Source organism: Brassica napus, chromosome C3 (assembly GCF_020379485.1).
Source record: "Brassica napus cultivar Da-Ae chromosome C3, Da-Ae, whole genome shotgun sequence".
Taxonomy (NCBI): domain Eukaryota; kingdom Viridiplantae; phylum Streptophyta; class Magnoliopsida; order Brassicales; family Brassicaceae; genus Brassica; species Brassica napus.
This window is the reverse complement of record NC_063446.1, coordinates 69423994-69495698: the sequence shown is the minus strand read 5'-3', so window position 1 is coordinate 69495698 and position 71705 is coordinate 69423994. Positions and strand designations below refer to the sequence as shown.

At 33.9% G+C, this 71705-nt stretch overlaps 7 protein-coding genes, 2 long non-coding RNA genes and 1 pseudogene across 9 annotated transcripts; 3 read left to right on the top strand and 7 right to left on the bottom strand.

Moving 5' to 3' along the window:
* Positions 1-6259: 6259 nt before the first annotated feature.
* On the bottom strand, positions 6260-7918 carry LOC106439125 (probable WRKY transcription factor 11). The gene is made up of 3 exons (XM_013880495.3): positions 7146-7918; positions 6684-6812; positions 6260-6597 (listed from the first exon to the last, which is right to left on the bottom strand). The coding sequence occupies exons 1-3, from the start codon at positions 7835-7837 to the stop codon at positions 6417-6419; spliced, it is 1002 nt and encodes a 333-aa protein (XP_013735949.1). The 5' UTR covers positions 7838-7918; the 3' UTR covers positions 6260-6416.
* A 10057-nt stretch (positions 7919-17975) lies between these two features.
* LOC106443949 lies at positions 17976-20496 on the top strand. Its single transcript, XM_048750453.1, has 2 exons — positions 17976-19598; positions 19680-20496. Exons 1-2 carry the CDS (start codon positions 18561-18563, stop codon positions 20142-20144), a joined length of 1503 nt encoding a protein of 500 aa, XP_048606410.1. The 5' UTR covers positions 17976-18560; the 3' UTR covers positions 20145-20496.
* Positions 20497-20541: 45 nt separating this feature from the next.
* LOC106443950 (uncharacterized protein At4g04775-like) lies at positions 20542-22511 on the bottom strand. The gene is made up of 2 exons (XM_013885493.3): positions 21436-22511; positions 20542-21353 (listed from the first exon to the last, which is right to left on the bottom strand). The coding sequence occupies exons 1-2, from the start codon at positions 21607-21609 to the stop codon at positions 21063-21065; spliced, it is 465 nt and encodes a 154-aa protein (XP_013740947.1). The 5' UTR covers positions 21610-22511; the 3' UTR covers positions 20542-21062.
* Positions 22512-45143: 22632 nt separating this feature from the next.
* LOC106443951 lies at positions 45144-48808 on the bottom strand (annotated as a pseudogene).
* A 2233-nt stretch (positions 48809-51041) lies between these two features.
* Positions 51042-51821, bottom strand: LOC106443952. Its single transcript, XR_001288123.3, has 3 exons — positions 51603-51821; positions 51361-51447; positions 51042-51286 (listed from the first exon to the last, which is right to left on the bottom strand). It is a non-coding gene; the product is annotated as an uncharacterized LOC106443952 (long non-coding RNA).
* A 693-nt stretch (positions 51822-52514) lies between these two features.
* On the top strand, positions 52515-55393 carry LOC111204148. The gene is made up of 3 exons (XR_007320509.1): positions 52515-53971; positions 54060-54128; positions 54298-55393. It is a non-coding gene; the product is annotated as an uncharacterized LOC111204148 (long non-coding RNA).
* A 925-nt stretch (positions 55394-56318) lies between these two features.
* On the bottom strand, positions 56319-57080 carry LOC125583306 (glutathione S-transferase T3-like). The gene has a single exon (XM_048749960.1). The coding sequence runs from the start codon at positions 57078-57080 to the stop codon at positions 56319-56321; it is 762 nt and encodes a 253-aa protein (XP_048605917.1).
* Positions 57081-61029: 3949 nt separating this feature from the next.
* Positions 61030-63122, bottom strand: LOC106439127 (UDP-galactose/UDP-glucose transporter 7). Its single transcript, XM_022700210.2, has 7 exons — positions 62824-63122; positions 62481-62586; positions 62147-62392; positions 61962-62072; positions 61707-61865; positions 61475-61618; positions 61030-61386 (listed from the first exon to the last, which is right to left on the bottom strand). The coding sequence occupies exons 1-7, from the start codon at positions 62862-62864 to the stop codon at positions 61222-61224; spliced, it is 972 nt and encodes a 323-aa protein (XP_022555931.2). The 5' UTR covers positions 62865-63122; the 3' UTR covers positions 61030-61221.
* Positions 63123-63556: 434 nt separating this feature from the next.
* LOC106439128 (B3 domain-containing protein REM1) lies at positions 63557-65808 on the top strand. Its single transcript, XM_013880499.3, has 7 exons — positions 63557-63689; positions 63772-64093; positions 64173-64270; positions 64365-64781; positions 64859-65104; positions 65191-65473; positions 65542-65808. The coding sequence occupies exons 1-7, from the start codon at positions 63624-63626 to the stop codon at positions 65589-65591; spliced, it is 1482 nt and encodes a 493-aa protein (XP_013735953.2). The 5' UTR covers positions 63557-63623; the 3' UTR covers positions 65592-65808.
* Positions 65809-65863: 55 nt separating this feature from the next.
* Positions 65864-67381, bottom strand: LOC106439130 (40S ribosomal protein S6-1-like). The gene is made up of 5 exons (XM_048750452.1): positions 67284-67381; positions 67129-67193; positions 66831-66888; positions 66362-66743; positions 65864-66277 (listed from the first exon to the last, which is right to left on the bottom strand). Exons 1-5 carry the CDS (start codon positions 67287-67289, stop codon positions 66036-66038), a joined length of 753 nt encoding a protein of 250 aa, XP_048606409.1. The 5' UTR covers positions 67290-67381; the 3' UTR covers positions 65864-66035.
* Positions 67382-71705: the final 4324 nt, after the last annotated feature.

Genomic DNA, 71705 nt, shown 5'->3' with positions numbered 1-71705 from the left:
ATAATCAGTAGACCAAGAACCCAGCCTTGGCAGGAGATTAGTGATACTGAAAATTAGATTCTGCAGTTCTGTGAAACACTCTGGACGCAACAAAGTCTCTTTATCTTAAGTGGAAGAAGACTCAAGGATAATCAGTGGCAGATGTAGAGAGGTAGGAAAGGGGGCAGCTGCCCCATATGAATTATTGAGAAAAATATTATTTGCATTCATTTTTTGAAAATATTATGATTTAGTGTTAAATTTCTTTTAATGCCCCCATGATTTTAAGGTTGAACTTTATATTGTCCTTGGTGAATTTTATGGCTGGCTCCGCCACTGAGAATAATAGTCGTTTGTCGCATATTACTCAATGATTCTACTACCAGGATCTCAAATCTGCAACATGCTTGAAACATGAAGAAGAGAAGACGCATATGTATCCAATTTGTTCATTTTAATTTTCAGATTATTAACGGTTACACTACATTGAAGATATTTTGGCTAAATTACATAAACCAATCATATTATAGTTTTATTGTAAACTCACACGCCCGTAGGGCGGGCCAACCACTACTTAACTATATTTTTCTAAAAGAAAACCGTGAGACATATATACTGTATGTGGAATGTTAGTAATGTATTTGATTGAAGATATATGAAATCTTAATCAGCTCCATAAAATATGGCCAAAATCAACCACTTTACCTCTAACTTAGCTTAACAACATCCTATTTTTGCTATCACATTAACCAAAAAGATTTCAATCTTTCACATACAATCTATAAATGAACAACCAGAATATTTGTATCCTATATACTATTACATAAATGAAAAAAAAATTGGCAATATTTAAAGAAATTATATTTCCTTTAAAAATATTTATTTCGATATTCCTCTATATTATGAAGATAATCTTTTAATAGGATACAATAAAACAAATATTCTATGGATTAAACCAATCAATAATCGATTTTGTAGACTATTTACTCAAGTCTAAATATCTAATCTTAACAAACCAAATATGAGTACTATTAAAAATATCAGAAATGGTAACTAATAATTCTTTTTTAAGACGTGCCAATCAAGCAGTTGAGAATATTTTGTACAGATTTCTTTCATATTTTCCCAATCGCACAAACCATATATATACCTTCTATTACGTGAAACTCTATTGTTATTCATAAAGAAAAAAAAACAAATCATGTCTAGCAAAACATGTTTTACTCTTCACAAGAATCTCAAGCCATATAAAATCGGATGGCCCATTCAAGTAATTTTGCATTGTGGAAACATAACACCTCCTAGAGGAGAATCTATCATGACTGTTGGTTTTCTTTTTAACGGTGAAGTGATCTTAGACAAGAAGAGGTAGAAAGAGATGAATCGAGAAGATGAATAAGCTAAAATTTTACTCATCGACAAAAATATATCAAACTCAGAAAATGGTTAGATATGTTTGTTTATTTTTATTTATATAAATATCTATAAAATGGTTATATACATCAAACCCATAAAATGGTTTTAGTACAAATATTTATATAAACCGCTTGAATCATAAACTGTACAAGACAATATATAAAATCACTGAAAATATCTGTTATAAAATGGTGTTGTTTAAAAATACATATTAAACCAATATTTCGATTGGCATATGTATAAAGTATATACATTTATAATACCAAAATGAAAGAAAACACCCGTGCGGGGGCACGGATCAAAATCTAGTTTTCTTTGAAATGTGTTTGGACTTTCCGAATCTTTTATTTTTTTTTGTCTTTCTGATTTAGTTTCGTAGACTTGTGATCATCTGCTTTTAGTGGTTACCATTTTTCAACTTTGTGGTAACGTAGGAGTTAGGCCTAAATTTAACTCACTTTGCTTCCAGCATAAATGATGATTTTATTCTTTTGTATGCAAATTTTTCCAGAATAAAGTTTTAACATTTGACCGCTGAAAAACTAAAAGTTTAACATTGACCAGATGAAAAAGTCATTAAAAGCATTTAAGTTCAATACTTCCTCCCTATCGTAACAAATATATATTACTCTCTCCGTATCACTTTAAGTGATGTTTTAATAGAAATTTTTTGTTTCATTTTAAGTGATGTTTTCAAGTTTCCACGTAAAAAGTAAATGTAATTTTATGTTTTTGACTATTTGTATTTTGCAGTATGACTTTTTATTGGTTGAATTATCTGCACTTATTGTTGGTTTTATACAAACGAGAAAGATTGAATAACATTTTGTAATTTCTTAACCGGTGTGCAAAAATTTTAAAACCAATTTATTGTGATACAGAGGGAGTATTATTTTACAGAAAAGTGTTATTTTATATTTTAATATAAATTAAGTGTTTGCCCGCGATTTCGTGGAAGGTAATATTATACAAAAGTACATGTTATGTTTATAATGTTATAACTGTTGAATAATAATTAGAAATATTAAAATTTTAGCATTTAATAGTTTGATAATCAAAAATTTCAGTATATATTTTTAGAATATATTAAACAATATTTAAATCTAAAATTCGCAGATAATTGATTGTAAAACTAATTTTATTTTAGCACGGAAAAAATAAATAAAAATCTAAAATATCAGCTATTGAAATTGTAAGATTTCAGCTATGATTGTATATGTAACAAAAAAATCACTTAAATAAATTATATTTTAATATATAAGTGTGTTATAATTTATATGATTTAAATGACTTATTATTTTAAAACATAATAACCATAAGTCACTTAAATTAATTCTACTTTAATAAATAAGATAATAAGCGTGAAATAACTCTAAATGATTTATAAATATTTATAAATATACATTTATATATTAAATTATGTTTTAATATAAAAATAAATAGTATGTTATAATTTATATGATTTAAATGACTTATTTTTTTAAACATAATAACCATAAGTCACTTAAATTACTTCTACTTTAATATATAAGATAATAAATGTGAAATGTTTATAAGTCATTATAAATATACATTTATACAATTATAATTAGATCTAGAAGCATTTACCATTTTGCATCTAAACGAGATGTGCTCAAGATTTATATAAATACATTTGAAAAAAGTCTCATAAATGATTTAGAAACTCTAATAAAATGATTTTGTAGGCCAGAAATAAATTTTTTTTTTAAATAATTCCAAAATCTTTATAAATCTCGTGTGGGTTTTAAAAAGCATAAATTTCCTAATAATGCCTTACATACAAATCTAATTCTTTATATAAGAATGTACAACCATTATTTTTATTTCTATACAAATTTATTAAAATATTTCAAATAAATATAAGTAAATAATTTATAAAAATAAAAATTGATTAAACATTATAATTCTTGCTATAATTATGCAATTAGTTACCATAAATTATTATTTGTAATATTACTTGTGCTTTTTGGTAACTTGTATTAATTGGTTCTAGAGTTTCCTTTTATTTTTAGATTTGATTAAAATAAATATTTAATTAAAGTCATCAACCAATCAAATTATAAAAATTTCTTGAAACTTCACCTATGAACGACACGTCAGCAAAAATCACTAAAATGACTTCTCAATTAATATATAGGGGGGTTTTTAAGTTAAATCCCAACTTTAACCATATTATTTGAACATGTTAATTGTAAAATAGTGTATTTTAAATATATAATTTTCATATAACAATAAATAATTTAAAATATATGTGAAAACTTTCTAATTGGCACTATTTTTTGGCGTCAATTGACACTATTTATAAAACAGAATATGGTTTGTCTTGAGTTGGTTTAACTTTGGTTGGTTAGATTTGGTTTAGTTTGGTTTAGGTTTTTTCTAACACCTAATAGTTAGTTTAATTCATGTGATATGTATGACTAGGGTATATACTTGAATGAATCATATGTTATCTATGACGTCTTCTTTGCTTTTTCAACTATGCTACATATAAAATTAAGTTCAAAAAAAAAAAAAAACTATGCTACATATATCTTGCTGTATAGGAAAATGCATAAATGTAGTATATGGGGTTTGTCTATTGCCTCACACTTCATGTTGAATGCTTTCTGTGTCGGCATGATAAAATGTTTAACAAAATCCGAGTAAAACGAATCATGTAAACCAATAGAGAGGTTCATTAAAACAAGTACGAGTTACCTATATGAGCTTTTCTATAAAACAAGTACGAATTACCTTGTCAAAAGTCAAAACTAATGTCAATACAAAATAGCGGTTTGATTGGACCGCACTAGAAAACAGATCTCTGCCATTTTCTATTGTAAGTATGGCAACTAAGATAACGAGGATAAGTGCATGTCAGAGAATAGAAGATATGGCCTGATGATTGCACTTGCAACACGCGATTATTTTAGAAATTTGTCATACCATATAAAGTCCCAACTGTCACACACTCATTACACACTGTTGACTGTTAGTATAATTATCGATCCAAGTTAGCCTTTTGATCATAATGATCAAAATTGATGTAATCGCGTACGTCAGTCGTTAGACTCGTCACCAAGTTGGTTCAATGTTCATGTACGAGGAAATTAAATAAAACAAAACAAAGGTCCAAAGATATGTTTATGTATTGATATATAATGTATATATATGGTCAAGTCGTTTGGTAGAGGATAATTAAGCTTTATCCAGGGAAATAACCTGCAAGATCCCTTCACCGGCACCGACCTCGTCAACATAATTGTTGTTCAATACTTCTTGCTCACTGAGATTCTAAAAGCGGCTATGTTCTTGTACTAATAGGTGTTAAAGATGAGCTTGACGAGTTCCACATGACACTCCATTCAGGGGCAGATGCAGCTTACGACAGACGTGCCCCTGACTAACTTTTAATTTTCTTTAAGTAATCAACTCAAAAGCTTGATTTAAAAAAAAAATTGGCTCAAATTATGTGATAATTCCCCTGGCTAATTTAAAGTGTAATAGTAGTTTTCTCAGTAACTCGGTTAAAAGTTCTCCTATATCAGCCACTGATTCCACTACCGATGGATTGTAAGAATCTCTAGTCACATGACTCTCGTTTATAATGTATAACTCATCTCTTTGTGTCTGTCGATCAACCTCCTAGACGCATCTTTGATCAGATTAAGTACTTGTGTCGGGTTGACTTTTGGTTACTCCTTGTCGACAGGAAAGACTAGAGTTCCGATGAGGCGATGAGTGTTATGGCAAAGGAGAAAATTTCCATTTCTTTTTATTATTTGTTTGTTAGTGTTTTCTCTCTTAGGGTAGGTTGGTTGATTTTACGTCTTTGATGACCAAACGTATTTACATGGACCAACACCAAAAAGAAACTTGCATATACCATACAGAAAGTATTTACGAACATGACGTTTGATTTTGTCTCGTCTTGATGAAGTGTATTGGAATATAATACCCCACATCGAAAATTTAATGGAAATGTAAAAGGTTTAGGTCAATCCACTTGTCACTGATTGGTTTTAAGTTAGAAGCTCGTAACAAATCTGAATCTTCATTCAAACTAATTCTCATAACTGGCAAAAGATAAGTATATACCTTATGGTTAACTTTCAAGTAACTTTTTTTGTTTTGGTATCTAAAGCCTTGGTTTTGAAATATTTTGCTGAGAAAGACAGATAAACATTTGTGGCAACAAAGAGGCGTACACAAGCTCTTTTACAAATCTCAAATGAGGACTTTTGTACCACATGTTTTGGTGTGGTCGTCTTTGTATACACATGTTATCGTGTATCCTATTTTCGAAGGTGGGACGAAGTGTTAATGGTCTTTTAACTTTCCTTCCAAACAAGAAGCTGAAACTTTGACCATTAAGTTTTTTTCGTACCCTTAAGAGAGCGATATGGTTTTGATACATCGTGCCAAAGTGTTTGTCTTATGGATTGATGTTGATATACTTTGACACATGAAAAATGGATTAAAAATTGTCTAAAGTATTTATCAAAAGATAAAATTGTCACACGCAACTTCGTTCAAGACTCCAAACTCAACTGCATACATTAATATAGTTGACTCTTAACTTGTCTTCTAACGAACAAAAGATAATAAATTGAATTCACATTTATTCAAAGATACGTGAGTTCAACACCCAACCTGAACTAACTCATTAATAACTCATTTGACTTTCTAATCATTAATCCGTTAGTCAACTTTACATTTATTTTAGCAAAAAAAAACTTTACTTTGCCACCAACTGTATATATATTTGTATTAATAAAACAAAATAATGATCCACGGGAAAAATGAACATAAGTCCATAATCTTGCGCAATTAATTCCATAACCACTACCTTATACCCATATCGGCAGATAATCTAATTTTATAATGCACCAGGATAATATTTTGTAAAAATACATTTCACCAGATTAATTGTTTCTAATCAAAATATATTTTTTTAGTAAAAGATTTACACACCAACAACCCCTCTAATACTCAAGAAAAAAAGATACAAGTCAAAGTCATGCCGAAGCAAACACCAAATCATTAACGCCTGAAGAAGAAACATTCTCCTGCATCGCAGACTGGTTATGACGGTGCTCTCCTTCATAAGTCACGATAAGCATCGTTGAATCATCCAAAGCTCGTTCCACATGTTTTCTCGCTGGACACCCTCTAAACGTACTGCACTTGTAGTAGCCACTGGATCATAACACATATAAACACCGTTAGATCTTTAATCATGAATATATCAACGGTTGATAATAGAAAGGGTGTATGATAGTTACCGTGGGTGTGGTGAACCTTTGATCGGTTTTTGACCGTACTTCCTCCATGAATACTCGTCCGGTGGAATATCGGCGATCTTTGAGCTTATCGCCGGCACCCTCACGGTTCTCTTCATCCGATTTTTTCTACTGTAATAAATAAAAGAAAGAAAAATATAGTATTAATTAAGGAAATCTTTTTAATTAAACAAGACCTAATAATTAATTTAGCGTGCGCTGTGTAAGCTAGAATGAGCTGGATGCATAGTCAACGGTCAAGATCCCTGAGTTCTTACAGAACTTTAATTGTCCCTGGTCATTGGCGGAACCAAACCGATAACCGGGATAGTATACTAAACCAGGAATTTATCAACCTAATTGAATAATAAAGTGGCGGTAATAGTCAACTAAGCTTTGAATATTCGCAAATTAAATAACTGAAGTGCGCAGTTGTTAAAGCGACAGGTGGGTGACGTAACATACCGTCTTTTGCAAGGGCAGCCAGAGCCGGAGATCTTGCCGGAAAAGTCCCCCGAGAGCGAGTGCTCGTGCTCGAGGCATTTTTTTCTATAAGGATGAGCGGCTAACGGTGGCCTCCCGGAGGAAGTGACAGGCTGCGACGGAGCCGACGTGAGGAAGATTGAGGATCCCTTAGAAACGCTGCCGTCGCCGGTTATCCCCGACGACATGCACGAGGAGCTTAAAGAGACGCTGAAGTTCTCCTTGGAGAATTCAATCTCAGAGCTCTTGGATCCGAAGATGGTAGGTTTAGTGAAGTCGAGTGTTAAGCTCGGCTGATTCGAATGAACAATCCTCGACGGTGTCGCAACAACCGCCGCTGGTCTCGTCGGCTGAGAAACTATCGGAGCTTCCGTTTGAGCGATTTTAACGATCTGACTCTGTTGTTTCTGAGGAGACGCCGCGGTGGAGGAAGATGAGTGAACCGGTCCTCGCCTGAACCGGGCGTGGCCTGTACGGTTAAGGAGGGAAATAACCGTTTTGAATTTGGAAACGGTGTAATCGGTTATCTCAGAGCAGTCGACGTTGTTGTGTTTGTCGGGACGGTTAGAGAGGACACGGATCAGATGCTCCATGCTCTGTAAACCTTGCGATGCAGCCTCCTCTATAGCCGCTTTATCATCTATCTTAGGAAAGCCCATAAGATCGACGGCCATTATGATTTCACTGTATATTTTTTGAAGATCAGAGAAGAGGGATCAGAGAGAGAGAGATGGTGGGTGAGAAGAGAGAAGAAGGATGGCGTAATATATGGGGAAAGGGGGTGACCGGGTCAGGCTGTGAGATTAAAGTCAAACCGGGATGGTTTTGATCTAACGGCTGTGATTGAGTTGAGTGTTTCCCAGGAATAAAGCAATCAAAGTTTGGTCTCCTCTTGTAACTGGGACCCACTTGGCATCCAATTTTAATTAAAGATATTTTCCCAAATAAAAATCATAATAATGGAAAAGAAAGAGAAATAAATTATAAATAACACATATAATTAAAAATACTCAAATTTTCATAATTATTTCGCAAATTTGAAATCAAAATTTAACTAAAAATAGTACAAAGAATAAATTGGTGATTAATATATTAAGATTACATTCACTCATACAACAAAGAAAGAAGGACCAGCTGGATTTTGGTTTGAGGAAGAGTTGTCAACAAGACATGGAATATGGATGATTGGGTTAAACAATAATAATTGAGACATTTGACTTCTTTAGTTCTAATTATATTTAATATTTGTTTTCATTAAAATGTTCTTTATACTTTCAGATTCAATTATTCAACAGTATTTGTCAGCTATAATTACAATTAACTAATTCAATAAGTTGAATATCTAACTGATGACCCTGGGGCTGGGCAAAAAAACCCGGATCCGAAGAATTGAACCGAATCCAATCCGAAAAAGTATTACCAAACACGAACCGAAATTGATTAAATATCCGAACGGGTTCAAAATTTTGGTATTTAAAGAACCGAAACCGAACCCGACCCGAATCGAAGTATTTCGGGTACCCGAATGTAACTGAAATAGATTTATATACCTAAATATATTACTTATTTTTAGATTTAATATATATTAAAAATATTCAAAATATATAAGATACTTTAAAGTTGTCTAAAATACTTGAAAATATACATAAATAGTCAAAAGTAAATGTCTAAATAGCTAAAATATATTCAAAACACCAAAATATTTGAAATATCTATTGATTTTCTATCAAAATGTTTAAATCAAACCAATTTATATGTTAATTTTAGGTATTTTAATATATATTATACAAATTTATATGTAATATATTATTTTGATTTATAGATTTTGAGAAATTTTAAGCATATAATGAATATTAAAATTTCAAAAATAATTTAAATGGGTTATCCGAACCTGAACCGAACCCGCAAAGATCCGAACCGAACCCGAACCAAAATTTAGAAATACCTAAACAGGGCTAAAATCTTTAAACCCGAAAACCCGAAACTTGATTAGATCCTAACCGAATCCGAATGGGTACCCGAACGCTCACCCCTAGATTGACCCTATTAATGGGAGGGGGGGGGATCATAACAATTAGGTTTTATCTCATCAAATCTTCTTTATACTTTCAGATTCCATAGAGTCAACAGTATTTGTCACCTTTAACTATAATTAACTAATTCAATAAGTTCCATATCTAAGTTGATGACCCTATCTGGTCATCTCCAACCCAACTCCAAAACACAATTTTAATGTAATTTTTATACCAAAATTTTTCCAACCCAACTGTAAAAGTTTCACCATTTTAGTGTAGAGTTACAGTGCGGTATTATTCACAACGTCAAACACTATTCACTTACTTTTATTAATAAAATATTAACTAAATAAATATCAATGGCAAGATAAACATATATAAAATAGATAAATAATTATATAGTAATTAAATAATTATAGATATTGGAATAATTTATTTTAGTTTATTATTTTAATATTATTATATTTTTTTTAAAAAAAAATAATTTATTTTAAAGTAAATATTTTAGTGTTATACATTTTGTGCAGTATAATTACATATAATTTTATTTATATATGTATTAAGTAATAATAAAATTTCTAACTAAATAATATAAAAATCAAAAATAAAATTTTGGTGTTGTGGTTGGAGATGAAAAAAACTTTGACACTAAAATGGTGTACTTTTCACACCAAAATGGTTGGAGATGCCCTTAAGGGGGTTTCATAACAATTAGAATTTAAGACTTTTACCTCTCAACCACATATATATTATTTGTATCAACAGAAAAAAACTTATCTAAATTTTTTTTTTTTTTTAGAATCTCTTTATTTACATTTTAGTAAACATAGCCTTTTAGTAACATCTAATTCACCTAACTATCAACGGTGGTGATTGGTTCGACTGTGGCTGTAAAAATTTAGTTGTAAAACTTTAGTTGTAGGTAAGTCGGTTGTAGCTGTAAAGTTGCTGCTGTAGATTTTGCTGTAGAGACTTTTACTGTAGTTAAATTTGTTGTAGCTGTAAGGTATAGACTGTAGATATTTTAAAATAAAATATGTAAACTACGTGATTTTTAAAATAATTTATATTAATATTTTTCTAATAATTATCAAAGTTTACTATTATTTAAAATGTGATATGCAAATAATATTTATGTTATAAATATTTCAGTAATTTAAAAACACCCAAAATTAAATTAAAATTGCTATAAATGGTTTTATTACGATTATTTTATTTCTTTCATATTATAGATAGTTATTTTAATTTTAGAGATTCTACAGCATATAAAAAGAGGATATAGGTTTTCTGTCTAAAATACAAAAGAATAAAATTTGTTTTATTTTTTTTTTGCTGTATAGCTTAAAAAATAAAGTTAAAGCATGATTGATAAAAGTTAATAGAAATTGGATGTATGCTTTAATTTTTAGTATGGAGATAAAGTCCAACTAATGACCTCCAACATACAATTATACCTAAAAAGTCTTCTGCCAACTATTTGGTTCTTCTCACGTGTAGACTTTGTAATGTATCATCATATAGTAAGGGTTTCTTCTAGGTAGTAGATAGACTATACTACTAGTTTTTTATCTACAGTTTCAACATTTTTTTTAAAAATGAGATTTTATAATCGATCTGGAAAGTAGAAATATAGATACTCGATTACAAACCGACTCGAACAAAACAACCCAATTTTTACGGTTCCTAAACTAGCTTCGCTCGACCCATCATCTTCGGCACATTTCACTAGCTCGTAACCATAGTCTTCGGGAATCGGAAACTGTTTTCAACCTTTAACGTAATCTCAAGAAGGTGAGATTAACTTTGTTTCCTCGGATACCGGTGTTTCTCAACACGCTTTTGGGGTAGCTGGCCCCCGATGGACTTATCGAGTTTGTAACCGTTACCGTCTATTAAGAACTTTACAATTGAAGTGAAAGAGACCGTGTACTATCACCTCAGCGAATGTCGAGACTCTAACTGTACCATCACTTCCAAAACCATCCGAACATCATGAAGCGGGTCGGTTCACCGACACATCCATTCTAGAAAGCCTCCAAACCTGCAAAATAAGTCAAATAACACCACCACAAGAGATCAACAAAGCTAATGTGGCACCGGGAAGTGACAGTTGACCAAATGCTGACACCAAGTCGGTCGATGACTCCCGAGACCAGCTCGACATTGTGAACTCTGAGAACCGAAGACCGTTATCTTGACTATGAAACTCCTAACTGGCGTCAAAAGAGGAGTAAACCTCAAGGAGACGGACTTCACTTAGAAGCAATAACTTCAACGGAGAAGCCAGAAGGGATGCTATAACGAGACTAGACTAAATGAAGCAGTACCACAAGAAGCATTCTTGGGCCATAGACGACCGTCGGAGTCACTACCAATCACACACACACGAGCCCTGAACAGAGGCCCAATTCCATCACCGCATGCAAACCGGGGTCTAAGCTTGCCTCCGAGGTCAAGACGACCAACGAAGCTCATCTAATCTGCAGAGAGAGAGAGGAACTGGATTCCTCCTGCACCGAGGTGGCCAAGAAACTAACCGCCACAGAAAGGTGTATCCCGAACAGAACCTACACATAGCACCACCGCAGAACCGAAAGGAGACACACGTCATCTAACCTTGTCAACGACGAAGAACCCCAAGTAGATCTAGGACAAGAAAATCAATCTACACTAAACCCAAAAGCCGACTGCTTCCATGAAGGGACGGACTGCTTACCCTCCTCGCCTAGGAGCCAGAAAAAGATGAGACGTCACTGGCAACATACACCTCGCGAGCAGTGAAGAACACCGATTATAAATTCCCCTTCGGATATGCGACATATCGGTAGAGAAGCGAGAATAACAGAGAGCAGCAAAGGGGAAAAAGGAGAAGAGGAGAGGAGGAGCCTCTCGCGCCGACCGCCGCGCTCACGCGCACACCTGTCGCTGAAACAAATATACACGCACTTTTGAAAAGGAGGGTCGGGAAAAAGAGGTTTTTAGGAGAGAGAAAAAAGTTTTCTTCAACTTCATGTGCTAGTTTCAATATTTTACCTTTTTACAAGTTTATTTTATCATTTACTTTTATATATGAAATCAATTTTTTAAAAAAATAAATATTTATATTAATTAATCCCGAAAAGACGTTCAAATCGAAATACAAATCGGACTTGACATCACCAATAATCACTAGCCTATCAATGGTATAAAATGAAGTTGTTCTGTGAATGCGTTTTTTGTGTACTCAAGTTCTTAGGGTAATAGCTACCCGATTAAGAAAAACTATACGATTAGCTACGTGAAGAGAACGTGATGTGTGTCAACGTGTCACTGACGCAGACCGAAGCATTGGTTGTTATTTAAATTAAAAGGGAAATTTGCTCCTTTTTTTTTCCTTCAAAGATGATTATATTTATAAAGGATAACAAAAAGCTATCCGAAATCAAATTACATCCGAAGAACTAACAAACAAACAGCACTAAATCCTTAACAGGATTACTACTATACCACATCAAAATGAAACAAAACAAGCTACACAAAGATGTTAAACCTTCTCAAAAGCTACTAGACTTGAGATCCAAAAAGGAGCTCCTCTAGCCACATAAGATTGAAACCACCTAGATTTCAAAGCACTATCAGCAATGAGATAGGCACATCTGTTGGAGCTTCTTGTTTCGACTTTACTTTTCCAACACCCAAACCTACACAAAAAATTCTCCAACTTATGGACGACAGAAGTATAAGAAGGCCAAGCTCTTGGTCTTTCAATGACCTTCAAAAGAACTGCATCCTCTCCAGCAATTATTAAGTTGTCTAAACGATGCTCAGCCATACATTTTAAAGTCCAGACCAGAGCTTTTTCTTTCGCTTCCTCAAGCGTTTTAACTCTCACAAAAGACTTCCTACTATGCAAAAGGGATTCACCTTCACTGTCCCTAACAATCCAAGCAACTCCCGCCACCTCAGATTTCTGTAACCACTTCACACCGAAATTACATTTAACCCAATTTTGTGGAGGTTTAGTCCACTTTCTTTCCACGAATCTCCGTGACTCCTCATCTCTTTGCTCACCCTCATTATCTAATTGCTGAGCCAAAACCCATGCAGAAACTTCCTCATGAATCTTATCAACTAATTCTACGGCCTTCAGTTCCTTTGCCTCGAAGATAAATTTGTTCCTGTTCTTCCAAATTAACCATAAAACCCAAGGGAAGCATCTCCTCGTCTCTACTGGAACTCGAATATTCTTACTCATTTGAAAGAGATAGCTGAAGTTCACAAACATCGAGTCTTGATGGAAACCATTTTGAGGAGTCGGAAAGTCAGATAATGCCCATACTTGTCTAGCCACATCACAAGTAAACAAGACATGGTTAGGAGATTCATCATGAATACCACAATACTGACAGAGCATATCAGCCTTCACTCCTCTGGTTATCAAATTGCTCGCCACAGGAATTGCATTTGATAATGGTCTCCACATGAAAGCTTGAATTTTTGGAGCAGTTAAGGAGTTCCAGATTTCTTCCTTCAATCTATTCAAAGACGGTTGCATCTCAGCCTCTTGAAACTCGTTCCTGAGAACCCATCTAGTGGCTAACCAGTTTCCTGATCTAACAGAAAGTCACCACTTCTGTTATGCTTCCAACACCAAAAGTCTTCACAATGGACTGCTGTTTTCTTTTTAGCAATTATCTCCACATCTGCAGGGAAAAAAATTTCCTCTAAAGCCTTCATGTTCCATTCACCTGTCTCTTGAATTATAAGGTCACCCACCAATAAATCAAGATTGACTAATGGATTCTTCATCCAAGGATTCCAGCGTCCACCAAAATCACACCATGGGTCAATCCAGACTCTGAGCGACTTACCATTTCCTATCTCTTTTCTTAAACCTTTTTTTAGTAAAGATCTTCCATGTAGAAGGCTCCTCCATCCATATGAAGGTCTACTTCCAAGTTCAGCATCAAGGAAATCTTTATTATCAAAATATCTGCTCTTCAGAACTTGAGCAATGAGAGAATTTGGACTCTGAAGAACTTTCCACGCTTGTTTTGCAAGTAGAGCTTGATTGAAACTTTCCAAATCCATAAAACCCAAACCACCAAGCTTTTTAGGAAGACAAAGTGTTTCCCATTTAACCCAATGGATTTTGTTTTTATGCTCAACCGAATTCCACCAGAAATTTGACATAACACTTGTAAGATTTGCTATAGTCGTTTTCGGGAGCTTAAAACATCCCATTGCATACACAGGAAACGCCAAAGCAACCGCTTTGAGAAGTACTTCTTTTCCACCTAAAGACAGAGATCTTGCAAACCATCCAGATAATCTCTTCTTCAGCTTATCCTTTATAAAATTGAAAAGCTCCACCTTAGATCCACTGAAGCACTCAGGAAGGCCGAGATAAGTACCAACTCCACCTTCATTATAAATTCCCAAGATATCTCTGATGTTCTCTTTAACTCCTTCATTTATTTCAGCACCAAAGGTTATAGAAGATTTTTGCAGATTTATCACTTGTCCTGTAGCCTCAGCATAAACATTCAAAATCTCTTGTAATGCTGAAGCTTGATCTGTCTCTGCCTTGCACAAGAATAAGCTATCATCAGCGAAAAACAGATGACTCACCGAAGGACCCTGTTCAGAGAACTTAATCCCGTTCAAACTTCCAACATCTTCTGCTTTCCTCAATAGGTGAGACAACCCTTCCGCGCATAACACAAACAAAGCCGGAGACATTGGATCACCTTGGCGTAATCCTCTCTGTGGTAAAATAGAACCATGAGGTTGATCATTGATTAACACCAAATAGGAAACAGATGAAACACAAAACATGGTAAGCTCCACCCATTTTTGATGAAAACCCAGAGCCTTAAGCAGAGCCCTGAGATATTCCCATTCAACCCTGTCGTATGCTTTAGACATATCAGATTTGACGGCCATGAACTGAGATGCTACCGGTTTAAAAATCCTTAGACCATGAACAACTTCGTGCGCCACCAAAATATTATCCGCAATATTTCTTTCTGATACAAACGCAGATTGATTTGGTGAAACAATCAAGGGAAGCAAAGGCTGCATCCTTCTGACCATAATCTTAGCTATAACTTTATAGAAAACTGAGCACAAGCTAATGGGTCTCAGATCCGTCATCCTTGAAGGTTTAACTATTTTTGGAATGAGACAAAGATGGGTAAAGTTCCACTCCTTATCAAAGCAACCATGATCGAAGAACTCCTGAACTTCTTTTATAACATATCCTCCAATCTCATTCCAAAATTTTTGAAAGAAAAGGGCGCTCATACCGTCAGGTCCCGGTGCACTGGAAGCTTTAATAGAAAACACCGCTTGTTTAATTTCATCATCAGCAACCGAGGATAGAAGATCCTTGTTCATCTGCTCAGTCACCCTTGGAGCAAAGCCATCAAAGAAATCAGAAAAATTTGTCGGCTTTGTGGATGAGAATAATTCTTGGAAGTAATTTGTGGCTATTTCTCCTTTGGCAAAATCATCTTGAAATAACAAGCCATTTTTATCTTCCAAAACGTCAACTGCATTTCGGCTTCTAGCCATTTGAACTGACGCGTGAAAAGCTTTGGTATTCCTGTCTCCACATTTTAGCCATTTATCCTTGCTTCTTTGGAACCAAAAAGACTCCTCATCTCTAAAAGCTTTCACCAACTCAATCTTGAGCCTCTGGATTCTAACCCGAGAAGGAAAACGACCAGATTCTTCAGCCTCCAACTCGTTCTGAATTCTCAAAATATTTGCTTTTGCATTCAGACTAAAGCTTTTCTTCCATTCACATATTCTGGTTCTACAATTCCTGATCCTGGCAGTTAACCTCAAATTCGACTGCCCTCTATGACCCCTCCAGGCTTCTATAATTTTATCTCTGAAATTTGGTAATCCAAGCAAAGTTTTGTCAAACCTGATTCTTCCTTTCCTGCCCTGATGCACCTTGTTGAGATTAACCAAAACAGGTCTATGATCTGATCCTCTCTTTTCCAAGAATGATTGATTCGCATCTGGAAAAAGATCATGCCAATCTTTATTACCGAAGCATCTGTCCAACTTGCAACTAACCCAATGATCTCCCCTGCGACCACCCCAAGTGAAAGGATCACCTTGACTACTAGGTTCTTTCATCTTACAAGCCTTAATCATATCATTAAAGCATTCAAAGGTGGCATCACTTCTAGAAGGTCCTCCCATCTTCTCATGATTACCACAAATAGCATTGAAATCACCTAACATGCACCATGGACCGCTTCTTTGAACTCCCAGTCTAGTAATCTTCTCCCAAAACCATTGTCTTTTTCCTTCATTAGGTTCACCATATATGCAAGACACAAAAAACGTTTTGTCCCCAAACTGTACACTCATATCCACAAGATTCTTATCAGCAGACAACACTTCCATATCAACAGCACTCTTCCAAAAAACCGCAAGACCACCACTTCTTCCCACCGGGTTAACAGTATATACACGACTATATCCCAGCCAAACTTGAATATCTACAAGGTCATTTCTTGAATGCATAGTTTCCATAAAAAAAAACAACTCAGGGAAATATTTTTTACGTATTTCCATGAGCCTGTGAATTGTCAAGTCCTGGGACCGTCCCAGTCCTCGACAATTCCAAGCAAGTAGGCTCATTGATCTTTGGACAGTCCCTCCTTCGGGACCGCCTTTTGAGTTATTTGCTTTGCAGCTTTGGGAACTCCACCCATTTGATCAACCGCTTTCCTTTTCTCCACACTTCCAATTAGCATTCCATCTTTTAGAGAAATTTGGATATTTTCCTCTTGGCAAGCATTAGCATTTATCTTCCTCATATTTTGGGAAATTTGCTCCTATAACTACAAAAAAACCCAAATTTGTTAAATAACCAAAAACACACTCTCTGTCTCCAATTCTCTCTTTCTTCTCTCTAGAAAACCAATTTCCCTTTTTTTTTGTTAGTATACAAATAAGCCCTATTTAAAACACCATTTTTTTTGTCTAACGAGTAAACTATACATGGATTAGTTGACCTGACAAGTTGTATTATTATTGTCGTGCACGTTTATCATCTATGTAGTTAGGGCATCCACGGCCGTGTTACTCATAGCTCGATAACCCAGGTAAATCTTTTATATTATTTTATTTTTTTTATTTTTTTCAGTTTAAAAAAAAAAGACCAATCGCGGGTTTTCACGCGGCGATGGAATCCGCGCACAGTGACGAGCCCGGTAGCGAAATGGTCCTTACTTACAGACTGCAAAACACAATTATGGCACAAATTTCTAATTTTTTCGGTCCCCACATATTATAAAAATAATTTGTTGCTAAAGATTTTTTTGTAAGGATCAGCGTTGCAGCTGCTCTTATATTGCAATGCAAGAAAATCTGGTTGATCTTTTTCCCACTTAATATATGAGAATGAATATGATGGCATCTATTAAATTATTTCTGTTATTTATTTAACTTTTGAAGTATATATTAATAATTCTGAAGTTTGATAGTATTATTACATACATGGATCTAACCAGTGGTGGATTTAGCCAAAATGTTTACCGGGGTCAGTTTTAGAGTCAGCATATATATTCTATGGGTCAATAAGCCTATTTTACTATATTTTCTCTGTAAAAAATGGGTCATATGACCCCCTTCACAAGGCACTACCTCCGCTACTGGATCTAACTGTAAATACATGCAGAGTCTGATTGGTAACTTTAGAGTAAATCAGAGTAAAAATTAAAGATGGAAAATAGAGTAAAACTAAAATGGTGGAAACCAACAAAGTAAAGAGAAAAAAGAAAAAAATTGTATTACTTTAGCAAAGCAGGGAGTAAAATTGGGTATGTATTTCTCTTTATTTGAATAGTGAATAGAGTAAAAAGGAAATAAATGATTTCTACCTGATTGGAGACTTATTAGTGAAACATATAGTAAATAACTTTTTGGAGTAAAAAGTTGCCATAGAGTGACTATACAATCACAACCACAGTATTTGTGATTGGGCTGGCGATCTATTTCCCCACCGGAACTATGGTGTCGCACTATTTCTCCATCAAACTATTGCCTCGTTTCATTTCCCCACCAAACGAAAGTTAAATATCTATATACCCACCATATCAAAGTTAAATATCTCTTTCCCCACCCGACAAAAATTAAACATTCAAATCCACATAAAACCATGTTGAGTTGGTTTATTAGTTTGGTTAAGACGGGTTACTCATACCGAAACTCGACTTAACCGAACTTAATTATTTTAACCCGACTTAAACATCCTAATCTATCTAAACCCAAAAAATCCCCAAATCAAAAACCCAAGAACCCTAGAACGTGAAATAGAGAGAGTGGGATAGAATTCCTGAGAGAAAACAACAGGAAATCGATTGAATTCGTGTTTACCATGTCTGTAGTACCTATAATCGGCGAAGGAGAGTTCGAAATTGATGATGAAGAAGTTGAGCGAGAAGAGTTTGAACTCGACGAATTGTTGCGAAATTTCGTGAGTGAGCCGCCAATTCAGCATGACGTCTTGCCTGAGAGTGATGAAGATAATGAGGAAGAAGAAGATCCTGAAGCCCCACAGAGAATGAGGACGCATATACGCCGTGGTGATGGGCATTTGTACCGAGACCAGACATTCTTCAATGGTGTGGCTTTCAAAGACAGAGTCCTCGATTATGCTCTTAGGACTCGCTGCAATATCAGACAATACAGGTATGATAAGGATAAGCTTGGTTTCGAATGTGCTGGTCTTGGTGAGAATGATGAAGCTTGTGGCTGGAAAATTTATGCTTCGATCCTTCCGAAGGATAAAATTTGGAGAGTTAGGTTGTTTGTAGATAACCACACATGTGAGGTTAATGGAGAGTGTGAGATGGTGAAGGTCCCTGTGATAGCTAGGTTGTTTGTGAACAAGATCCGTGAAGAGCCGGCATACTATATGCCTATGAAGATCGAGGAATTGATCATGGCAAATTGGTCTATTAGTGTGTCTAGGCCTCAGTGTCAAGCTGGTAGGAATAAAGCTTTGAAGTGGATTAAGAGTGAACATGATCAACAGTTTGCACGCCTTAAAGATTATGCTGCCGAGATAGTAGAATCAAATCCTGGTTCTTCTGTTGAAGTAGACACGTTCCAGAATGATGAAGGTCAAGATGTCTTCAATCGAATCTATATTTGCTTTGACGCCCTAAGGAATACTTGGAAGGAGAGTTGTAGGCCATTGATAGGACTTGATGGTTGCTTTCTCAAAGAAAGAATCAAGGGACAGTTATTGGTTGCTTTAGGTAGAGATGCAAACAATGCAATTTATCCAATAGCTTGGGCTGTTGTAAAGGTGGAAAATAACGAGAATTGGCAATGGTTTATGCAAAAACTGAAGGTTGATTTGGATCTAAAGGATGGTGACAATTACATTGCTGTCTCAGACCGTAGCCCGGTAAGTTTTTTGTTTTTTTTTTTGATTGAAATCACTGTTTCCTTATGTTGTTGTTTGATTAAGTTTGTGGTTCTGTATCAGGGATTGATCAGAGCTATTAAGATAGAGTTGCCTAAGATGGAGCATCGGAAGTGTGTAAGACACATCTACGGGAATTTGAAGAAGAAACATGGCAACAAAAAACAGATGAAGTCTTACATATGGAGTGTAGCATGGAGCTACAATGAAGCAAAGTATCAGCAAAACTTGGACAGGTTAAGTTGCTACGATACAGGTGTGTATACAGATGTTATGGCTACAAATCTGAGGAGTTGGTGCCGAGCTTTCTTCAAGCTGGGAAATTACTGCGAAGATGTGGAGAACAACTCGACAGAGTCCTTTAACAGCTCCATCAACAAGGCAAGAGAGAAGCCATTTGTGCATATGCTCGAAACAATAGCAAGACTTGCTATGGTGCGTATAGCCACAAGATCCAGAGAATCTCATGAACACCAAGGTAAGTTTTTTTCAATACTTCTAATATCTAAAAAATATAAATTCAGTTAACTTAATTGGCTCTCTCTTTGTCAGGAAAATGTACACCATATGTGCAGAGAGTTCTCGCTAAGGCTCTTGTTGATAAGCCCTTTAAAGACTGAGCCAACAAATGTGTTGTTAGAAGAAGCGTTAAAGGCTACTTTGACTTAAGATTGAATGGCCAAACTCATCGTGTCCATTTGGAGAAAAGAACTTGTTCGTGCAGAAAGTTCGACATCACTGGAATTCCATGTAAGCATGCATATGGTGTGATGCTGAAGTTAAAGGTTGATCCGTCAGACTATGTTTGTGAGTGGTTTCGCACGGCTAAGTGGAGAAGAAACTACACAGATGGAATTGTTCCAGTCCGGGGTTCTATGTTTTGGCCCAAAACAGATGCTCCTAATGTACATGCTCCACCTGTAGAGGATGAACAAGGGGAAGAAACAGAGGGAGAACGAGGGAAAGAAACAGGGAAGAAGAAGAAGAAGCTCACCAAAGCGGATAAGACAAGGAAAAGAGGTGTGAATGAGTCACCAACCAAGAAGCTACCAAAAGCCAAGAAAAGGACTATGCATTGTGCCATTTGTGGTAAGGCTAATCACAACTCGAGGTGGCATACAAAGCAGGGCAAGCATGATGATTCGGTACCGGTAAGCACATCTCAAACTGCAGGTGAATCCTCACAAGGAACTCTCACTCAAGTATGTAATGGCATCTATTATCTTTTGTTTTGAACTTAATTTTCGACAGCTATGTAATGACATATATCTTTGGTTTTGAACTTAATGGTCTTGGATCCATGTAATGTAATGACATTTATCTATCTTTGTTTTGCACTTCATATTATCTTTGTTACTGCAACTAGAAGCTTGTACACAAACCACAATGATCAAACACACAAAACATAAGATTACTAAAACAAAGGTCATTCCTATATAAACCTTTTCAACCAAAGAGCTTACTAAACCCAACCATGACCATACACAAAACAACTACAACAACCATCATTTTCTTCATCGTAGAAGATGATTCAACCAAAGCCTCTTCAACTCTCTCGAAAATCTCCTTTTCAAGCTTCATTTGCACATTCTCAAACACTATTCTCTCAAACTCATTCCTCTCCATTGTAACTGTCTCCAGTTTTGCCGCAAGTGAAGCATTTTTCATTTTTAATGCCTCTATCTCATCTAAATAAGCCTCATCGACCCACTTGAAAGTGTGATTGTCATTCGAGAGCTGTGCATTATTTAGACAAAAAATTATGAAAAGAAAACATTAACTAATACAATGAAGAAGAAGCAAGGATTAATCAAATTACCTTCTTAGATACAGCATATCCGCAACGATAGTAACGCCGGTACGGATTGTTGCTGGATTTAGAAACCAATTCCATTATTTGAACCCCACAATGACAAATTCTCGGCACACCAAACACTCTGCCTCCAGAACGTCCACTTGACGAACCACTAGAAGCTCCAGACACGTTACTCATGGCTTTAGATCTGAAAATTAACACAAAGTGAGAAGAGATTAAGAACAAAAAGCAAAAAGCACTCGACAATAAGAAAAGAAGAAGAAGAACTCTGAGATTCACATTATACAGTTTTTTCTAGGGTTCTTATCAATTTGGGATTTTTTAGATTTGGGATTTTTGACCGTTGTGTCGGGTTATCACCGAGATATAGGTCCGGTTTAACAATATTTGGGTTTTCCTTCGGTTTACTAACGGAGGTTTGATGGTTTGGTACTGGGGTTTCGACATTTAACCATTGAAATTGGTCGGGTGGGAAAAGAGATATTTAACTTTGATATGGTGGGTATATAGATATTTAACTTTCGTTTGGTGGGGAAATGAAACGAGACAATAGTTTGATGGAGAAATAGTGCGACACCATAGTTCCGGTGGGGAAATAGATCGCCAAGTTGTTTCTTTTAACGATAATAATCTTTTACTGTAGCATTACATACGCCGCGCAATCTCATGATCCACCTACTTCTTCTATCACATGGACTACTCAGAAGTCGGAAGTAGATTAGCATCTTAGACCACCTCCAACAACAGCAACAGCAGCACCAAAAGGAGTTCTTAACATTTAAAAAATAATAATAAATAATAAATTTAGGAAAGAGAAAGAGGAAAAGTTCTTAATTAATACTCAATCTGCTACTAACTATAAAATGTTTTAAAAAAAACACACATATTAAAAAAATTACTTTTTTATCTAGAAAATATCATTAAAACTATAAAATAACTAGGTAATTTTTCCGTGCCCATGCACGAATATAAATATTTATAAAGTAAATATATTATAATAACTGATTATTATTTACTTTTAATTTTAAATTAATTTATAATTTGTGCGCATAATTTATATTAATAATATTATAATATTTCAGTTAGACATATTATTTTAGATATGTTATATCTAGTCGGTTTTATTTTTTTCAATAGATTTAGTTATCATTTGGGTATATTCAATTGCATCTATTTTTCTGAATTCAACTATAATATTTTTATTTTAAATATATTAGCATTTTCATTAATTTTATTATTTGCATTTAGGTTGGTTGTTATCTTAGATATGTAAATATATTTTAGAAAAATTGTATACCTTAAGATATATTTTGATTTGAATAAAATAAAAAATAAACTAAAGTGCCTGATTCCAAATTGAATAAATTAATATAACGGTAATACTCTAAAGTCTCATGCATATATATAAGTACATACATAAGTAACTCATACATTTTTGGAAGTTCATGAACACATATCAATATTTACAATAATTAAAATATTTTATAAATTCTAAATAATTTTATGCTTAAGATTTATTGAATGGTAAATTTAAATTTATTTTAAATAATCTTAAAATGAGAATTCAGATTTGGTTTGGTATCTTGATTATATATTAAGTTCTACAAACATAAAAATTAAAATTTAAAAGCAAATTATATATTAAGAAAACATATAATTTTAATAATGATAAAATATAATATATCTCTCTCGTTAAAGTATATAATGTTATGCTATTTTAAAATATTATGTAATCATTTGATTTGCTTTGGTATTCACATTATATACAAATATATATTTTTCATATAAGGAAATATAGATATAAAGAAACTATTTTATTATTTCAAAAGTATATTTTTATGTTATTTATAAAAATATTTTTAATGAAATCATATTATATATACATATATTTTCGTTTTTAAATTTGCTTTTTAAACTTTATAAATATTTTCTTTTTATTATATATGTTATTTGGAAATTTTAAAAAGGAAACTAAATAAAAAATCAATAACAGTATTTAAATGTAATATTTTTAATTCATTAAGGGTATCAGTGTAATCAATCATCGTGAGAGTTAACGTGAGCGCGATGCATAGGAAACTGACTTCTCAGATAATATTATAGAAATCGTATTCAACCAATTATTAAATATGATTGGTTACACAGTTTTTAATATAGTAAAAATTATTTAGAATGTTAAAAACATCTTATATATTAGAACATTAAATTTTTAGGAACATTCTGCATTTAAGAACTGAGGGAATATGTTTTAGGAAATTGCATATGTACTTCTGGGACACATGTCACTTTCTAAGAGAAAACAAATGCTTTATCTAGTTTTAAAAACGTGAAACATAAATGAATAATTATAATATTATTATATTTTTTCTTTAGAAACATCTCATGATCTTAGACCATTGGAGCTGCTCTAATACCGATGGTTTCACGAATACTATCACAGACTCAACCACGTGTCCTCAAAACCAAAGAACACCATATATATTCTCGACAACAATTAAAGCTCATATGTTTTCATGTTGTTTTCGGTCGGTACACACTAAAAAAAATAAAAACACAAGCTATAAGATCATTATTACTGGGAGATTCTTAGGTGGAATTCTTAATGGAATATAAGAATCCGTCTCTTAATTTTTAACTAAAAAAGTTAAGAACCGTCTCTTAAAACTCTTATTTAAGAGCCGGTTCTTAGTTTTTTTAATTAAAAGTTAAGAGTCAGATTTTTATATTCCGTTAAGAATCCTCTAATAATTATGCTCTAAAAAGGCCCGCGAGCCTCGTCCATAATTCTTCTTTTATCTTACAAATATTCTCTTCTAAAATTTGTTCACATGCTTTGATATTATGTGTGTTCTGCTACTGATTTTGTTCCTGAAATGTTGTCATTCTCCTTGATTAGTTTCAACACGCAAAATATATCATAACATATGTTTTTTACTTTTTCAAAAAAAAAAAAAAAAAAAACATATGTTTTTTACAAATAATTTTACAACACAAACTAATCAAACATAACACAAATAGCCAGCAAAACACATTGAATCTGCACCAACCAGTTGCCAAAGTCTACAATATCACTTAACATTAGCACTTGTCGAATCTTTTACGATGCGAATATGCGTTCGAAGCTTCGTAATTCTAATATATCATCATTATATACGTGTTCGTTAACATTTTGTAACTATTAGGAATTGAACGGTCCATAGTTTATTCAATATTGAAGTTAGTGAGAATTTTTAAAGATTAAAACAAGTTATACGTACCTCTTTATTATTAAAGAAAATATAAACAACTACGATCATGATTTACACTATTAAATTAAAAACGATTATTATTTCGAATGGAACCCGTCTGATCGAACCACTGATAAGAAGGTTGGGCCCAATGTTATGTAACATTTTCAAGAAGTCAACGTAAAGAGTAATAGACATGAAATTAATTCTATAAACATTGACTGTCTACACACAACGAACACACGGGTTTAACACGCCTTTTGAAAATAAATGTTTCCTATCTTCACATTCACGTTTTGACTTAAAATATTCTCATTTTTTGTCTATGCTTTACCATATTACCACTGTCTATATTCTATTATACTCCAGTGTTTTTTTTTTTTTTTGCCATCTTTTATTTTATTAATGGATCTAAGCCCAGGATCCAACAAAACAAACATAAAACATAAAACCCGACACAATGGGCCCACATAAACTAAACCCGGGCCTAAAGCACAAGCCCACAAACCAAACGGCTAAAACACGCGTCCAACAAAGCTCGCATGCCCGTCTACGTGTTGAAATCACCCAAAAACCGCGACACGCGTCGCCTGATCCCACATCTCGATCCAAACTGACGAGGCTAGCCGGAGAAGACGAAACAACCATATGTTTCGCCGGTTCAAGCCGGAGCCAAAACCGCCACACCCATCTTCGTCGCATGCACTCTTTTCAACGGAGAGCTTCATCGGGACTATTCCGAGAGCTCATCCAGAGCCATCGCAACCACCATCGACACTTTATAACCTCACCAATCTCTTACATCTTCACCGCCATAGCGCCATCGCCAGAGATCATTCAATCGACTGATTCAAGATCTCATCTGCAGACACGAAGCCAGCCATCGAAGATAAGAGAACCACACAAAAACAGAACCCGCGATTTAAGGTAGGATCAAAGCTGACCGCCCAAACACCGGAGAAAACAGTTAAGGCGCCAGAGACAAGAGCCGGCGATAAGCGGTGCTGGATAAGCCACTACCTCCCGGAGTCAAAAGTCGGACGCCCACCGTAGGGAGGTGCGACGCCGAAAACTAGAAACTAAAACGAAAAAAAAACAGAGAAGCTAAAGGGAAGAGCCCGACCGACGTCGTGGCTGAGGAAGCCCACCGACGCCGGTTAGATTGCGCCAGAATCAAGTCCGAGAAGCAGAGAGAGGTGAGAGCGTTTTTCTAACTTGTTCTCCTCCCGAATAATTATTCCTCCGGATACTCCAGTGTTTGTATTGGCCATACGTGATTTTCATTAATTCTTTAAAAATATTTTTTTATTCTAAACAAACAAATAAAGAGCTAACTAGTTGTCATCTATTCCTTCTATTTCACAATCCATGATGTTTTGACTCATTACACAAATATTAATTTTTTTTTTTTTTCAAAAAGTAACTTTACCAATATAATTTAAAAATTATTCAACCAATTAAAAGAATGACTGTAAAATCTAATTAGTTACATAGTTTTCAATAAAATTAAAAATAGTATAAATATATCAAAACTTCAACTATTTTGGAACAACAAACTTCTTCTAAAACATCAACTATTATGAAACGGAGAGAGTATTATTTAGTTTTTATTTTTTCTTCATCTGATTATATATTAATTCAAGAGTAGAATACAAAATCGAATACGGACTAAAGATATTGATATCTCCATAAGTCAAATCTCAAAAAAGAAACTAAAATCTAAACACGAAAACACAAAGGAAAAATTGGATAAATCCAACTAAACTCGGAAATTAAAAGAAGTTATAGATCATAGAAGACATTTGATTTTGGTTTTCATCTATTAATTTTTAAAAATAGTTTTTTTTGTAGCGAAGATGTGTTGGACCTAGGTTAAGAATCCTCTTTCTACCGAGTGGTTAGATGATTTCCTTCCTTGTTATGGTGTTCGAATTCGGGATCTTCCTAACTCTTCCATTTTGTGATAATCATAAAATATGTCGTTTGAGCTACAAAGATTTGGTTTATGTCTTTATGAATCACATGCACTTAATACGTGCATTATAGTGTCTACTATGGTATGTATGTTTTAGGTTTCTCACAAAATTAGTTTCCGTTACGATAAAACAATATAATAGACCTTGAAAGAAAGGCACAAGGACGAATATGTAAAAGAAGAGCCACCAGCATGAGCGTAGAATCCAATCTGGACTTCATGTAAATTTATGCATTCTCCATTCGTTCATTTTTTTCTACTAGGGGCATTGCCTCCGCGCAAACGCAGAGTTGTGGATAGAGTTCTTATTTCATCTCAATATTTGTTAGGGTTATTGTAGCTGTGAATTTTGCGTTTTGGGTTGATCATTGTTTTTCAAGTCTTTTATTGTTATAGGGTTAGAGTTGTGATGATGAACTGTGTATGCACTGTTCTCCACTCATGAAGAACTAAACTATGTTAGTAGTGTGATTGATATAGTTCGTAGTATTGTTTGTTGTGTCACTGAAACTTATTGTTTGTTTGTCTTTTTAATTTGTTACTTGTATTGTTGAGATTACATAAATTATATTAAGGATGTTGAGAGTACATTTTGTTTCTGGATATTTTTTCTCCAGTTTAGTTGTGTAAGTTGTGTGTATTAAGTAATAATTTTTTTTTATTCTTATTATGTTGGTTATATGTTTTTTTTTATTTTTAAACTTGCTGCTTTTACCGGACCTTTAAAACAAATACATGAAGACTTGTAGAGATAACTATTAAATGAGTGACAATTAGTATTTGGGCCTTAAAACGAATATATATATTTCTCATAAGAAGACAATAGCATTGACCTGTTGACATTGAGCATGTAAGCTATTTTCATAAGACAAGAGGAGTGAGCAGGTGGAGATGTTGTTGTCGCTTTTGTATCTGTTGGGATTGTCTCTTGTATCTGTTGGTGTGGCTGTGTTTATTTCTCTTTTATTTGATGGGTAATATGTAAACAAAAATCATTGTTAGTTGTATTTATCAAAGTTTGTAACTTACTCTGTTTTTTTGTTTAGGTAATTTCACTGATCTTGGTTGTCGTCTTCGTAAGCATCTGCGAAAGTAAGTTTGTAAATTGTTAAATAGCTGGCCATGTAGTTTGTATTTGTTTAGCTGAGTCAATGTATGTGTCGTTGAGTTTTAGTTAAGTTGATTGGTTTGGTATATTTGTTTTGAAGTTTATTTGTAAGATTAGACAAAAAGAGAGGTGATCATTAATGATTCGTCTTTTTTGGGATTCTAGTTTTTGGTGTTTTGATTGTTTGAGTTATTGTGGTTTCTTTTAAGCTGTAAAATAAAGATTTGTGTAAAATTAGATTGATAAGCAAGGAAGATAAATAGACGACCACAAATCTTGGGTATGAAATATTTTTGATTTTTGAGGTTAGCACAATATAGACAATAATATAAATGTAATTATGTGTTGATTGTTTCTTGCGGATCAATGAGGAGACGGATAACGACTCGAGTTGTTTCTTTGTTGAGGTTAGAGCTCTGGACAGAACAGATTTGCCCAACCACATCTGCGAGTTTAAATATCAGTTATGATATCGAAACATAATATGAACCCAATTGCAATATGATAATATACATGAGAGTTCTAGGTTTGTGTTCGCAATCACTTGGAGATTGTTGAACAGTCTAATCTTGACAAGAGATTGATCTCAAAAGCACCCATGATGACTTCATCAATAATGGTTAGTGAGATGAATCCAATGAGGAATGGATGATCAGTTATCTTGTACATGTTTGAGCACCTAGCAACCTCAAAATGATCGACTTTCACAATGGAACCTGCTTTCAAAGATGGCATGTAATGATTAGTACGTCCGACGGGAGTAACCCATGAATCATGGAATCTGCAAATAATATTATTTAACAAAGAATCAGGAAATCAATTAAAAAAATTATGTTAAATAAGTGTGATAGATCGAAGATTAACTTACCTTTTCATCAAGGAAGAGAACCGTGATTCCCACAAACTCTCTGTCTTTCTTGAAGTTCAGGGAATCCCAGAAGCGGAGGAAGCCAGAGGCTATGCTATGCCTACTACGACCAAGACGGAGAGACTCGAAGGTTGAGTGACGGACGCCGGGACGCCGGTTTAACGAACTGGAGAAGCAAAGAGAAACATTTTCTAGAAAATGGTTAAAGCTAAGAGAAATCAATGAATTTTGTGGAGATGCAGATTGGGTTCATCAAAGATGAGAATCATATATTTATATATGGTTTACAGAGGGGCTACAAATCAATAACAAATATGATCAAACGATTTAAGATGTGGACATGAAGAGTTCACCGGTGAAAAAAATAGATTACGAACAGACACACAGCACAACTCTGTAACTCAGACTTGTTTGAGACAATGATGAAAAGAACTCAAACTCATGTTAAACAACAACTATTTACAATATGAGAAAACTATAATTGTTGCAAATTTGAGTTTTTTTTCATATAACGTGATTCCATTTAAAAATGAAACCCATAACACACTTGTAGGCCCAACCCTCAGAGGAAGCCGAATAAGTAAGGGTTTCCGACCTTCATAAATATATATTAGGTTCGGCCATTAATGTATAAAGAATCATTTAGCTTATTGGTATAAATGTTGGTGTTTATATCTCAATAACCCGAGTTCGAGCTATGGACTTGACATCTTTTCATACTTTTTAAAAATGGGGTTCACAAAATACTAACGTGTCGCGAAGAGAAGTGAGTAAAAACTGAACTATTATAATATAGATAGATTATTATTATTTCTAAATTCAAGTAACGTTGGTCGTTGGGTGTCGATATTTTTGATTTATATTGTTATTTATTGTTTAAACAAAGAAGCTGCACATGGGTAGTCTCGGAAGATGAAATGTGATACGAAATAAATTATCATATCACGTCACGTAATATAATTTTAAAAGTATACTGCTTGACTTTTGTGTTATATATGTAATTTAAATTAACTGAAACCTCTTAAATAAATATACGAATAAATATTCGTATCAGCTAGACAGATTTGATTCTGTTTCAACAAATGTATGAAACATGCTTCATATGCTATCACATCTCCTAACGAAGAATAATAAATATCACTATCATGGGCGGTTCAATTAGTTTAAGATGTATTTATCCTGCGATGACATTTTGGTTTGCAATTCCCTTAAGGCGTGAGGCAATCATTAATTCAATTATTATGCAGATATTTTTATTTTTAAGCTTAAAGCCTAATTCAATTATTATGCAGATATTTTTATTTTTAAGCTTAAGGCCTTAAACCATCCGCTGGCTCGTGAGTTATAGCTAATGAGCTGGCTTAGCTCAGTTCGAATATTCATGAGTATAATAAATGAACTTAATGATCGAGCTTATATTAGATCACGAGTTATATGAATGATATTTGACGAACACGAGCTAGCTGATGAACTTAGTCGTTTTTAGACTATATATATATATATGTGTGTGTAGATGACTTCTATTTTTATGTAAGAAACTATAGTTTCCATATTAATCATAATTATCTTTCCAAATTCAAATGTAAGCTGGAAATTTTAAAATATATATAAAATGCAAAAGAATATTGTTATAAGTCCTCGTATCGTCTATTTTTAGAATGAAAATGTAAAACAAAATAATTCTAAGACTCTCATGCGGAACATAAATATTTATGATTTGAATAAATAAAGATTTTGAAAGAATCATCTTAAATCTCTTATGTAGAATAGATTTTTGAATCACTGGTTTAGTTTTTGTTTAAATTATTATTAGATTTTGGTTTTATTCATTATTAATATTAATATTTTGGATTTTTAATATTTAAATTTTAAATTATATTATGAAATTATTTTATTCTATATTTTATTTATAATTATTTTTATATTTTTATATTTGATCGTGAGTTAGCTCATTTAACTCATAATCTAGATGATCTGAGTTTGAGCTTACATATGAAAGCTCGCATAATAAATGAGATGAGCTGAGTTGGGCAAGTTAGCTCATTTTGACACCCCTATACACCATATATCTCTACATCTTTTCTTAAAAATAAATGAATTCTAAAAATAAAATTGGGTTTCACTATAATATATTCCTCTAAAATATAAGAGTACTATTGTTTTTTCTTCTAAATTTAACAAAAGTAAATTTTAATTTCTAGAAAAATATATTAGAGTTAAACTCTGTTTTAGTTAGTATTGTTTTTGGGAGAAAAACATAGTAGACATATATAAATTAGGACTATATCCAGTATCCAAGAAAACGCTAAGCAGGCGGTGACGCCCGAAACGACTAAACGAACATTAAATTATTAGTTGATTTGTTTAATCGCTTATAAATTATTACAATATACTAAATATATGTAACATTTTATATTAAATATTATTGTTTATAAATGATAAAATTTATTTCGTTATATTTCATAAGATTTTATATTATAAAAAGTTAATAATTATAATTTATAAATAATAAATTCTATAATAATATTATATTTGTTTAGGTGGTTTAGAAAGTAATCGATACGGTTTTATAAAGCATAATGCCGTCTAGGTCTGGACGTTCGGATACCCGTTGGCGTTCAAGTCGGATTTTTTGGCTTTCTGTTCTCTTTTATAACACCCCCTAGATCCCATTCTAGTAAATTTGCAAGTACGGGTCAGGTTCGGATCGGTTTTGTATCATCATAGAACCTATAAAGTAATCATATATCATTCAGATTCGGGTTATATCAGATCGGTTCGGATATACCTGAAATAAAATCTAAAATTTAAAAGTAAAACATAAGAAATATATATTTATTTATATATAATTAAGTATTTAAGGTAGTTATTTAAATTTTAAATACTTATTGTTAGATAACATATCAAAATAAATATGAAATTGAATATTTGAAGTATATATTCATGTTTCATATAATTATATCGTATATTATTTTGGACATTCGGATCGGTTTCTTCGGATATTTTTTCGGATTTTTCGGTTTTTCGGGTTATCCGTTCGGGTTTGGATATGTTTTGTACCAATTTACAAGATCCATTCGGATATTTTTTATATTTCGGACTGGATATGAATCGGGTTTTTCGGTTCGGATTCGGTTTGGATTTTGGGTTACGGATATTATGTGCAGGCCTAACGCCGTCTAGGCGGCCTATAACACTTTCTTGAACAATGACTATCCTTTTCACAAGATTAGACCAGACTTAGTTTCAGGCTTCTGCTAAATCGATACGCACTCAAAATATTTTGGGCGTAATTGGTTATATACTTAAACAGAACTGGTACGGCCCATTGAATAAATTTCAGATTGTTTGATTCTGGTCGGGTTGATTTTACCCGACCCAATATGATTATCTCTATTGTTTGCCACTTTGCCTTACCAATCAATCGTTGGTTTCTAAATCAATGGCCAGAACTAAAGTAAGAAGGTCTTTCTGATACATGTCATAAAAATAGTGTTTTTGAGGTAGATCAGGAACAAGGTTCTTGTATCTATACGCATGGTCTGTAAAACTATTAGCATTATAATTACCCGTCGTTTTTCTTCTTCTTCTTCTGCAGATTGCGTTAAAGCAAGCGATAAAAGCAGCAGAACATGGGGATAACGCTGAAGGCGAGACCTGGCTGGACGATGTGATAAAAGAAGGCAAGAAACACATAAGTTTCTTCTTCGGATGACTGTGTAATTTGGATAAGGACGTAAAGCTTATAGCCTTCCTGGTCACATTTTTATAGTTGTAGTTAATGAAAATTTTATAAAACATCATTTGATCATTTGGATAAAAACAGATAAAGAATCAAATGCCTCGTGTAAAATAGAGCTTAAACAATGACACACTTGAAAAGTTTATATCAGCTTCAATGGAATCTGTTCATAGCGGAGTTTTCTTCTGGGGTAAATTTATAACTATGGAAGAAGTATAACGGTATACAGAAGCTCTATAAATTAATATTCGATAAATTAATAATCTCTATAAATTAATAAATTTTGCCGGTCCCAACTTGAACCAGTGTAAAATATGACACAAATCGATAAAATAATAAAATAATAATATTTTTAAAACTTCCATGTAAATATATATAGTCCCATTAAAATCATAAATTAATAATCTATATATATAATTTTATATAAGTACAAAATAAAGATTATATTATTCATTTTATATTCACAATGAAAATATCTTTATTTTTTTTAACATTTTAATATATTTTGATAATATTTAGTAAAATTATATCAAAAACTATTTAACAATCATATAAAACATAAAAATATACACAAAATAAAATAATAAAACAATATGAAAGTCAAATTTCTAAAATTTGAATAATGTACATACGATAAAATCAAATATTTTTCGTATTTTATATATAAACATATTAAAAATAGAAAAAAAATTTAAATAAGGAAACTTTGTAAATTAATATCTCTCTAAATTAATAAAATTTCAAAGTCCCAACATTATTAATTTATAAAGGTTTTACTGTATTTTTTATTATTATTGTGGTCAAAATATATTTGGTATTTATGTTTTTCTCAATATAGAATAATTAACAAACTATAAATATTTGGTACACATAGAAAAAATATAGAAGCCGAAATCAAACAATTAAAACATGATATCATTGATACTCCTATAATCATAAATTAAGAGTTGTGAAAAAATTTGATGGTATTTCTAAGGCAAAACTCAGCCGTATATATATAGTAGGCATAGGTAGGTTTTCGGATTGTTTGGAAAGTTAAAATAATTAGCATTAGTTATCAAGAAACCGTATTTTAGCGTGATACATTGAACCAATATTTATATAAATTTTTAATAACTACCACAAACATATTTGGCAAGTTGTTTTCAGTGGTTGAAATTATAGACTTGGTGACAAAGTATATGATTATCTTAAATTAAAGTTACCATATAGAACTTCTTCAAAATTTTGCACCAAGCTTAAAAATTCGGTGGAAGCATTAACTTGGTGGAATTTTTTTTATTTATTTAAACAGACTGGTACAAAAACAACTAACTTAAACTTACAAAAAAGCTTGATTCTAAAATTGTGTATCACGAAAATTTGGTTCAAATTTTACGATTTTTATTATCATCTAACGATAATAATACCGACAGTTTACGACTGATCCTTCTTTGGCTCAATTGAAATTAAAAAGAACATTTAAGAGACCTCAATTATAGATAATCCAAAATAAGTAGTTGTTCTCTAATTAAACATATTGTATTGACAAATTTAAGATTTATTTATGGTCGAATTGTTTTTTATATGTATACAGGTTTTGATTATTTATATAATCATCTATATGTTGTGCCAATACATTTGAATATTTTCTTTTACTAACTTATCAGTAAATAAACTTTATGTATTTTCAATTTTGAAGTTACACTAATTTTCAGAATATCAGATGTTTACTTTCTTTTTAAAAGCATAAGATGAAAAATTAAAATATTAAAAAGAAAATTACAAATTGGATTAAGCTTATAATTTGAAGTATAGTTTGGTTATGGGCCACATTAAGACAACATAAAATTTTGCAGCCCAACTATTATTATACTTAAGGCCCAAATATAGAAAGATGATAGTATTATTTGTTTGCAACCGATACTTTGTATATGATGAAAGTTAAGTTAACGTGATATATATCATTAACTATTACAAAAGGTCATTATTAATGTTTTCCTAGATTACGAAAAACAATTAGGTAGGTCCCAAAACTTTTTCTTAATCTTTAATATAAATTTTAAAACTTAAGTTCTATAGAATTGTGTTGCAAGGAAAAATATTTGATATATAAGTTCGTTTAGTAATAACAAAACAACTTAATTTCTGTAGGCAAGGAAGGCCTGAGAACCGAACAATATTCTTCTTTTTTTCCTTTTATTAACAAACCAATTTGAATATCTGCATCTCTTTGCTATTTTTTTTTATCAAAACGTCTCTTTGCTATTAATAAAAAAATCAACAATAAAAAAAATTAATACTTTCCGATTTATGACAAAACATGCAATACTGCCATAATATATAAAAAACCTTGATTTAAATTGATGTCCAAGTACTACGGACTAAGGGTATATCTTACACTTTTTTTTTAAAAAAAATATTATGTTGGATCACAATATAAATTAACTTTGAGCCATTTAAAGAAAGCCTCGTTTACTGAGATCGCCGAGCATTAATTTAATGAGATTGCCGAATATTAAGTTTATCATATCATATACATTTATGTTTGGATTAATATAAGTTTTCCTAGAAATTGGATTTTGGACTTACTAATTTTTTAATTGATTATTATGGTGCCACATAAGCCAAATTGACATCCTAATTAAGTGACATCTAAGCAAATTTTTTTTTTAATTAATACAAACTTAAGGTTACAATTTTTTAAATGTTGATCTATATGTAGGGGATGAATTATTCAACCAAATACCGTTTGCCATTTGGGTAATGATCTGATCTGTTTTAAATTAGGCTTTCAAGGCCCAAAGAAGCAGCGTGGAAGAGTTTGTATCCTATATGATCTTAGGGTGGGGTTCTTATACGTCTCGTAACTTTTAACTGAGAAAAACTAAAAAAGTCTCCTAAATAAAAAATATAAGAGACGTTTCTTAGTCGAAAAATATCGAATCATGCTCTAAGAACTCCAAATGGGTTTAACCCATTAATCATGCTCTTAGTTATCTATCTTTGTTGTAGTAAAAATATTGCTGTTGCAGACGATGAGTTCTTAAGGAACCACACGAAAGTTTTGCTGACACCAGACGCCTCGAACAAAATTTGGAAAGTGTAACAAGAAAGAAACAGTCTCGCCGGTGGCTGGGAAGAGATCACCGGCGTTCATAGTTTCAGTGATGGAGACGTCTTGGTTTTCAGTCACGATGGGGACGAGATCATAAAAAATAACACGATGGAAACGGAAAATTTACTGGCATGTTGAAGGCAAGGATGGCATTGTTGTCTATGATTTCTTCTCCGATGATGATCAAGCTAGGTCCATACGGTTACTAGACAGAATGCAAAGATATCATCCGCATCATTCTGATGCTTCAAGGTGTGTTTATCGAAGCTGGACGGATGGAGCCGGCAAGGAGGAGGGTTACCATGTAAAGGTTTGGCGGCTGAAGAGTGATCAGTCTTGGGAATGAGAAAAGGCTTGGGAAATCAATATGACATCTATCGGGATTGGCTTTGAGCTGTTCCAATCGCCATCAATAACTTCGATGTAGAGATCATCTACCTATGGAGCTTACAACACAGACGTTACATTGCATATAATGTTCGGACAAAAACAAAATATCTAGGCCCCAGCAATGGTGACGCCCCCCCTCCCCTCCCAACGAGTTTACTTACCTTGCAAAATATCATAATACTCTTACACAGTTTGTGCTTTCCTTGCAATAGATACCCACGATGATTAGCAAATGATCATAGTTTTGTGCATGACGTATTATATAGTTTTGCCTTTTTCGTTTGCAATTGATTTTTTTTTTTAATTTATAGAGGTCTTTGCGTTTCCATGGTATCCAAAGGAAACTATTGACCATCCGGGAAACAAAAGGAACACATAAAAAAGGAATGTACGGGAATAAAATACCAAGAATGAAAAGGAATGGTTATTCCTTATCAAATTTGACAAAGAATAATTTTGTTCTTTAATTCTCTACAAAAAAGGGAATGAAAAGGAATGAGAGGAAATTATTATTCCTTGCGAATGGTAATTTTTTTTAGGAACGTTAGGGAATGCATTATTCCTCGTCGTTCCCTGGTCACCATTCATACCCTATGTCTTAAAAATCGATCTTTATTTTCAAATTCCTTTTGGATACTTACTCATCCATGACTGATCCTTAGTTAAAATGTTATGTGTTTCTTTGACATAAAAGCTACTTGACTTAAAAAAGAGGATACGGATTCTTAATAATGTTGTGAAGATGAGTCTGCTCTATGTTGAGTACTTGTTCGGTATTAGTAATGTAGAAGTGGATTGTTCTTGCTTGTGTATCAGTTTTATTGGTTTTGGTGTCGATCTAGACTATATCTTAGCATAAGTTTCCATATTCTCTTTCGCAAGAACAGGGATTTAAAAAGCTAAATGAATGTTAGATACTCAATCGATCAAACCATTAAGTCAATACATTGCCCTTTCTTAATTACTTAGCACAAGTCGGAAGTATATTAATTTATTTGACATTTTTATATACTAGTTTGTTATAATAAATTAATAACTGATGTTGTTATTGGTTTATTTGACATCAGTTACATACTAGTTTTGCATCACTTATAAGAAATTGAACAAGTTAACTAATGTGATGATCAATTTCTTTACATATTTCATTTCGTTTGTAAGAGTAAACATAAAAGAATGTATCTAAACATGAGGTCTCTCTTAAGCTTGAGCAAGATATCAAAGCAATCAAACACACAAACAAAAAAATATCAGATACACAACAAGAGATTAAAAAAAGAGAGATAGTAACAGAAATTTAGCTAAATCAGATTCTTCAAAGGCAAAACTAATCAATATCAGTGATTAACAGTTCCTAAGTTGGCAACAATATACAAGCCAAGACTACTAAGACCAGATTCTTCAAAGGCAAAACTAAATCAGTGATTAAGACCTCATATCTAAACGTGTTCACGACAAACACATAGCAACAATTTGTTATAATAATTGACTATTGGTTTATTTGACATCAGTTATATTGCACTATCTTTGCATCACTTAAAAATTTGAACAAGTTAATTAATATGATGATCACTTTCTATACATATTTCATTCCGTTGGTAAGATCAAACATAAAAATTCTATTTTAACTTGTGGTCTCTCTTAAAAGAGATCAAAGGTATACAAATATCAAAATAAAACTATTTTTATGTTTGTCGTATAGATTCTTCTAATCAACAAAAAAAACAAGAAGAAAGCAAGTTTACAACTTCTCCTCTGACCTCCGACCTTAATTGCGTAGTCATGATTAATGGAAGACTAGGGTGAAAAATGAAAGTTGTTATGTGATCATTTTCATTTGTTTCCTCATCTTGATTTCCTATCAATATAAACACACAAATGTTAGCTAATTGTTTTAGATATATAAACCATGATTTATTGTAAAACCCACATCTCAAACTTTTGACCCAAACCGCACTACATTTTGTTTAGTAGTGTGTGTAAGTATGTGCATGATTACTTGAGACCACCTATATTTCATATTTAAGAATAAATCTAAAATTCATTTCAAATATAACAAAATCTATTTCTCCTTGTTAACTCATTAGGAAAAAAGAACACTGAATCGTCCATATATGGAGAATTACAAAAAAAATTAATAGCCAAAATTGGTATGATCAACTCTATGAGCTTAGCAACCCGAAAAATGTTTATCAAGTTAATTAGTGTACAAGAAATGAAAGAAGACGATGTTAAAAACAAATTAAAAGGCATTTAATACATAATTATGATTGTTCATATAAAAAAAAAACACAAGAGACTTTCTAGGAGTTGACACCTCAACCTTTTAAATGCTTGAAAAGGTGACATCTCATTTAATGAAAAAAACTAAGAAACTAGTAAAAAAAAAATTATTTGTACACATCAATTTTGATCAAGTTTACCCAACAGATTTGTAGTATTGATTATTTTTGAGCGCTGAAACTTGGAGTGATTTGTCTCCCACTTTTAAGAGATTTATATCTCTCTCCGTCTATAAAAATTGTAGATAAAAAAATAGATAAATAATTCTTTTACCTTCTCTTTCAACTCATTGTATCCATTCTTCCTATGATTCAATGATGGAGAATATGATATCACTTTGTTCCTTCAATGTTATTGTGTGGAGGCAACGTCATGAGACAAGCTCGACCGATATACAAAACTCAGATAAGAGAAAGAATAAATATGTTGCAGGAAAAGGTATTTAGCAAAAACTATGCATGTTGGATTTTGGTGTTTTAAGGTTCTGAAGAAACTTCAAAGTCCTCTGAGCAAATGTAAGGAACTCCTACGAAGCCTTCAAGAGCAACAAAGAGTTTTAAAGTATAGATTTACATCATCACCTCAAACTCCTTGAACTGATTCACCTCATTCAACAAAATATGTTTCTCATCAGTCGCACCATCGGAATATGAGCAAAAACTTCAAAAAGTCATCCTGATCAACTGGTAATTGGTTCTTTATTACACAGAGATTGCAGAGAATTCTTTTTTTTTTCTTATTTCTATGGCGTTTAGTTAGAAATACGGGACAAGAAGAAGACAATTTACAGCCATAGAAACAAGAGATCATAAAGAGAGACTTGTATAGAGGCTAACTCATCTCTTTTGTTAAACAAATTCTTCAAATGCTGAAAACCTGCTACTTCATCAAGAGGTCTCCCACGGAGAAAGGAATTGAAAGAGTATCGGCCCATTTGTATTCTGTCAAAATTCATCGGAGCCATCTGTGTATATACACTGATTATGTTACGGCAATAAGTGTTTAAATTTAAGGGAGCAATGTAATTGCTGCATATCCAATGTCAAACATTTTTCCTATGATCTTTTTCAGCGTTGATCTTCTTATGATCTAAAAGACTAAAACCAAACAAATATTTTTAGTTGATTTCGTAATTCATCTATAGCCATGTTTGTTTCTTAGCCGCAAGATGCAGCGGCAACGACCAAAAATTAAACGGGAATCACGGCAACACACAACACCGATGACCGCATGGCAATTAACAACACACAACACCGATAACGCAGCGACAATTAACAACCAGTAGAAGGAACACTGAAATTTTTAGCGGCACCAGCGTCTCGTTTTTTGTGACTCCAGAAATCCGTTGGCGGTTACTTTAGCTTCAGATTCTATTATTTTGATCACTGTCACCGTACTTTTTTTTGCCTCTCCCGCTGCGTCTAGCGGTTAAGAAACGAACACGGCTTATGTAAACTTTTGACAGTTAAAAACTTGTTGCAATTGCTGAATTGCATGCATGCATCTGCAACTTTAGCTTCCTTGAAAATTTTGTAGTTTTTTTTTAACATAGTTTTGTTTAATTAAAAATCAGTATTTTAAGGTTGGGTTCAGTGTTTGACATTGGATATCCAAAGTAACGCCAACGGATTTCTGGAGTCACAAAAAACGAGACGCTGGTGCATAGTAAATTATTTCTGTTTTGGTCATAGTTTATGATAAAATATCACGTTGATGAGGTAGTTTTTGGTCATAGTAATCACCTCATATGGGTTTATTAATCCATATATATCACAAGTAGTTTTTTTTGTTTTGGTGATAGTTTATGATATTTATATTTCTATTTTATTGTTAATGTATTTCTTCTATTTATTTATAAGTAAAATGTATAAAAGTAGTTGTTTAGGTTAGATGGTTAAATATCTTAATTTTTTGTGGTAAAAATGTAAAGAAATATCTTAAATTTTAATATTATTAATATAATTAGTTAATTTAATTCAATAATCACTTCGTTTTTTTTGAACAAAACCAAACCATTTGGATTAATAAAACCTTTAACCAAATGGTTTGGAAAAATATTTTGGTTTGGTTAGATCGGTTTGAGTTTGGTTGGATCGGTTGGTTTTGGTTTGGTTCAGTTTTTTTGCCCACCCTATTATTGGCCCATTTATAAGATATAATGTTTTAATAGATAAGATTTATATATTTTTGTAAAGGCTTACTTAAATTTGTATATGTTTGAATTACATTATATATAAACTTATATTTTAATAATATACCTTCAATTGTAACTTATTAAAAATAATTATCAATGTTTTTTTGTTTAAAATTCATTAGTTCATTTTATCGTATGTTCTAATAACTAATACTAAATGCTTAAAGATTAGTGTATACAAATGTTTTTTAATTGTTAAAACTATCAAATAAAATTGTTTATTATTTAAAAATTAAATTTAAAAATACATATAAATTTAGTTTTGATAATAAGATGTTAAATATAAAATAATTTAATTTTTTTAAGAAAGTATATATTATTTCTCTAATAATTAAGTAGAAATCCAATAAGATAAATTTATAATAAGAAGAAGCAAAAATACATGTGGTGGATTCAAACAATTAATTTAATAGAAAAAAACTGTAAACAACAAAATTATTGGGTTTGAAAAAATAAAATAAATGTTTAATATATATACATAAAAGTGAAAACACCTGCGCGGTTGCGCGGGTCAAGATCTAGTTGATTTTATAACACATGCTTGACTCCTAAGTATAAATCCATCTATTTCTTATCTCGAACAATAGTTTATTTTTCATTATTTTATAATATGAATTTTTAGTTACAATTTTAAAAAACTGTTTTCATTACTTTTACAAATTTGAAACTATGTATATAACATAAAAATATATAAAGTAATTTTAAATAAAAACAACCCGCAGCTTAAAGCGGGAATTAACCTAGTTAAGCATATAAAAACCACCAGCTATGTGCACAAGGATTAAAAACAAATCATCAAAAACAAGCCTATACTCACATTATTGCTCACAAGGGTATCAAGCTGTTATATGTTGTCAATGTTGAAAAGGAAGAGTGGAAGCTTGAGACTAGGCGAAAGATGGACTGGCTCACTGACAAAATGAGAGGCTGTGACCACACTGTCTCAGCTACTCACGTAGACATGGACTAAGGCCAGAAGGTCCAGAATTCAGGCCCTGATCTTTGCGTGTGCTCATCACCACTAATCTACCGCCTCGTGGTATTGATGTCCAGCAAGGTTCTCTTGTTATCAATTAAGAGAAAAGCTGTTTGATGTTCAGAAGTTCTATAACGTGGCTGGTGAGGCCTGCCAATCTGGTGTGAAGGAGAAGTTTCCACCAGTCTGACCCAACACTGTTGAAGGAGAGAAAGAAGAAGAAGATGAAGGTGATGAAGAAGAATCCTTTTCATCTTTATTATCATGATGGAACCGAAGTTTTCTCAGAACGGTTAAGAAAAAATGCAGAATCCATTAATTAGTATGATGGAAAGATGATCAGTATTTCAAAGCTTTGAAGAGATTTAGAGGAAGAAACTACAAGAATCTTTGTATACATTGAACACAGAACGTTGACTAGGAATGTTAAATTACTAGCAATAAAAAGTGGATTGGCTGCTGCTTTTCTCCGTATACCTACTTCCTTGAAATCTCCTCACAGAGAATCCCACAAGCGCAACTAGCAAATCATTAAGCTTTAGAAATAATGATACCAAGAAAAAGCACAACCAACTCTCAAATATATGAAAAAAAAAGAATCAGAAAGCACAAACAAGACAATAGAAACATACACAACTTTTTTTTTTGTTTGTAAGAAAACAGTAAATAGGAAAGAATGTAAGAACTATTTTATAGACGATCGATACAATTTCAAAAGCTAGCAAACTGTCCAACCAAGTAAAATTTATATTTATTTTTGAATAATTGTTGAATCATCTTATATATATATATATTATTAAAATAGAAGTACAAATATGAAATAATCTAAAAGTTACCATTTATTTACAAGTCTATGCCACTTAAGTACTTAAGAAGTCTAACATTAAATATTCTTTGTTTTTTCATTTTTATTAAATAATTTCCTAAATTAAATTCACAATAAATTCATGATAAATCTTAAACTTAAAGCACATCAATACTATAAACCTTAATATGTAAAAAAGATAATCTCTTTCAATAAATTTGTGGGCTCCTCTCTTAATTATAGTGTTGCATTTATTCATTAGTCATCATTTTATAGACCTACTATATTAATGCCAAAAAAAAAAATTATCATGGCATGATTATACATGTTAACGGAAATGCATGACTATGTAAAGTATTATGTTTTTGTGTACAATATACAACTTATTTTGGGGAATATTGAGGTTAAGTATGGTACAATTCCTCTGGAAGTGTTATTGATCTTGTAAATGTAAATGAACCGAGATACGAGTGAAGTGAATTCCATTTGATTATCAAAAATATGCAAACTCTTAATTGGAGAAGGCAAATTTCTCGTGGACAAAGTTACACATTCCGATAAGTAAACATGAGCCAAGATTGATAAGTAAACATGAGCCAAGATTGTAAATGTAAACCATATACTCTATGGTATCACTAGTTCCCAGATTGTCAACACCACAATATTTGGTTTGTCACATTTAATGAAGAAACTAGATTTACCAGACTATGCTAGATATTCCTATTCACAGAACTACAGAAGGATTGTGGTTGTGGATTTGTTCCATCCTAAGGTGAATATTCATATGTCTTAGGTCATTTTTATTAATCATCATTAGTTTGTGTCTCAGATCGTATTTGTACAATGCTAGTACATGAGAAGAAGATATTGGAGAGAAAAAAAAAACAATTTGCACATGAACCAAGACAATTCATATTTTTCTATACGTTTGTATATTATTAATAATTTTAAATGTTTTCTTTCTTATTATTATATATTTCAAAATTTTTACTTTCATCATCGCCACCTTTTGAAATTATCACATCTAACATAACAATCATCTAATCTGCTTTTGTCATCATTGATATTTTCAAATATTATTATCATACACATTTTTTTTAAATGACACAAGCTTAAAACATTTTTAAAAATAGGTTTGGTATTGAGACTATGGAACTAAACAGTTGCATTTCAACCAACTAGTAGTTGGTTTGTTACATTCAACTGGAAAACTGGATTTATATACTAGTCTATTCTAGATATTCATATTTATGGGAAGATTGTGGTTATAGATTGTTTCGTAATCATCATTAGTTTGTGTCTTTGTTGATTACCTTTTATTTCAAGCGAAGCACATGATTCTCTGTTAATTGTCACTGATAGACTCAAACTTTGTCTTCTTCAGTGGGATGCAAACTCCTCAGAGTTTATTATAAGGTGTCACCAAACGCTATTCATGTTAATTTGACAATTGTTCATGTTTGTTTTATATGAGTCGACTTTAGTCTGCTAATTATTATTTTTTTGGTTAAATGTTGTAAACATTTCTGTCAATTGCAAAATTGTTCTAATCAGATCTTTTGTGACACCTTGAAAACTTCATGTGACATATATACGAAAACTTCAGGTAAAGTATTTTCATATTAATCTTGTTTTTAAGGAGATTTTACCTGAAGTCTATTTGATTTCTTTTTGTTTACAAAAAAATTATCAGACTTTTGCTAGGAAAACTCACAAAATGATCAATTGCAAAATTAACATGTGCTTTGACCAAGAGATTTCAATTGAAGTCTTGCTTGATGGAGCAGACTTCACCTGAAGTTTTATTTGCAATACAAATATGAAAAGTTCAAAAATCAAATGAACAATTATATAGATCACGTGGGAGTTCGTGTTTAGCTTCTCTAAACACTCAAAACTTATAACCTAAAATGAATGACGATACCCAGTCGTTAATAACCAAGATTTGTCAAGCTTGAGGAAGTTCAACGAAAATGAGGTTTTGAAATGAGAGAGGAAATGCAAGATATATGAGTTTTGTGTTCAAGAAATGAGAGGAGAAGATGTTAAAAACAAACTAAAAGGCATCTATAACTTATATTTTTGGTTGTTGGGGTGGGCATTTCGGTTTAATTACGGGTTCGGTTTGGGTTATTTGGGTCGAAGAAATCTTGAACCAAAGTCAACCCAAATTATATGGTTTGGTTTATGTTCGGTTTGGTTTGTTTTTACTTCGGTTCGGTTTGTGTTCGGTTCGGTTTTAATTCGGTTTGGTTTGTGTTTGGTTCGGTTTAATTTTATTTTGTTTGTATTTTTCAGTTCAACCGAGTTAACTTTTTTGTTTTGTTCTAGTTCAATTACAAAAATATTATTTATAAAAACATAAACAAATCATCGGTTGATATTAAATCATTATTGCCTTCATATTTAAACGTAAAACCAAACATCACAATAAATATGTAGAAAATGTAATTCAATAATTTTATATTATTATCTTCAAACCTAATATAAATATTATAAAATAACTTTTCAGTTTTGATAATGTATGATATTCATATTTTTTTTGTTTTATTTTTTAGTTAGGCTTATTCTATTCATTTAAAAGTAAAATGTATAAAATTATGTTAAGTTGTTTAGGCTAAATGGTTAAATATATTAAATCCTAATATTATTAGTATATTTAATTAATCTAATGAAAAAACACTTTGGTTTTTCGGTTTGGTTCGGTTTAAAACCAAACCAAACCGAACCATTTGGATTGATAAAAATCTTGAACCAAATGAATTAGACATATACTTTGGTTTGGTTTGGGTTTTTTGCCCATCCCTACAAACCCACCTGATATGTGGGTTTTCCTGCAATATACTTTATGCTTCTTCTCATTCCACTTTCCTCAGCCGACACTTTCTTTTGCTCCACGTTTCTTCACTTATCACCGACACTAAAATCAGAAACCACCAGATGGTCTCTCTTTTTTGCTTGTTTCATTCTAGTCACAAAATGGTTCTGGTTAGTTGTTTACAGTTACAATCTCTTTCCACATTTCTCCGCAGTAGATTGGACATGGATCTTGTATTTGTTGAACTGGCAACAACATGTTCCAAGTTTACAGCTATAATGTATACATGTTATGAATCTCTAGCTCACACTCTGTCCCTAACAATTTGAGGAATCAAACAAACAAACAAAACAAACATGAAAACAAATTAATGCCTACCACTATGGTTCCAACAATCTCATTACAGAGGATACCATTGAGTAAATGTGGAACCAAACCCGAGTTACGGAATCTATGAAGCTTCTCTTCTGTTTTCTTCTCAGCTCATCTGCTCGCCTATGAGGTCAAGACCCACGAGAAGAAAGGTGACACACCTTGGAATAACAGGAAGTAGAAATGCACTCCTTGAGCTGCCAAGAGACTCCTTACCGCTAATGCGAGCTCTTTGTGGTATACCTTGTTGATTTTCTTGACGGGTTTCTTTGCAACCACTTGCTTCTGTTCTTCGAGTTGGCTCAGCTAGTCAGCTCCAAAAGCTCGCTGTCTGAAACTCCTCTAAGCAGTTTTGGCTTTTTTCGTTTAGTGTCTCTTTCTCGGTGATAAATGGTACTCTACCTTGACATCGTTAAGATAGATGAACTTCCATCCATGGAGATGCGCGCGGACTGCTATATCCATATCTTTCAAGCCAGCCACCAGATTCCTCAAGGGCTTTGATTCTCCAAACACCAGCTGTTCCATTGAAACCAAAGAAGTTCAAGAACACGCCGCTCACTTGCTGCTCAACCTCAAAGTGGAAACACAGATTGATGTTCTGAGGACGAGTCAACATCATCAAATCTCGGTTTAATTTTCTTGTACTTGATCCAAAAACAGCCCAAGCAAAGAACCAAACGATCTACAGACTGTACAAAGAACAACAGAACACAAAACTTGGAGAGAACTTTGATTGGAGGAGCAATATAATCAGCTCCTAAGCTCAACCAACCAACGTAGACAAGATGAAGCAAGCTCTGGATCTCAAGTGTGGTAGTGGGGATGTGAAGGTTAGGGTTTTTGAAGTAATGCCATCCTCTCAAGTAAGCAACAATCTCGAAACCCGAGAATCAGCAAGGAAACAGCTAAGAAGAGCTTAATGGCTGAGAAAAGCCATCTGTCTCTGCCTAGCTTCTCAGAGGCGAGTGGGTGAGTGAAGCTAAGGCGTTTCTTGATGGTGCCAAGAAGAGACCAGAAGACAGCGGCGAGCCAAGTGAGAAATCCAACGGCTCTATAAGGCGTTTCTTGTGTTCTTGCCTCTGTTCTTCTCCACTGGTCTGAAGGCTGTATCTGGACCTTCGATTTCAACTACTGAGTAGTTTGGATTCTCCATTTTGACAACAACGGGTGTTCCTTTCCTCGTGTCTTTCGGCCACCAATCTGAAAAATCTAACCTTGGAGCCATCTTTTTATCCAAGGGTCCTCCTTTGTCTCTAATACTCCCTGAGAAGTATGAGAACTCAAAACGAAGATGAAAGAGTAAATATTATTTGAAACAACCCGTTCTTTCGGGTGATTAAATGAAAGTAAATATTAAAAAAAAAAAAAAGAAGAAGATGAAAGAGTAGGAAAGGAGCGAGCTTTCTAGAGATAGTGGAAGAGATTTTAGCACCCTGATCACAGAAGTCTGTAAACTAGAGACCCATTTTATTTGTAAACCGGACAAAGAAGCATGCACAGCTCAAGGCTCGTTTATAGTGGACCTTGTTAAGAGAATGATAGAGAGAGATGAGTTGGTGAGAGAGTGGAGTGTCTTGGAGGGATAGAGAGAGCTTAAAATTCTTGCCTTAGAGAGAAGCGAAGCAGAGCAATAAGAACATCATAAAAAAACACACACACTCTATTTTTAAGTTTAAAAATATTATTTTCTAAAAACAAAACTTCAAACCTAATTTCAAATATATTTATATTTTATACTAGGATCTTTATATTTGCCATAATTAATTTAAATTTATACTATTTTATAAATAACTAGCACATACATAAAAATATATATTTTAATTAAAAAATGTTACTCTACTATATAACTTTTACCTAGACATACATAATCAAATATTAAATGACAGGTAAATACCACACTATTCCATAAAACTATTTTCGCAATACTTCCATATATGATCAATTAGTGCATCTGTTAAGTTTATTTTGTAATATTGTTGTTGTCTAAATATATTTTTAAAATATTTTAAATCTTATTTAATTTTTTTTATTTAATTTTACGTGTAAAACTTAAATTTATAAAAACAAATTTGAAATATTTATGATATATATTTTTTTGAGGATTAAAACGATAAATTATAAAATATTTAAGAATCTTGAATGTGATGTGTAAATATAAGAACTAAAATGCAAATAAAAATATGAAAATTCAAATTTGAAGTTTTAAAGTTTCTTTTTGGAGAGCAAAAAAATTTATATTTGAAGGTTTTTTTAACGTTGGATTGTATTATTAGCTTTTTAGGCAAATAGTTCTAAACAATAAAAACTAGCAAAACAAATGTAGAAAATTGATACACCATAGAGATCTAAAGTAAACTAACACACTTCTATTTTGCGTATGGATGACTAAAGATTTTTCATATAAAAGCTCCATATTTTCTTTTGGAATAGTTGAATCTCAAGGAAAATAATTTTTATATTAATCCAAAAATACCACGCTTTATACCGAATTGAGAATGATTGCCATTATGTTTTTAATACTCTAGTAAAAGTCACCGAGACAAGATAACTCTTCATATTGCTCTATTGATAATAACATAGTCAAAGAGATTACCGTTCCATAGAATTTCATGATGTCTTTCGAAGTAACCATAGTTTGCAGCAAGAACTCCATCACCATCAAATGAAGAACCATCAACTATCAAAGCCGAAATGACCCGTCTAAACCATCTGCAGTAGATCTACAATTACATTTTCTAAACGGTTCAATTTAACCAAAGTTTTTGTCTTACCAAATTCATTGGAAGAAACATACAAAAGAACAATAAAAAGGTTTACCACATTTAGAATAAATTGGCAATCAAACAAACCAACTGGCCGGAGTAAAGCAAATCAAAGAAAAAGAAGCCAAGCCGATGTCGTAGCTATAAAAGCCTCTGGCTATCGACTTGAAACTATAAAAAATCTCTCTCTTTCTTTCTTGACTGCTATAGTTTTTGAAATGCATGAATTGACAATCAAACCAAATTGGCAATCAAACAAATGCATTATTGTTCTATCATTCTTTTGTTGTTATCATGTCTCATATCTCAGCCATATAAGCTAATGCCTGATTACCGAGACGATCCAAGTGCTAGATGTGAATATCTGGATTGGCGTTGCTTCATCTCGCCATGGGAGAGGATGACTAGATGTGACGATCTGGATTGTCGTGGGCGTTGCTTCATCTCACCATACTATAATACCATTGTCTCACAAATTGAAGTGAAGACAAATTCAAATTGTGAGAGAAACTGTTCAAATTGGCACAAATTTAAATCGGTTTCTATATGAACCACTCAAGTGTTATTACCGCTTCTCCTATGTGCTCCCCATGTCACTTTCCATGCGCTTTCATATTATATCTTTATACATATTTTGAAAGTAGTTCATTCTCTTATCAGTGTTTTGTAATGAAGTGTCAACAACTTCAAAATTTTGATGGGAATCTTATGCAGAGAATAGATACATGGCGACTAAATAATCAGGATTAATTGTAAGCTTCTATATATATTATTATTTATTAACATGAACTGTTGTTGTTGTTTTTTGAACAACTAATGTACTGTTGCTATGTATCTATATGTACTGTTGTTATGTGTAGAAAACAGTGTATTATATAAATAATAACTAAAACAGTACTAGTCGAAGCCTTAATCCTAAAACAAATGGATATAACTTAATTAATTATATATTTGATTAGACGTGGTGATTAGTTAGGAGGGACATTTAATTGATGGTTTTTCTTTGACAAAATACAACACTAACAATCAAATCAGAGGGTAAGTGTTGACTAAAGGTAGCAAGAAACTCTTACTAATCATGGTTCTTTTGTATAACAAAATACAATTAGTGGTGTGTCCTTCAAAAAGAAGTATATGATTGATCGATTAAGTTGAAAGGATACACAATTTTCGGTTTGAAAAACCAACTATCATGTTACACGAGTTACAAGCAGGCGGTGATATTAATTTAGCACATGCAGAACTTTAGAAGACATGAATATTCTTTGGCAATTTTATGGTTTGTTTATCTGTATTTTTTATTTTTTTTACAATACCTAACGTTTTACAAAAGTATTACAAGAAAACTAAGAGAAAAGTAGAAGCTAAAAGCAATCTTTTAGTTATTTTAAATGTAATAAAATCGGTAGACTTATAATATTTTATGATAATACATTTTACATAGTTTTGATTCGGTCATGGAGATATGACACAAAATAGTTTTTTAATAAACTACATAGTTGTTATGATTTTTAATCGGCAATCTCCCAGTTATATATAAAAAAAATCATACCACGATCCAAATATCCAATTTCAATAAAGAGCCGATCTCTGGCTACGGTTAAAATTGGAACTTCTCAGTTAGGTCTTTTTCAGAGGTTAGGTCATTGTACTTGTAATATCTAATCTATTAAAATAGAATCATATTTTTATCAACCTAAGAAAATTGATTTTAAATTTTGGACTCTTTCAAATTTGTTGCTAAGCTACCTTATGTATTGCACCTTACGCTAACTAAATAATATAACCAGATTACTTAAAATAAACCAAAATCTAATCTACCAAAACCGGTTGGGACTATACGTATATATAAAAACACTGCTATTTATCTAATCTAACCCATAATTTAGTGGACATTACCACATATTCATCAAATATAATTACTTTCTTTATTATATGAGCCAAACAAACATCTCTCATATACAACTTTATTAGGGTTTTGGTTTATGGGTTTTCTCGTGATTGGAAGAATGGCTATATTATTTGGTCACTATTGTTTATATTGAAGGGTTTTTGAATCTGAGGAAGATGATAGAGTTGTATTCTTCTCTGGGTTGGTCGAAAGTGCTCATTTTTTACTTATTTGTTGCTGAGAACGATGGAACAAGATAAATAACGTTTTGTGTCTCTCTGGCTATCTTTCTCAGTCATGTTTCTTAAAGTATTTTCCTTTTGATGAATTTGAGTTGCTTTCTTGGATGTTTGTTTAACTTATGATATTTCTTTACTTTGGTGGTGCATACACAACATGAAAGAGATGGAATTTTTAACTATATGATGATGCTAACCGTTATTAGGTTGTTGAAGTTATTGGGAAAGGAAGCTATGGAGTTCTTTGTGCAGCAGTTGATGCGCACACGAGAAGAAAGTCGCTATGAAGAAGATTAATGATATCTCTGAATATATCTCTAATACACTCTGTATCCTCTGTGAGGTCAAGCTTCTCTGGCTCCTAAGGCACTCGGATATAGTTGAAATCAAAAACATCTTGCTTCCACAGTTCAAGGAGGAGTTTAAAGACATTTATGTCGTCTTTGAGCAGATGGAATCAGACTTGCATCATGTCATCAAAGCTAACGAGGATTTGAAACGGGAACGTCACCAGTTTTACCTTTATGAGGGCTTCGCGCCTTGAAGTATACGCATACAACATACATGTGGATTGTCAAATTCTTTCTCAAACTTTGCTATAATTAGTAAACTTATAATTAACTGGATTTTGTCTGTTGTGCAGCTAATGTTTACCACCATGATCTAAATAGAAGAACATACTGGCAAATGCAAACTGCAAGTTGAAAGTCTGCAACATAACTAGCTAAGGACCGAATAAAACTTGGTGAGGATATACATAGTCAAACTTGGGGAGATTCGGTGAGATAAATAAAGGAGAAACTTCGCAAGGAGCTCCTCTGTGAACCAATGAACAATATTGGACAAAGACACTACAGAGTTCTCTTTAATGAGGAAAAGTTTTCATAGCCTTCTTTAGTTTTCTTTTTGACTAATGTTCGGTAAGCTAGACAAAAGAAAGAAGAATGGAAAAGCAAATGGGCATGTAAACTCTGTTGTACAATGCTTTCAATGTAATACAAGACTTATAAGAATGAAGGAAAGAATAAAAGTTACTCATTCTGAGTCCCCAATCTTTTAAAAGAAAAAGTTCATATTTTCGAGGCATGCTCTTGATCTCATATCCGCCTACAAATAGTAGATGGTATACTTTTGTTATTTCAATAGTAATCAAGGGATAACTATTTCGAGCAGAAATTTACCTGTCTAATAGCTGTACTTGCAGGTTATCTTGACAAGCATCACTTGCGATAGCCAAAACATATACTGGTCTAAGAGCATCATTATCCCTAATAGACATTTAGGGGCTCTTAAGTTTTTTTTAATAATTTTTAGTTGGAAAAACGAGTTTAAAAGACTTAGTTAAGAGATGTGTATATTTGTGTGGTCCATTGCAAGTCTCTTGTCTAAAGGGTTCTTAGAAAATAAAACATGGATAGCTTACCTTTCATCTCCTCGAGGAGATTCTCTTCAAACTGAATCCACAATCTCTGGCGTTAATGCAATGCGTGGATAAATCTATCAACTCCCACATATCCAACGACCCTTATTTCAAATCCAACGTCAAGGACATTGGAGAAAAAAGAAAATCTTGTACACACTTCAAATGTTTTTATGACAAAGCAAATGAATTCATAAGAACAGAACAGAGATACAGTAGGAAACCCACAAAGACAAAACTTTACATAATAATAGTCTAAAGCTATTGTCTCATCCAAAAACCAGAATTTGTGAGAAAAAAATATTGATTTTTATGAAACAATCACAAGTTCATCAAGAGAGGACACATGTGGAAGAAGAGGATTTATAACCATACTGTGGCTAGAAGGAATTTCAGTTATCTGACTTTTTCTTGGGGCTTTGATCATCCGAGGAGACTTTGAATGGACCTGTGGAACCAAACGGGTCTGCATCATCAAACGAGTATCCATGATCCTTTGTGCTATTCATGGAGTCGAATCTTGAAAGCGAGGGACCACCAAAGTCTCTGCTACTGTTGATTGAATCGAACCTGGAGAAGGCAGCTCCACCATAGTCTTTTGAGCTGTTGATGCATGCGGTTTCCGGGAGACATCCTCTTCGATTCGCCTTTCGATATACCTAAACCCCCTCTTTGATTCTCCTCCGACGCATGCGATTTTTGGGAGAGAGAGAGAGAGAGAGAGCACCGAAAGAGAAGGCACGCGATTTTTTTTCCCTTCTGATTTGAGCACGACCCAATACCAACATACCACGTGTACGTTCCTTGTTTAATTTGGTATTTTTCTTTTTTATTAAATCATCATCTATACTATAATAAAAGGGTTATATGAAGAGTAGAGAGTGTGTCCAAGTAGGACAATTAAATCGACCAATGAGAAAGTTTTAATATGACAGGTCACGTAAGTTTCTGTCATTGGGTCATTATTTTCGAGACTTTAACGTGTAATCGACTCCGGCCCTTCCACTCCCTGCAAATTATTGTTTTTTCTCTGAATTAATCACGATCCAATCTAGATCGTTTACTTTTGTTCTTCATCTTCTCCAGTTTAGAGTATACTCAAAACTAAGTTGATTCCTTCTCTCCATTGCTCACTATTTCTCCGAATCCTTGAACCACCGCAATGATGGTCCTAAAACGCTCCAAATCGTCGATCTCTGACGGTTTACTTCTACAAAGTTGCCGCCGGTCAAGTCGATTCAGTTTTGAGAAGCCCATAATCCCGCTAAAGTAGGGATGCTAATTCGCCTTCAGCTGGTTCTGATCGACGAATAGGTATGACATAATCTTCTCAAACCCTTAAATTTGTTAGTCGCCAATTTATGTAACCTAACATATATCACGCATCCACATGGCTCCATTGTTCCTACAGTTCTTCCGGGAATCCACGCATTGCTTTTGAACCAGTCAATCAGAATCGAAATGGGTGTTTCAGAAATGCATTAGTAGAGTTTTATTTTGTGCCAGACCTTTCAAGTACTTATCACCTTTTACCTTTTTCATGTTTATGTTCTAATCACATTTTTTTTGGATGGCTTTTCCTATGTTTCTGAATTAAGAAGTATGTGTTGTTTTCATTTCACGTTGCAGGGTCTCTAATGCCACAACCCTTTGAGGGTTTCTGTATCAACTATAACAAGAGTTTGATAAACAGGTTTTTTCTTTGGTACATATCATTCATATATGTATGTCTTTAATAACCATGCCTGTCAATTGATGGTTCAAACAGGTTCTTGATGGGACTAACTGAACTCCTTCTTGAACCATCTCTTACATTCAAGATTTTGACTCTATTTATGAACCTCAAAACATGTAAAAGTTTTGTATTAGTGTTTCTTCTACTCTATAACCATATTTTCTCTGTTTCATCACTTCATTTTCTCTGCTAGCTGACGACGGGACAATATAACTTGCAATTTAAGTTATATGCTGGAGATTGTTGACCAACACAAACCAAGAATTTCGCGGCAGTGGCATGTGTTGCATAAGGTACGAAAGCTTCAGATCTGTCAGGTATTTTCAGTTTCTGGATTATGTGTCCTCTTTTCTTTTTGTATAAAATTCTTTGAACCCCAAATTCATGTACCACAAGTTTGAATCCTATTATTGCACTTTCCTTCAGATATGATTCTGGGTTTATAAGCTTTTAATCGTTGATTTTCAAAGAATTTGTGGAAATTACGTTTTTGTATAACACAATTTTGAATTTTGGGCCATTCCTTACCCTTCCATACGTTGATCTTGATTTTTATTTTATTTCTATGACTATTACTTGCTACCAGAATTTTGGAAGAGTTCCACGGATATAATGAAAGAACTAAGGCCAATCAAAGGTTTCTCTTTCTCAAACCTCAATTTTAAACAAGAAATGTTCTTTGGTTAGGTTATGATATGATCTTTACCAAGAATGCTTACTTTCAGAATCTGGCTCAGCCGAAGATTTTGAGAAAGAGGCGCTGATTCAGCGGTTTCGAGGCTGCTCAAGCTCAGGTTCAGCTCCTTTGGAATCTGTGTGTTCTTTGGTCAATTAGAATTTTTGTGTGTTAAGGTGTTCGTTACTGATTTTTGGATTAGTTGTCATTTAGTGTTGAGTAGTGTACAAAAACGAAGCAGGAAAATTGTCATTTTAATGTAGACATTAAAACATTTCGGTTTGCAGGAAAAAATTATAACAATGAAAGTAAGATCGTACGGAGATTTAGAACCTCCTCTGCAGCTGAAGAAATCATAAGCCGGTTCACTTTTTACACACAGCTCCTCAACAATGGGAACTTTGTAGACGCTGCTTCTGGTGAGTAAAGTTTTCATTTAAAAAAAGGCTCTGTTCAGAATCAGAGAAATAACAAAGAAAAAGTTTGACTTGAGATTCAAGTTCCATGAGAACTAATGTTTGGTTTTTGAATTGGTGATTTAGGTAAGACGTTGCCTACTCTTGATCCATGCATAGGGGGAGTTATTGCGAACATAGCTGAAAGTCGATGCTGAAGATATAGACCGGGCGGTGAAAGCCACAAGCCTGCAAGGAAGGCCATTGATGAAGGACCATGGCAAAAGATAATTGCTTATGTATATATATAATGTTCTTGGGTCTTGAAATTAATATGAAATTCAATGTGATATGGACTGATCTTTGTTTGGTTTTCAGGAACAGCGAAAAGCTTGCAGCTATAGAGACATGGGACGATGGGAAGACTTATGAACAAGCCAAAACAGCAGAGATTCCAATGCTCGCCAGATTCTTTCGCTATTATGCTGGTATACCAAAATCTTGAGAATACTATCAAATTTTCATGCTTTTGTTGGTAAGTTTTGGTTTGATGTGTAGGATGGGCAGATAAGATTCGTGGGCTAACTATTCCAGCCGATGGAAACAATCATGTCCAGACACTGCATGAACCAATAGGCATTGCTGGTCAGAACATTCAATGGAACTTTTAATTTAAAGACATAGTTATAATATTTGTATTATAATTTAAAGAAATAAAAATTACTAACAATTTAAAGTAAACTAAACACTTTGAAATATTCAATAAAATTTATTATATTTTATATACTTCGTTCAGTTACTAACCCGCCCGTAGGGCGAGCCAATCCCTAGTTTATCTTAAGAGACAGCCTAAGAGCATGTTAAGAGACAGCCTAAGAGCATGATTATTGCAAAGACTCATATTAGGGATTCTTATTACTTTTTAATGCATTTAATAACAAAAAATGAAATAAGAGATAATGCTAATAAATCCACACATTTTAGTGGTCCATTGCAAGGTTCTTAATTTAGGGATCTTAAAAAAAAATCATTAAACATTTTTTATTAAACTTAACATTTTTTATTAAGTAAAACATATTAAAAGATAACATTTTAAACATAGATTTTTAAATAAAAACATAAAAACAAAGATTAGGAAAATAAACGATAATAATTTGAAAGAAGCATCGGAGTTCAGTTGTTGTCTTCATCACGTCCAAATTTAAACCATACATGTTCAACCAAATCATCTTTCAGTTGTTGATGCATGTGTCTATCACGAATTCTAGTTCGAACTCCCATCATATTGGTGATATTTTTAGGCATATCTGTAGAATACGTGAGATCCACATGTGAACTTCCGTTGTCTTCTCCTTGTTGGAACTCGGAAACATCAAATTGAGTGTATCCATCTCGTTCGTCTTCTACTATCATATTATGGAGTATGATACATGCTCTCATAATCTTTCCGATTTTGACTTTATCCCAAAAAAATGCTGGATTTTTAACAATAGCAAAGCGAGCTTGCAAGACTCCAAAAGCACGCTCGACATCTTTTCGGACAGCTTCTTGACGTTGAGCAAATAATTGTGCTTTCGGTCCTTGTGGTAGTGAAATTGATTGGATAAATGTTGCCCATTTCGGATAAATACCATCGGTGAGATAGTAAGCCAAATGATACTCTCTTCCATTAACATAGTAAGTGACTTGTGGAGCTTGACCCTTTATTATGTCATCAAAAACCGGGGAGCGATCAAGAACATTGATATCGTTTAAGGTACCTGGAGGTCCAAAAAACGCGTGCCATATCCAGAGATCATATGAAGCAACTGCCTCTAAAACGATTGTTGGTTTATCCGAACCACGAGAATATTGTCCTTTCCAAGCGGTGGGACAATTCTTCCACTTCCAATGCATACAATCGATGCTTCCTATCATCCCGGGAAATCCTTTGACAGCCTTTCTTTCATGGCCATATCCTCCTTCCTGATTCTCCACATACTCTCAAACCCCGCCACTGTCTTGCCCTCTGCCTTCTCCTGCTTACCATACCCCTTTGCTGCCTTAACACCAGGGGGCCGAGTGGTAGCTTCTTCAGGTTCACCAGAAGCAGAGGCGTGAGAAGTTACTGATTGTGAACCGTCGTCGCACTTCCTCTTTTTGGAACTTCTATCGGTTTTAGAACTGGACAGTTCACACCATTTCTGATCGTTCCTAAGCTCTTTCCATGCATGTTCTAAGGTGAATTTTTTGGTGTGGTTGTTGAAGAATATCTCGTGAGCTAGCTTCAGAACATCGTTCTCGTTTTGCCCACTGCTTCTCTCTCTGGCAGCAGCTTCATACGCGCCACAAAACTTCCCAACAAGATCATTGATCTTGTGCCACCGTTGCTTACACTGACTGGCTTCCCTGTGTTCAGTAGGCGCGATCTTCGGACTGGCAGCAAAATAGGCTGCAATTCTTTTCCAGAATGCACCTGATCTTTGCTCGTTGCCGACGACAGAATCTTTACTTGTATTTAACCAGGAGCTTATCAGCACAACGTCATCTGTAGGAGTCCATGTCCTTCGTTGGATACGCTCTGAAGGAGTGTCAGCAAAGTTTGAATCTTCTCCAACACCAAACACAACCTCTTGTTGACTGTTAAGAAGGTGAACAAAAGTTGAGTTGTGTTTGTTATATGGATTAGAATCCATACGAGCCAATTTTGCCGAAAGAGGAGAAGGAAGAGAAGGAAGAGCAATGAAATGAGGAGGAGAGAAATGTTATGACAGAATGATAAGAAATAGGAGAAGGAAGAAAAGAGGAGTGTTACCGAGATGATAAGAAATAGGAGAAAGAGATGTGTTCAATAAATTGAAGAGAGGAGCAACCACAAAGACATGACACATATCTACAACATTCATCACAAAGATTTGACATCTATCTACAATATGAACATCGAATTCTATCTATTTATTACCGAGAATTCAATCCTAATCTAACACTAACCAGCATCATTTATTACGGGAATTCAAACCTAACCTAATCTAACACTAACCACCATCATTTATTACCGGAATTCAAACCTAACCAAAGACAAATGTGTTACCTGTATTGCTTTTCTCGTCCTTGTTGATGACGAACCTTCCTCTTCTCTCCTGATCCATCTATATTAAGACCAAAAGACAGAAACATTTCAGATAGAATTAAAGGATTTATATCAACAATTGTGCAATGTTCAATGTCAAAAATCTATAACATGTGCAATGTTCAATGTCAAAAATCCTGATCATGATACCAACCAACCTAACGAAAATAAATATTAAGACCTCAAAAGATTTTCTCTGAATATGAACGAATCGTAAATCAAGAAAAGAACACAAAGCTTGATTCTTGAGATGGGTTTTTGTTTGTATTACCGCTAAAGGCAATGCCTGAGGAAGCAACAACACAAGTCTGATTAATTGTGTTATCTTGTCTTCTAAACGCTTCACTTGCAAGTCATGCTCCTCAATCACACCATCTCTGTTTCTTTTGAGGTCTTAATCTAGACAAACAAGAACAACACATGCATCAAGCTTTCCTTTCGATTCGATTGAGCTAATTGAAGGATTGAAAAAAAAATTAATATATCTTAACCTTTCGATTTGAGGAGCAGCAACATACGAATGCTTCCTCCTCGACAAAAGCCACCGATGATTTGATTCCTCGTCGATGAGAAGAGCCACCGACGATTTGATTCGTCGTCGTCGAGGACGAGAGCAACAGTCGATTCGATATTTGGTCGAGGAGGAGAACCACCAACGATTTGATTCGTCCTTGAGGAGGAGACCCACCGATACACACGATCGTCGTAGAGGAGGAGAGGACCGGAGATTTGCTTCACCGAGACGACGAGAGCACACGAGAATTTTGGCCACGCCTTGAAACTGATTTTCTCACCCCATCGTTTTCTTCTCCCAAACTGTTTATCAGACCAACACGTGGCATCAAGAGGCGTCTCTTCTCAAGCCTAATTAAGAGACGTCGCTAATTCTAATTTCCTTTTTTCTTTTTTTTTTAATCTATCATTTAGCTTAAACCCCCTCATTAAAGATCCGGATAAAGATGGTCTAAGATACATGGATAATGATGCTCTGAGAACTCAGAGATGACCTAAAATCTGTTGAAAAGAACTTGTGAAACCTTGACCATGATTTCACTTTCTAAAATAAAATACGGAAACCAAACCTAGAGAAAGAAAAAGCTTTGTTTATAAGCTTGGTTGACAAATGTTCAAGCAAATTCATTTACTCCTCATGTAAATCCAGATAACTTGCTCACTCTGGTTTTCTTGGAATTGAAAGAACTATTTAACTTCAGTTTAGCAAAGATCATAGGCCAGGGCACATGCCTTAATGAAGCTTCTTCGTCTTTAGATGAAGCTGAGGCAGCGTGTGAATACCTTGCCTTGAGGAAGATAATATAATGTATAGAACTCGATTTTTTTTTTGTTTATATTTGAAGGGTGTTACTTTATTGTATCTGATTATGAATTTTTTGTACTAAAATTAGACAAGGGTACATTAGTATGTATTGATAACTCATAACAAAATATATTATATATAAAAACATAAACAACTATATATTAATGTCTAATAAAATACATGAATAAGACAATAAAAGTTTACAATAAATACAGTCAAAATGTAAGCAATATATTCAAAATATTTACTACAAAACTATAGTTAGACACATAAAAATGAAAACATAGCCATCTATTTAGCTAGAAATAAAAATAACCCGCACACAACTAGAAATAAAGTATAATTGCAAAAACCAAACCAAAAACCAAAATAACAAAACCCAAATCAAACCAAACTCAAATTCATAAATAACTAAACAATTACTATATTTTTGAACCGAAAACTAAAATTCACAACCAACCTAAATCAAATCGAAAACTAAAAAAATACAATCTGGTCGCAAACCGAAATTTATAAAATAAAAATTATAAAATTTTGATTTATAAATATAAATATAAATATTTATGCGCAACCGTTCGAGTCAGAATCTAGTCGTGGTTTAAGAGACGGTTTATCTTCACTGGTTATGGTAAGATAAATTTGTTTTCGTGGTGGTAAAGTGATCGGTTGTTAGGTAAGGTAATGTAGGATCCAAATGAGTGATCTAGATGATTTTTTTTTTTGAGTGATCTAGATGATGTTATATCTTTTTCATAGATCACATTGTGGTTAAGTTTCTGTTGAGGCACTGTAGTCACAATTGCTTATAACAAAACATTTGGATGATAAAAGTTGAAGTTGAGGTAAAAAAAAAATATCATACACAATCCTCCCCTAAATATCCCTTATATATTAATTGAAAAGTATTACAACTTTTTTTATATACACATGTCATCATGAATCATTAGAAAAATAGGTTGGTCCATATAGTTATATAATAAACTTTTTATTAAACTAACCTTAAATTTATTATTAATATTCTTTATTATTTCTTTAAATAAAAGTTATGAAATTGCCTAATGTGACTAAAGTATATATGGCAATTAATGATTTTGAATAATAAAGATTTGATAAAAATTAGTGTATCTTCTATCATATTTGTTTAATTTTAAAATATTAAAATAAATTAAACAACCACAATAACCATATAATAAAAATTAAGTTTTTTCTGTATATGTTATAATTTGAATTAAAAAAAAATGACTATAAATTACTAAAACTGTTAAAAGCTTCACATTCAAATTTTGTGATCCATGGTTTAAAATTTTTGTTATGATAAAATATAAATGATTACAAAATCATATAATTAAAAAGTATAATTTAATTAATTATTAATTATTAATATTAATATTAATATTAATATATATATATATATATATATATATATCGTTTTAAATTAAAGTATAAACTTTATAAAATACACAAATATTTTAGTTTTGAAATTTACTTTGAATATTATTTTTTGATAAAAACTTCGAACGAACATTGACAACTTAATTTTTTAAAATTTTTATAAATTATTAAAACTATTAATTCCATAAGAAAATTTTTGTTATCATTAATTTAAAGTTTTTGCTATAAAAGATACAAATGATCAATATAACCATATGAGTAGAAATTATCATTTAATAGACATTAATTTTTAAAATATACTATGTATGTTAATATCATTTAAATTTAATTACATATCATATCATATAGAAAAATAAATTATTGTTTGGATTAATAAAATTTATTTATATGTTCGCACCAATTTAATTATATATGTAATAGTTACCAATATATATTTATTATTTCATAATACGTAAAAACATATAATACATAAAATATATATATATATATATATATATATATATATATAATATGTATCCCAAGGCGCGGATCGTAACTATGAGTCGATGACAGTCTAGGTAAACAATAAATCACAAAATTTTGGATGTGATACACTATAATTTTTAGTATGTTTAAAATATATCCAGATCAGACATTAATCATATGCATATACTAAGATGGCTGATTATGTTTGATTAGTGATTTTTTTTATGAATGATTATAAATGGGCACTTTTCAATTATGAGATTCTATAAATTATGCTATTATTTCATTAGTGTTTTACACTTTATACTTTATTAGAATTATGTTAAATAATTGTAACTAGTGGACACAATCATTCAATATTCATATACTCGATTAAAGTTGACAAAAAGACCAAAGTTTTGTATTGTTTGTAATTTTTAACCTTTTTTATCAATTAAAAGACTAATGTATCCATGGTTTTTTATATATCTTAATTTTCTAAGCAATATAAAATTTATTTTTTGGTGTGCAAACCGAATCGGACCAGAAGTTCTCATTTTTTATGAGCTTCCAAATCAGACAATGTCTTAGCCGGTTTAGCCTTTTTCTGCCGGTACTTGGCATAAGAGTACCACACACCACCAGCTGTGTTGACCACCAAACCGGACACGTTCAGAGCATGTACTTCAACACCACCCAAGAGGACAAAACCGAGCGTCTGGAAATTTAAAAGACAAGAAGATAAGCAAGACTGAGAAAAGTGATAGCCTCGAGATACTAGCTAGATGAGCATATAGTATACTCACAGTGGAACCAACGCCTTTGAGGACACCAACGATGGTTGTTGTTAGTGCAGAGTTCACAATGGTGCAAAGAAACATGGTGAAGTTGAGGACAATTCCCATAACCAGTGAAAGAACAAGCATCACCAAGAACGGCAAATACGAACACTGTAGAGGAGAATAAAATAGTGAGAAACCTTATAAAAGAAGAGCTTCAGAGAAAAGCCACAAGCTTGGAATGATGAAAGTTTCTGACCTTTGCAAGTAGTAGAGATAAAGAGTTTGGGAATTCGCCTGTAACTATGATGAGAAAGGACAAGAATGGGAGGGAAAGGAAGCTGTTATAGAACATTATCTCGATTGAGGAAAGCCCGTCTTCTGCACCAGACTTCTCTACCAGCACGAGGTACATGGTCTGCAAGCGACAAAGGATGAAACCATAATCTCTTTTATCATATGGTTGATGGGAGGATAAATGCAAGAGAGAAGGGAAAGAAAAATGAAAACCAACCTGGAAGAAGACAGATGTTAAAGCCAAACCATACCCGAAAAGATCAAAAGAAAAATCTCCAAGAGCTGCAATAACACAACCTGCAGCTGTCAGTAGTACAGATAGAGCAACCTGAAATTTAACCAAAGAGATTAAGAGCTTCAAACATCATATGATTTAGATAAACTAATATAAATGGTACATACCTGAGTTGTTGGTTTGCCTTTACCAAAGAGATAACCAGCAATCAAAACAGCGAGTGGTGTGAGTCTCTTAATAGCGATATACATAGGAATATTGACTCCTTTCAAACTTGCAAGAGCAAATGCAACATTAGCATTGTAGAAGATCGAAACGGGAAGAAGCTTTTTAGCAGTAGCCAAATCAATTCCTCTAGCTCTTGTATACCCCATTCGTCTGCCACAGTGTATAAACAAAGAAGTAGCCAATTGCTAATACATAGCAAACAAGACCAATTCACTATTAGCATTCTCAATCTAGATATCAAACACTGAAGAAACAAGGAGTCATCATCAGTACCTGTAGTGTAAGAACAGTCATGGAGTGTGGATACTGCATGATCACAGCTTTGTTGATAAAGACCATTGCCATTGATGCAATGCCATAAGAAACAGCTGCGATTAAACTGCATCAAGTAACTAAAGCTTACTCAAATGTAAACCAAATGCTCTGTGAATCTCGAGATCTAGATCTACCCAGATAATAAAAAAACCCGTAATCAAGCTCCCAACTTGCATAAAGCCCTCGAATCACTAGACCAATAATTACTAAACCCACGTCCTAAATCGATCAAATTGAAACTTCACTAAACACACAGGAAATCAAACGAACGTTAAATGCACAGATCAACAAGGAAGAGTACCTAATGGACGAGGTGGGCTCCATCTCGGGTTGAACCTCCATGGAAAGAAGAGTGCTTTCGAGATCTAAATCTATGCACAGAGATCTGAGAACAATCGCGAAACGATTCCTTAGGAAACACGTTTCCTATCGCGTTTCAACGTGATTCAAACGCATTACAAGGAGATAGTTCGATTAAAATTGATTGTTTAATCAGCTTTTCATTTTCAGTTTCTTGCTCTCTGATTTTCCTGGGATTGAGGATCTTGAGCGAGCTCGAGTCTGGAGTAATAAGTCAACACTGAAAAGTCAGCAACCTTCCGAGTGAATGAGAAGGTCTTAAACACGTTTTATAAGCCTGTCTCTGGGGTCCATTTCAAGAGGTTGGGCCTAAAAGCCCAATATGGTCAGTCAGCTCGTAGAGAGAGCCGCCGCTGGTTACTAAAGTAAATAAAAGTTGAAGGAAAAGTTGATCCAAAAATCTTTCAGACAAGCCACTGTAAATAGATCCATACTGAGTAAGACTAGACCATCTTTATAGAACTCTACAGAGGTAACAGTAACTATTATTATCGAGTGTAAGCTTTTGTCATAGGTGATGGGTTGTTTGATCGTTGATGGGTGGAAAAGTGAGAGTAGAGTGTAAGAAAAAGAGATGATGGGTTTACATCAATGTCAACAAAGGTTCACATCATGTTTTTTTTTTTATTTGATTCGATACCCTTCTGTAACTTAACTGTATATTAAAAGCATAACTCCATCATTGTGAGGAAGATCAAACATTAGAAACTGTTTCGTTTCTCTCTGAAACAGAGTTGAACAATGACGATTCCTCCTAAATTTTCTCTGTTTCACCACAGAGTTATTACCGGAGACAAACCAGTTCTTGTAATGCTTCTTCTTACATGATCTTTTGTTAGTTTTCTATCTTTTTCATTTTTTTTTTTTTTTTTTTTGCTTTTGGTTGCAGACTGTAGACGATGAGTTCTTGAAGAAGCACACGAAAGTGTTGCTAATATCAGACTCATCGGAGAAAATTTGGAAAGTGAAACTAGACGGAAGCAGGCTCGCCGGCGGCGGCTGGGAAGAGTTCGCCAAAGCTCATAGTTTCAGAGACGGAGACGTCTTGGTTTTCAGACACGATGGAGACGAGATCTTTCACGTAGCTGTGTCCCCTCGATCGGATTCTTGGGACATACGTCACCACACGTCTCCTAGCTTGGTTGATACTGACGATGCTGTGAGTGATGATGAATCTGATGATGAAGAAGAGGAAAGTGATGACGACGCAGGTAAGGTGTTTGTTGACACTACAGAAGCGATACATGTTTGATTTTTAGTGAAATGCAAGTGAAGATTGTTCTGATTCAGGGGACATTTCGGTGAACAAGAAGAAGAACAAAGAAGCAGGCTTCTCTTGTTTCCTCAGAGCACGTGTCACACCTTATAGCCTCATCAAAGATCGTTTGGTAACTATAACTACTACACTCCTCTTTTACCTTTTGTAAGTAGTCAAGTGTATGATACTGTGAGTGATGTATTATTTCTTGTTTTTTTTTTCAGGATCTTTCTAAAGACTTCACTGTTGTGTCGTTTAATGAGCACAACAAACCGTGCGAGATAGATTTAGTTAACGAGAAAGGAAGAAAATGGACACTGTGTCTATCAAAAAACAGTACGAGTGGTGTGTTTTACATCAGGCGAGGCTGGGTTAACTTCTGCTCCGCTAATGGGATAAGTCAAGGCGACATCTGTAAGTTTAAACTTTCAGAAAATGGGGAAAGGCCTGTGCTTAGGTTGTGTCCATCTAGCAATAGCCATGAAGAAGAAGAAGAGTGCCCTGAAGTAGATGCAGTGAAGACTTCTTCTGTAGGAGGCTGCAGCAAAGAGAAGAGAAAGGGAAAGGGAAAGAAGCAGAACACTCCTTCTCAGTTTCTGACAGTAAAGTTGACACCTAGCCGGTTACAGACCGGGCAGCTAGTAAGTTCATGAACTTTGTTCTGTTGTTGTCATGAGTTTGTAGAGTCTAGGACGTGACTAATAGTATCTTGTTTCAGTATATTTCATCGGTTTTCGTAAATGAGAGTGGCATTAAGAAGTCTGGAGAGATAACTCTGATGAACCAAGATGGTAGAAAGTGGCCATCTTATCTTCAGATGACAGGACAGTGTGGAAGTGAATGGTTTTATCTGAGACATGGCTGGAGAGAGATGTGTAAAACTAATGGCGTTAAAGTAAATGACTCATTCGTGTTGGAGTTGGTTTGGGAAGATGATGACGCTGTGCTTAAGTTCTGCTCTAAGGTAAACCATCAAACACAACTTTGTGCTTATTAGTTAAACTTAGAGCTGAACATGGTGGTAAGAGTGTCTCGAGAGGTTCTTTTCAGGTTGAAAACAAGGGAAATGGAAGCGGAAGACCTCGTAAGAAGAGAGTTTGTGAGACTCCGATAGTAGAAACTGAGAAACGGAAGAGAGGACGACCTAGGGTTTCAAACACTAACTCAAGTAACTTGCGTCGCACGCAACAAGAATCTTTGTCAGTCTCTGATCAAGTTGCTAACGTGAAGCTGAGCATTCTAGACACTCTGAACACTGTAAGACAGTTCCGAGCAGATATTGAAGCAAGGGAAAAGAATCTGGAAGCTTCATCACTCGAAGTTGACGCCTTAGGTACTTGCTTTTCTTGATATCACCACCTTTTGTTCATACTTATTTATAACTTTTGGTTGATGAAACAGGGGAGAGGATACTGGGAATCAACCAAATTCTCAACAATTATCTGCTGTAACGTAAAAGTGAAGAGTCGTTTAAAGAAACAAAAGATTATCTGCAACCACTTATTGTATCCAGTGGTGGTGGTGTTGCGTGTTCCACAAGAAACGCTTCTTTTCTCCAAACTAAATTAGATTTCCTTTTCAGTATTTCAGACTTGCAACTTTCTAGACACTGCTCATTTTGTTGGTGCTTTGTCATATCTCTAAGAAGTATCAATTATATAATGCATTGCGAGTTGGAACATTTGGTATTACGAATATAAGTAATGAAAGAGGAACCAAAAAGTTGAATTTAAAATGGTCTTTTTAACTAAGAGCATAAATCAAGAAACACAAGTCCAAAGTGGTGGTGTTACAACCAATGTCATGGATGTAACAACTGAAACAAGAACTCGAAGTAACTCTTTTTTTTCTTTAGTGCCGGAGAAGCGAGAAAGGAAACAAAACAAATGCGATTCTCAAGCAGTAACGGAAGGCTTGGCAGCAGCAGAGGAGAGTCTAGACCTCTTCTTTGCCAAACTCTCACTCCTCTTGTCACGTTGTTCCTTCAACCTTGAGGCAAGAAGCTTCTGGTACTCAGCTGCATCAGCGTTAGCCTTGGCAATCCTCTTCTTCTTGTCGGCGATTCTAGCTCTCTTCCTCTGGAGAGTCAAAGGAGTCACAAGCCTCTGGATCTTGGGGGCTTTGCTCACTTCCTTACCTGTGTGTAATCAAATCCCAAAAGAAGAGTAAGAGACAATTATTCTTAAACCTCAAGAATGTGGTTTTTGATTCTCTTTCTTACCTTTCTTGTTGGTGAACTTGCGGCGGTAAGTGTTGACGTACTTCCTCACATCATCCTCCTTGGTGAGGTTAAACAGTTTACGGATCTTGGAAGCTCTCTTAGGTCCCCTCATCCTTGGCTTCTCGGTATCGGTAAGCCCGGGAAGATCCTTCTCACCCTTCTTGACAATGACAAGGTTAAGAACAGAGAGATCTTGGCTGACAATGCAACCACGAACAGACTTTCTTCTCCTCTCTCCAGTCCTCCTCCCATGTCCTCTGAAGCAAGGAGTTCCTCGGTGAAGCAAAAGGCGAACACGGCCAGGAGTTAAAACTCCCTGCTTCATTGGGAAACCTTGCTTGTCACACCCACCCATGATCTTGAAAACGTATCCCTTGAACTCCTGCAAATAAACACAGTTTCACCATTTGCTTCAATCTCACATAATCAAGAGGTTAATTAAGAAGATAAAGGATAAAAAAAATTGTACATCGCCCAAAGCATCTCCACTGACTTCTTGAGAGAGTCTCTTATCATAAAACGCACGGCTGCAACAACACAAATTTCAAGCTCAATAGCTTATATCCATAGATCATAAGACCTTATTAAAATCCAGACATGTAGACATATTTTGGTCGTGTACTGAAAACATAGAAGAAGTTCTCAAGAACAACAAACGAAACTTAAATGAAGGCAAATGTGGTTCTGTTCACTCGAAATTAAGCCTAGAATTTTCACAGTTTATCATTCAGAAGAGCAAAAGTTCAGAGAGAAATAAAGGTTCTCACAGTTTCTGGTCATCGTCGATCTCGAGCTTCTTCTGGCAACCAGTGGTTGGATTCGCGACGTTGAACTGAAACACGGAAGCACAGAACAAAATGAGCAAACGAAAATCAATGAAAATTTAAGACTCTCTCTCTCTTTGCCGCAATGAACAGCGTACCTTCATCTTCTCAGGTCTACTAGGGCCGCGAGCGAGTGACGGCTTTGGCAATCGACAATGCTTAGGGTTTTCTACACTGGTAAAGCCAGCAGCAATTTATATGAAAACAATATATAAAGGTTTATTTGGTTTTGTGTTCTAATGGGCCGTTTGGCCCACTTAGTTTAGTTTTGTCTTTTTGAATTTTGTTACATTGTTATAAAAAAAACAAATACTCTTTCCATGTTTTAAAAAAATGTTTCATAAAGATAACTATTTATATTTCGTATTATCTAGCTGTTAAAAAAAATCGTTTAGTTTATTTATGAGAAAATGACACAAAGAACACCAAACAAAGTTTTCCTCCCCAAACTAGCACTCAGGATCAGAAATCACAAAAATAGGTTTCACTAAAGGGGTAATTTACCCTTATGCCCTCTTCTTTAAGTAATTAAAAAGAAAAATTTGAAATCAATTGTCGCCGTCCTCGTTTCATCGCTTCTTCTTCTCTTCATCGATGTCTTTCGTTGTCGTCGTCTCTCCCTCGTCGTCATCGTCGTCGTCTCTTCGTCGTCGTCTCTCCGTCGTCGTCATCGCCTCTCCGTTGATCCGTCGTCGTCGTCTCTCCGTTTATTTATCGTCGTCGTCGTCGTTTCTCAATTGATCTGTCGTTTCTACGTCTATTCATCTCATTCTCTCTCTCGTGTGTCTGATTTGATTAAGGTTTGAATCATTTCATTTTGTTATACATTATCTAGTTTTTGTTATATATTATTCATTTGTTGATGAATTGAAGTTGATTTTGTAGAACAATGGAAGTTTTGTGCATCTGTGGACAATGGATCTCAAAAGAATATCTCCAGTGGGAGTTTCTTGTTGATTTGAAGAGGAATGCATCAATCATTTCCATAGAAGAAGATCTACTGTACGAAGATTTGATGAAGATTGTATCTGAAGATTTTAGTGTTAAAGAGGAAGAAATCAGTTTGAGTTATGGTATTTCATTGGATATGAAATGTATTATTGAAAGTTTTCCCCCACTCTCGATAGGTAATACTCGTCAGCTCAGAACTTTCATTTTCAAGACTAGAACATTTGATGGAACCTGTCGTTTGTGTGTTAAGGTTTGTATGATTTTTTTCTTCCTTAGACTTTTCAGGATATGCTTCCTAATCAAGTATTATGCCTTACAGAACTACTCAACTTTTGCAGGTTAGTACTGATCCAGCTAGCTGTAACACTCAAGCTTCTGATACATTTGCTTCTACTGTTCCATTGAATGTCAATCCAGTGATTCTTTCTACTGTGCAGAGAGAAAAACAGGTACATTGTCCCTAATTCCCTTTTTCTGTTTGTGTTTGCATGATATGCTTCATAATCAAGTATTATGCCTTACAGAACTACTCGAATTTTGCAGGTTAGTACTGATCCAGCTAGCTGTAACACTCAAGCTTCTGATACATTTGCTTCTCCTGTTCCATTGAATGCCAATCCAATGATTCTTTCTACTGTGCAGAGAGAAAAACAGGTACATTGTCCCTAATTCTCTTTTTCTATTTGTGTTTGCATGATATGCTTCATAATCAAGTATTATGCCTTACAAAACTACTTGACTTTTGCAGAGTATTCTATATGAAGGTGTTTCTACAGTTCCTCTGAATGCTCTTCCGGATTTTAGTCATGTCCATATTGGACTTTTGCAGGTTAGTACTGATCCAGCTAGCTGTAACACTCAAGCTTCTAATACATTTGCTTCTCCTGTTCCATTGAATGCCAATCCAATGATTCTTTCTACTGTGCAGAGAGAAAAACAGGTACATTGTCCCTAATTCTCTTTTTCTGTTTGTGTTTGCATGATATGCTTCATAATCAAGTATTATGCCTTACAGAACTACTCGACTTTTGCAGAGTCTTCTATATGAAGGTGTTTCTACAGTTCCTCTGAATGCTCTTCCGGATTTTAGCCCTGTCCATATTGGACTTTCACCAACCACGAAAGGAGCTGGCGATATTAAGGTGAATAGCTATTTTAAGACAAAGAGAGAGTTGATGTTGAGGATGAAGAAATGGGCTTTAGAGTGGAAGTTTGAGTACAAGACTGTCTCTTCTAACAAGTCAAGAGTGCTTTTGAGTTGTGTTGATGAAAATTGCACGTGGAGGATGCGTGCTACCAAGCTACCTCTTTCAGATTTTTTCGTTGTTAAAAAGTATGTTCATGAGCATACATGCGATACAACACACAGGAAAGCCAACCACAGACAAGCATCTGCAAAGTTGTTGGGTTCTTTGATTTGCAGCAATTATGGAGAAAAAAAGGAAGGTCTCAAACCGAAACAGATCATTGAACAGGTCAGGATGCTGCATGGTGTTCACATCAATTACAAACAAGCTTGGAGAGTGAGAGAAGAAGCTCAGATTTTGGTTAGAGGGACTCCTGAAGACAGCTATTACAATTTGTCTAGGTGGTTGTATAAAATCACAGAAACAAACCCTGGTTCCTTGACTTATCAACATGTGGATGCTGCAGGAAAGTTCAAGTATGCATTTGTGGCTTTTGGTCCTTCGATAAGGGGATTCTCATTGATGAGGAGAGTTATTGCAGTAGATGGTACATTTCTGAAGGGAAAATTCAATGGGACTTTATTGGCAGCTTGTGCTCAAGATGGGAATTATCATCTATATCCTCTCGCCTTTGCAGTGGTTGACGCAGAAAATGGCGCCTCTTGGAAATGGTTCTTTAGAGGTTTGAGCCAGAAGATCCCGGACGCTTCGGATCTTGTTTTTGTATCAGACAGGGCTAACTCCATTTCTTCAGCGTTGGAGGATGTATATCCCTTATCTCACCATGGAATTTGCAGGATCCATCTGCTCCGCAACATCACTCCTACATATGCGAAGACTGGGTTGCTACCTCTGGTGGAAAGCGCTGCTGATGCCTATACGTGTCACGAGTTCTGGTTAATCTTCAAGGACATAAAGGATAAATGTCCTGAATTGGCTAAGTATCTGGAAGATTCTGATTTTAGGAAGTGGGCACGAAGCTATGCGCCTGCGAACAGGTATAATATCATGACTACCAACATTGCAGAGTCTCTCAATTCTATGTTGAGGATGCCTCGTGAGTTGCCCATTATCTCTCTCTCCTTGAAACTATCAGATTGACGATGACCACTTGGTTTTTTGAGCGACGCGAAGCGGCTGCGAAACATAAGCACCTGGTTACTCCAAAATTTGTGCAGAAATTGGTATCTAGGTTAGGGGCCGCAATGTTGTTGAATGTGTATCAAGTTGATCGAAGCGAGTTTGAGGTGAAGAATGAAACAATGAAGTTTGTTGTTGACTTGGAGAAGCGGCATTGCACATGTAATGTTTTTCGACATTGACAAGATCCCCTGCATCCATGCCATCGCTGCTGCTAAGCATATCAAGAGAGATGAAAACCTTTTTGTTGATGCTTCTCACTTGACAGAAACCTGGGCTAAAGCTTATGCTGAAAGCATACATCCTGGTGGAGAGTTGTCAACGTCCACCTATCCAGAGAATATTGATGAACTGTCTTGCCCACCTCCAGCTACCAAAAAGAAAAGTGGACGCCCTCCTACAAAGAGAAAGAGATCCGTTGGCGAGTTTGGGGTTCCTGGATCTAAATCTCAGTCCCACAAGTGCAGCAGATGTGGCACAGGAGGGCACAACAAGAGCACATGCGAGAGGCCTATAGGATGAAGTTCTACATTTTTATTGATTATTATTTGGATGTTGGCTATTTGATGGTTACATGATATGCACCAGACCATATACATTTTTTCTTTTGGAACCCTATCCCGAATAAGTATGATTTCTTCCAAATTTTGTAATATACAACATTATCTTTTGATCTCATTTCAATTCTTAGTTTAAACTTCTTTGCTAGAAAAAAACACAGTAATATTCAACTATTCTGGAATCCCATCGTGAAACTCAGAGTTTCTTTCCAAAGTTTATAATATAACGTTTGCGGTTAAATTCATCTATGTGGACACTTATATCAGATGATTCACCTCAGCCTAGCGGCAACACCACCTATCTTTCCAAATCTGAAACACTTGTCCCGACCTAGTTTCGATACCCCTTGGAATCAGATTTTTTTTAAAAATTATTACAGATAAAAGAAATATATTCTGTTACTTACTTCACCTAACGATTGAAACACACTTGGTCTAGTGGTATACCTTATTCCGCCTTTCCTCCCAGACATTTCAGGTTCGAATCCTGGGAGATGTGTATATTTTTATTTTTTTTTCTCCAAATTTTGCTAATCACAATTTGTACGGTTAAATATGTTTATGTGGGAAAATCTACCAGATGATTCTCCTTGGCCTAGCGGCTAAACCACCTATCTTTCGAAACTTATACACTTGTCTCGACCTGGGTTCGAATCCCCTTGGAATTAGATTTTTTTTTTAA

Coding starts and splice junctions, on each gene's coding strand:
- LOC106439125 (XM_013880495.3), bottom strand. CDS start 7,837: ATGGCCGTCGATCTTATGGGCTTTCCTAAGATAGATGATAAAGCGGCT. Junction 6,813..7,145: donor GGCTGCCCTTGCAAAAGACG/GTATGTTACGTC, acceptor TATTTATTACAG/TAGAAAAAATCGGATGAAGA. Junction 6,598..6,683: donor AAAGGTTCACCACACCCACG/GTAACTATCATA, acceptor GTTATGATCCAG/TGGCTACTACAAGTGCAGTA.
- LOC106443949 (XM_048750453.1), top strand. CDS start 18,561: ATGTCTGTAGTACCTATAATCGGCGAAGGAGAGTTCGAAATTGATGAT. Junction 19,599..19,679: donor CTGTCTCAGACCGTAGCCCG/GTAAGTTTTTTG, acceptor GTTCTGTATCAG/GGATTGATCAGAGCTATTAA.
- LOC106443950 (XM_013885493.3), bottom strand. CDS start 21,609: ATGAGTAACGTGTCTGGAGCTTCTAGTGGTTCGTCAAGTGGACGTTCT. Junction 21,354..21,435: donor GATATGCTGTATCTAAGAAG/GTAATTTGATTA, acceptor AATAATGCACAG/CTCTCGAATGACAATCACAC.
- LOC125583306 (XM_048749960.1), bottom strand. CDS start 57,080: ATGGATTCTAATCCATATAACAAACACAACTCAACTTTTGTTCACCTT.
- LOC106439127 (XM_022700210.2), bottom strand. CDS start 62,864: ATGGAGGTTCAACCCGAGATGGAGCCCACCTCGTCCATTAG. Junction 62,587..62,823: donor GAGCCCACCTCGTCCATTAG/GTACTCTTCCTT, acceptor TACTTGATGCAG/TTTAATCGCAGCTGTTTCTT. Junction 61,619..61,706: donor TATCTCTACTACTTGCAAAG/GTCAGAAACTTT, acceptor TCTCCTCTACAG/TGTTCGTATTTGCCGTTCTT.
- LOC106439128 (XM_013880499.3), top strand. CDS start 63,624: ATGACGATTCCTCCTAAATTTTCTCTGTTTCACCACAGAGTTATTACC. Junction 64,094..64,172: donor GGAAAGTGATGACGACGCAG/GTAAGGTGTTTG, acceptor GTTCTGATTCAG/GGGACATTTCGGTGAACAAG. Junction 65,105..65,190: donor TGCTTAAGTTCTGCTCTAAG/GTAAACCATCAA, acceptor GGTTCTTTTCAG/GTTGAAAACAAGGGAAATGG.
- LOC106439130 (XM_048750452.1), bottom strand. Junction 66,889..67,128: donor ATCGACGATGACCAGAAACT/GTGAGAACCTTT, acceptor GTGTTGTTGCAG/CCGTGCGTTTTATGATAAGA. Junction 66,744..66,830: donor GTGGAGATGCTTTGGGCGAT/GTACAATTTTTT, acceptor GTTTATTTGCAG/GAGTTCAAGGGATACGTTTT.